General features: G+C 42.2%; 2 long non-coding RNA genes across 3 annotated transcripts; one reads left to right on the forward strand and one right to left on the reverse strand.

Annotated features, from left to right (window-relative positions):
* The first annotated feature begins 7,590 nt into the window (after positions 1–7,590).
* On the forward strand, positions 7,591–10,969 carry LOC121142654. The gene is made up of 3 exons (XR_005879689.1): positions 7,591–7,777; positions 9,337–9,424; positions 10,817–10,969. It is a non-coding gene; the product is annotated as an uncharacterized LOC121142654 (long non-coding RNA).
* Positions 10,970–13,875: 2,906 nt separating this feature from the next.
* LOC121142582 lies at positions 13,876–50,546 on the reverse strand. 2 transcript variants are annotated; one of them, XR_005879615.1, is made up of 4 exons: positions 50,336–50,546; positions 18,785–19,124; positions 16,387–16,673; positions 13,876–14,235 (listed from the first exon to the last, which is right to left on the reverse strand). It is a non-coding gene; the product is annotated as an uncharacterized LOC121142582 (long non-coding RNA). The 2 variants fall into 2 exon arrangements; XR_005879603.1 differs by having other exon boundaries at positions 16,387–19,124.
* Between the last annotated feature and the right edge of the window lie 21,543 nt (positions 50,547–72,089).

Genomic DNA, 72,089 nt, shown 5'->3' on the forward strand with positions numbered 1-72,089 from the left:
AGATTGGGTGGGGGACTGTGGGACCTGGTGGGGAGGGCGGGGGTAGAGGGGAGGGAGAGGGAGCTGGGATTGACATGTGAAGCAAGATTGTTTCTAACTAAATAAAAATAATCTAAATAAAAAATAGACTCAAAAAAAGAAACTCCAAAACAGGATAATATTCCCTACATATGACACTTATGAAAATTAAGTCACATCAGTTAAATAATTAAAATAGACTTATAAAACCTAGCAAAATAGTGGTCATTAAAACTATGTCAACCAAAAGAAGTCCAGGGTCAGATGGTTTTATCACAGATTTCTACAAGACTTTCAAAGATAAGTTAATGCCAATACTCATCAAATTATTCCACAAAATAGAAATGGAAGGAACATTGCCCAGTTCATTTAATGAGGCCTCAATTAAGGTGATATCCAAACCACACAAAGATTCAATAAAGAAAGATAATGCAAAAGTTTTGCAGGCAGATCTCTGTGAGTTCCAGGCCAGCCTGGCCTACAGAGCAAGTTCCAGGACAACCTCAAAAACAATATAGAGAAACCCTGTCTCAAAAAAAAAAAAAACCTGTAAATTGAATCCAAGAACGCATCAAAAAGATCATCTACCATGATCAAGTAGACTTCATCCTAGAGATGCAGGGATGGTTCAGCATGTGCCAATCAATAAATGTAAGACAAGAGCCACATGATTATCTCATTAGATACAGAAAATTCCTTTAACAAAATTCAATACCATTTCATGATAAAAGTCTTAGAGGTATAGGGACACAAGAGACAAAGCCTCAACACAATAGAGGCAGTAGGTAACAAGCTATTAGACAACATCAACTTAAATGGAAAGAAACTCAAAGCAATCCCACTAAAATAAGGAAAAACACATTTGTCCACTCTCTCCATATCAATTCAACATAATACTTGCAGTTTTAGTTAGCGCAATAAGGCAACTAAAGGAGATCAAGGGGATATAAATTGGAAGGGAAGAAATCTAAGTATCTTTGTTTGTAGATGATTTGACAGTATGCATAAGGGATCTTAAAAATTCCACCAGAGAACTCCTACAGCTGATAAACACTTTCAGTGGTAGATTAACACAAAATTAACTTAAAAAAATCAATAGTCCTCCTATATACAAACTACAGACTGAGAAAGAAACAGGGAAACATCTTTCACAATAGCTTCAAATAATATAAAATATCTTGAGGTAACTCTAACCAAGCAAGTGAAAGACTTCTGCAATAAAAATAATAAGACAAACTGAAGAAGATGCCATAATATGGAAAGGTCTCCCATGCTCATGGATTCATAGGATTGATATAATAAAAATGGTCATCCTACCAAAAAGCAAAAATTCTTCAGAAATCTTGAAAGAATAATTCTCAGCTTTATATGGGAACACAAAAAGTCCAGAATAGCCAAAATGATCCTGAATAATAAAAGTACTGCTGGAAGTATCACCATCCCCTATTTCTTTTTTTTTTCTTTAAATTTATTTATTTATTTAGTTTATTTAAATTAGAAACATGCATGCTTCAAATGTCAATCCCAGCTCCCCCCCTTCTCCCTCCCAACCCCACCCCTACCCCCCCACCCCCAGCCCAATCCCCACATCTTTCCCCAGGGAGGGTGAGGCCCTCCTTGGGGGGGATCTCCAGGGTCTGTCATTTCATTCAGGGCAGGACCTAGGCCCTTCCCCATGTGTCCAGGCTGAGAGAGCATCCTCCATGTGGAATGGGCTCCTAAAATTCATTTGTATGCCATGGTGAACACTAATCTACTACCCAAGGCCCCAGAGATTTCTTAGGCCTCCTCACTGACACTACATTCATGGAGTTTGGATCAGTCTCCTGTTGGCCTCTTAGCTATCAGTCTGGGGTTCAAGAGTACCCCCTTGTCCAATCATCTGTCTTTATGGGTTTCACCAGCACGGTCTTGACGCCTTTTTGCTCATCACTCCTCCATCTCTGTCACTGGGTTCCTGCGGGTCAGTTCAGTGTTTAGCTGTGAGTATCTGTTTCTGCTTCCATCAGTCACTGGATGAAGGTTCTAGGATAAGGAAGTCATCAGCCTTATCATTAGGTAGGGGCTATTAATGTAGTCTCTCTGCTATTACTTAGTTTTCCATTTGGTGTTATCCTTGTAGATCTCTGGAAATCTCACTGATGTCAGTTCTGTTCTCAAAGCTATAATGACTCCAACTATTATGACATCTGTCATCCTGGTCTCCTCTATTCTTACCCCGAGTCAACCTTCCTGCTCCCCCATGTCTTCTTCTCCCCTCCTCTTATCCCCCTCTCTTTTTCCTGGTTCCCTCTCCTCTCCCCACATGTTCTCAATCTGCACCATCCCCTATTTCAAATTCTATAACACAGCTATAGTAATAAAAACAGCATGGTATTAGCAACAATTCATTGCAATAGAATTGAAGACCCAGACATTAATCCACACACTTATGAACACCTAATTTTGATAAAGAAGACAAACACATACTTGATAAAATACAGCATCTTCAACAAATGGTGCTGGTCAAAACTGGATGTCTGCATGTATAAGACTCCAAATAGACCCATATCTACTACCCTGGACAAAACTCAACTCCAAATCATTTAAAGACCTCAACATAAAGGAGATACACTGAAAGAGAAGAAAAACTGGAGAATATCCTGAACTCCTTGACACAGGAAAAGACTTTCTGAACAAAACACTGTTAGCACAGGCACTAAAGATCAACAATTAATAAATGGGATCTCATGAAATCAAGAAGCTTCTGTATGGCCTTCAGAAAAGAAAAATATTTTTCCAACTCCAAATCCAGTAGATAGCTAATATCCAAAACTATATAAAGAATTAAAAAACTAGATATCAACAAAACAAATGGCCTAATTAAAAACTAGAATACAGATATAAACAGAGAATTGTCAAAAGAGAAAACTCAAATGGCTAAGAAACGCTTAAAGAAATATTCAACAACCTTAGCCATCAGGGAAATGTAAATAAAAACGACCTTAAGATTCCATCCTATACATGTCACAATGGCTAAGATCAATAAAGCAAGTGCCAGCTTATGCCAACAAGGACATGGAGTAAGAAGAACACTCCTCCACTGCTGGTGGAGTGCAAACTTACACACCCACTAGGGAAAACATTGTGGTGGTTCCTCAGGAATATGGAAATTATCTACCTTAAAATCCAGCTACAATACTCTCAGGCATATACCCAAAGGACTCTTCATTCTATCAAAAAGAAAATTTCTCAACCATGTCTATTGCTGCTCTACTCTAGAAACTGGAAACAACTTAGATGTCCCTCAGCAGATGAGTAAACAGAGGGAAATGTGGTACTTCAACACAATGGAATACTACTGTCATTGAAAGAAAACATGAAAAGCATAGGTAAATAGATGGAATGGGGAACACAGTGATGGGTGGGGGGGGAGTGGGAGCTGGGAAGAAGAGAGGGGGAGAAGAGGAAGAGAGAGTAGGTCATGGGAGAACAGGAAGTTGAGTGGGTAAAAAAAGAAAACAAATTCATTCTGAGTGGGGTAACCCAGACCCAGAAGGAAAAATATGGTATGTATCACCCATATGTAGATGTTAGCAGTTAAGACAGTGATAATCAAGTTACAATCCACAGAACTGAAGAGATTGGGTACAGAGTAAGGGACCATGAGGGTTAAAACTAGATCTCCCTAGGAAAAGGAAATAGAATAGATAGTTAATGGATGGATTAGAAGGGACTAGAATGGGAGGATCAAGTGGAAAGGAGGAGTGAAGAGGGAAGTAAACAAGAGATGCAGGAAGAAATAGATAAAATTAAGGGTCATTTGAGGGGTGGTATGGAAATGTAATACAGTAGAAGCTTCCTAAAATATATACATATGTGAAGGTAATTTAAACAAAATCACCAAATAATGGAGGAGACAGAGCCCCAACTGGACATCTCTTGCTACCAGTGAAGCTTCCAGTACCCAGAGTGGGTTACATTTAATTGAGTTGTTGACCAAAGGGGTCCCTTGGGAATCTCCAAACAACCTAGGCTGTTGTCAAGGCTATAGTGAGGCCCCATTGCTGAAGACAACTCATGAACATGAAGAAAATGAGCTGGTGCCTACATAAAGTCTTTACCCCTGTGTGCTAGTGTCTTTGGTACATGAAGGTACTCTACAGCTATCAAAGGAGACATGTAAACACCAAATGCAGCCATAAATCCTTTGGTCCACAATGGTACCCTGCCTGCAAGATATGCTCATGCAACAGTGGCACAAAGCTTGTAGGAGCAACCAACCAATATCTATTTGACTTAATGCCCACTCCATGAGATCTGTACTGCTTGGGTGAGGAAGTGCCTGAGACTAGATAGTCCAGGGATGTTGAGTAAAACCACATACTAATGTTTTTTGTATGTTTGTTTTGCTTTGCTTTTGTTTTCAAAAAGAAAGTCACCACCACCAACAACAACAACAAATTGTAGCAGTAAAAAGACTCCTAATGACATTCTGCTATACTTATAGATCAGTGCCTTGCTCAGATGTCAACAGTGGAGCTTCTTCCTGTACAGATGTGAACAGATACAGAGACCCACAGCCAGACATTATTCAGAGAGTGAGAGACTTTGGAACACCCATCCCTAAATGGAATGTCTCCATCAAATCCCTTCCACTTGGGGCTCAGAAAACCCTGCAGTAGAGGAGGCAGAAAGAGTATAAGAGCCAGAGGGGACGGAGGACACCAAGGAAACAAGGCCCTCTAAATACATCAGTGTCTATGCACACATGAACCTACAGAGACTGAGGCAACATGCACACTGCATGCTTAGGTCTGCACCTGATGGGGTCCTAGAGCTGCAAGAGGCCTGTAAGGGAAAGGGGAAAATGTATGTGTATGTATGTCTCTCTGTGTTTGTGTGTACGCATATGTATACACTTCTCTCTTTTTACCGTACAGGTAATAATTTTTGGCTTCCAGTTTAGTGTTTTTATGGTATCCCTGACTGTGTGAACAAGAGGTCTCTGTATCCATATCTGTTTCATGTGCCTTTTCTTGGGCTCTTTTTCTTCTATTTGTTTTGTCCTAGTCAGATGTATTAGTTTTTGTTTTACCACATTATATTATATATTTTATTATTATTATTATCCCTTGGAGGCCTACTTGTTTTCTAGTTGAGACAGAAAGGGAATGGATCTGGACGGGAGGAGACTTGAGGAAGGGAAGCTGTTATCAGGATACATTATGTCAGACAAAATCTATTTTCAATAAAAGAAAAAAATTAAGAAAAAAGACATTAGATGCTTCTTAGCAAGAAAATTGGATAATGTTATATGAAGGAAAGTTAGTGTTAATTTTTCATATTCCTTCTTTTAAAATCAATTGATAAATTACTTTTTCCTTACTAACAAACTGTTGTTATAATACTAATGTATAGTCTAGAGGATTTCCCTCCCTTTCCTTTATATTCTGTGTAAAATAGATTTTTCCCAATAGATTTTAAATGTGTTTGTTTAGCACCACAGTATCTCTAAAGACATTTGGTACCATTACTCATGTTTAGCAATCATGAAAGCCAAGAGACCTTCAGGAGGCTAAGTGATCTTTCTATAAGCTCAGGTATAGCACTGAGGATTTCACTGGGGTTGGGAATGGAAAGCGATCATTTTTCCACTGCCTGGAGGAGCTACAGTATAATTACTTTTAAGTTAATTTCAATTGAGATAACTTCTGGGATAAAGATGTTGCAGGTCCCAAGTTTAATAGATTGAATTTAATTCCACATTTAGTCTCTGAGAATATGAGAAAAGTGCAAGCTCCCAAGACCTGTCTCTTCCCTATAAGAATGACTGTCATATCATAGGAAATGACCAAATAAGGTAAGCAAATTTTACCAAATAAGGTAAGCACACTCTGGGGTGCAAAATTTTCCCTTGAAGATTTTATTTCTAGGTTGTGAGGCATATTCTTTAAAAAGAAAGATCGGCTCTTCAGACAACTTCCTACTTCAAAAGACTAGCTAGAGTCTTGTGACCCCTTAGACACATGTCTAATGTGATGTACTGTGTGAACTCAAAGAAATGGACTGAGACTTGACAGTCACTTTAATTCTATGAAATCCACAGTCTCCGGGGATGTGGGTCACTCCAAATAAGTTTTCACAGCCGACATACCTGCTTCCAACTGATTCTCATGTGTGGACTGGCTGAGAACTGCTGGCTTCATGTGCCTCAGGTTCTCCATTTCCAAACTAATACTGTCTCTTTGCTCACAAGCTGCCCTTAAGAGTTAACGGAGAGAATGTGTCAACTAAGTGCCTGGTACAGTTGAGAAATGTAGTAAGAACTCTATATGCTCTTCCTTTTAATTCCCTCCTTCCTACTAATGGATTGGACCCTGGAGCTCTTTTCCTACCAAATGTTATTTGTTCTATAGTTGTTTGTTTGTTTTTTATTTAGTGAAACTGACCAAGCATATTTGGCAATGATTCAACCTCAGTCCACACAAGGAATACCCTAGATTTTATACCTGTAACATCAAGTCTACAGTCTCTCTAACTAGTCCTGACTGTTAAAGGACTTTCTTCCTTTCCCACTAGCTACATAGTCCTGGGAGAACACCCAGAAAGATTTCTTTTCTCCCATGCAATTTGGAGTAATTTGTAATACATTACCCCTCCATCAGGGTCTGCTGGACACTGGTTCTAGCCTGAGGAAGAGCTGAGCACATAGAGAGTTCCAAAATGAGAGAGAGAGAGAGAGAGAGAGAGAGAGAGAGAGAGAGAGAGAGAGAGAGAAGGCACATATACCAAACATGGATTGTATTTGCACACACTGGTAGGGAAATGCAGAAGAGGCTACAGAGTGAATCTCTTTAAATGAAAACAAAAATAGGAAAGAAGGAAGAAAGCAGCAGAGGGGAAGAAGATGGAAGGGAGGGGGAGAAAGGGAAAAATCAGGGAGGGAGGGAAGGGAGGGAGGGAGGAAAGGAAGGGAGGGAGGGAGGGAGGGAGGGAAGGAAGGGAGAGAAGGGAGGGAGGGGATTGGTTTGGGGACCTACTTTCACTCTACTGAAACAGAAACTCCAGGTTTGAGAAGCTTGCAAACGTGTCTTGGGCTTTCAATTTCCAGGTGACCAGCACACATTAATATTAGCACACAGGAAAGAGCCAGTAGACAGACTCATCTGATTCCCGCCCTGTTAATGCCCCATCTACTACAATTTCCATGGAGACCAGAGAGTCAGCTAAAGCTACTGCTGGTGCCTCTTCTGGGGGAAGGTGACTGTACTGTTAGCAACTGCAGAGCTCCTGTTTCCAAATTAGTTTCTTGTCCTTGAAAGGGTTTCTGCTTTCATGATGTCTTGGAGCTAAACAGGTTGTGTCCAATCCAGTCTCTTCTTTTATAAGATAAGGCGCAACTTTCTCCAAATCTGTGGCCTGGTGACACCATAAGCATTGGGATAAATGCCTGCAAACTTCTCCTTTCAAAGATAAAGATTTTAGTCCTGCTGCCCCCACAAAGATGGTACTGAGACATCGTCCCCACATACTCCTGGAACAAAACATTTTCTTTCCTCTTCTCTAAAGGTTGAGACCATGTCCCTTGTCACAGAATAGGGTAACGGCACCTCATTGAGGACAGCTTCATATGGATGTGGACTTCAAATACATAACTAAAAAGGAAAAAAGAAAAACAAACAACCAAAGAAAAAAACAAAAAGAAGCATTTCTACACTGGATATCCCAGATTTGGAAATGATTTACTCCGAGATGCATGGGGCTATTAGGGGCAAAAGTGAGTAGCAGAAAGGTAAATGATTGCCAGAGCCATGGGCTGTTAAGTCACAATCTCATACAGGTGACCCCGAGCTAACTGACTCACAGATAGCCCAGGAAGTCTGCACAGTGCGTCATCACTGCTGAGCTAGAAAGAATCGAGAGTGCCAGGGTCACTAGAAAAGCAATCCCCTCTACAGTCATAGCTTTAGAATTTGTAAATGTATATCCACAGACACACAAAGCATTATGCTTGTTTACTTAGCTTGGCTTCCTACTATTATTGCTTTCATTTTTATTATGAAGTGTTTTTATGTTTCTGAAGCTTGATTCATTAAGTAATTGCCATCATCCTATTTGGGTCATTGGTCATATTTATTGCAAAAGAAAAACACAAGTCATTATTTCAAGAGGACATGCCACATAGTTTCCATGTCCTAAACTTTTCAACCTCTCTTATTTTGTTCAGAGCTGATTCCTCCCAAGAAACAGCACATTCCCCAGAGGTAATCAGACTGAAGAAGGAGGGAGACAGGGCTTGTCCTCGACAGATAAGCCTATGGTTTCTTGCTTTTTGCTTTTAGGTTTCTTGTATTTTTTTGTTTGTTTTTTGGTTTTGCTTTTGTTTTGGCCACTTGCTATCCTCAGTTTCCTCAATATCACTAAAGAGTTTTATAAATAAACCTATAGTTGAGAAGGATAGAAATCACCCTAAGTCTAAATCATGGGAGAACAAACAGACAAAAACATACTTTCCATTCCTATTCTGCACAAAAATAAGCATCCCATTATTCTTGACTATTCATTTCCCTTTAAAAGAAAACATAAATAAAACATGGCAGGGAGAATGACTCACATTGTTAACTTAAGTTGTTCCATCCTTAAGAAGAAATACAGTTTACAAAGCCAGGTGCCTACAGTGTGAGTATAGGAAGTGTCCCTGCTTATAAATAATACATACAGTATGATGTTCCTTGTCACTTCCTTTTTTTAATTTCCATCCTTTCCTACTACACTCATGGAAATGTCTAGTAATCCTTTTATGAATGTGTTTCCTGCATGGTTATTCTGAAAACTCATGCAATAAACAATCCAGCCTCTTAAAAGCCAAGGGTTACTTGATGTTACTACATGTATGGTAAGAGCAGAACTTTTCACCTCCAACCTTGACTTTTCTTAGAGTAGTGCACAGGCTCAATAAGAGAGGAAAGGAGGGAACCCCACATCTACCAAGGATTTAATGTCTTGCATAGGGTTAGAGGTTTTTGCCTGCAGTTACCATGTTTTGCTCATGACAACATGGAAGGCCAAAACTATTGTGCTTGCTTACCATATAAAGAACGAAGACTTAGAAAGGTGAAATGACTTACTGAGATTGTGGACAGTAAGTGCAGACAATAGGTTAAAATAGAGCTCAGCCTCCATAATTCAAAGGTAATGTGTTCTTTCCATACTGATAAAAGGAGAGCATGTTTTTCTTTGCAGAGGAATCATAGGTTGAGACCATCTGTCATCTGCGGGATTTTTTTTGCCTGTTGTCTGCTCTTGTGATAAATTATGTATCATTTGATTTTCCAGAAAGAGAATTAAAATCTTGGAATTGTGGTTTCCTGAAACCCAGGAAAGTCTCTTTTGAGACCTCCTAAACTTAAATGATAATGACCAGGTACGTATGGAGCCCAGTTATTCTCCTTAACAAGGCAAAAACAAGACAGCTCCACCTTAAACCATCCCTTAAAAACCTAATGAGAAACTCAGAAATACATTTGCAAAGAGAATATGGGTTGAGTTCATAGGAAAAGCACAGAATGGCAATAACCAGGGTTTGCTTGGTATCATGGTACCTTTCAGTCCTTGGGAGCCTAAGCACATGCAAACACACTTGGCTGTTCATTGGATATCTCCTGACCTGGGCTGCTGCTTAGAAAGCTGATGACACTAGACCTTAGGTATCTAGGTATCTCCCATCCTAATACACTAGAGCCTCACTAAGTGCTGGGCTAGGAGAGGACTTCTAATGGAGCCTCTAGGTAAATGCAAAGGAATGCTTACATGCAGGACCTGTTTGTGTTTTGCTTTTAAGAGATATCCTTTAACATCTTGGTAATTTCCCAGAATCCTGCAGGTGCCTAGTATAAATACCACAGGAACTATAAACTCTGAAATCCAAATGACCTAATTTTGCGTCCCCAATAAACAGCTCACTAATTAAATGAGCCTGAGTCTCTATGACCTCATTTGTAGACCAGGAATAATACAACTAACCTTACCACATTGTTTTGAGGATTAGAGATAATGGACATAAAATACCTGGAAGATACTTAGGCAAGAGCCTGCCATCCTTGGTTAGTTGTTTCAGCCTTAAATATCACTCAGACATAAAATCTTAAGCATTTAAAAGGATATTGGAGGCTCATTCCAGCAGTTTACCCAGTGTAGTAGTACATTCTCCAGCATTCTTGGTGGATACAGTTTGAATACTTTCTGCTTCGAAAGGCTTAGTCCACTAGAGGATCATAAAGCAAAAATAATGAATTTGTTTTCAGCTATGTGGAAATTTACAAAACAATCAAGGAAAACATTATTCAGAGGAACTCGGATGGAAAGAAGGAAAATCTGGATGAGTTTTGAGCAAGGGAGTCTTATTAAGTCAAGACAAGACCACCTAGGTCATGAAGTACACTGTCCTTTGGAAGAAAAATGAATTTACTGCCATGAAGTAGCAAATTAATAGCACAATTCAATCCGTGTGTGTTTAGCTGTCCTAGAAGTTGCACTAATCAGAGTTTGAAGTAATAACCTTGGAAATTTCCTTTTTATAGTTACTAAAGAAACAAGATTTCATCAAATAGTCAAAGATTGTCTTCATCACTGTGTGTGTGTGTGTGTGTGTGTGTGTGTGTGTGTGTGTGTGTGTGTGTGTGATAAAGAAGAGGTCATAAATTTGGGAGGGGACATGGGAGAGAGGCAGGAGTGATATAGATGCCATGTTCATGTATGAAGTTCTCAAAAAATTGGAGTCATTCATAAGTACACGGATCTGTTTCATTTTTGTCAGGAAATGGATTTCAACTAAGGAGTATCAACACTTGAAAGGAACTAAAGTAACCATCTGTGAAGAAAAATGAAGCTGGTCAAATCATGTAAAGAATCTGAATTTGAATCATTTAGAATTTGTTCACAACTATGACTCAATAGTTATAGATAGTGTTGAGGGAATTCAATGCATAGCTAAACAATTGTCAATGATATCAATGAAATAAGTTGCTTTCAGTATATAGTTAATTAATTGTTTCTTGTCACTTTTTTATGCATTTTTGTGTATGTGTGTATGTGCTGTGAGTGTACATTCCCATGGAGGCCAGAAGAGGGCATTAGACCTGGAATCACAGGCAGTTGTGAGCTGCCTGAAGTGAGTGGTGGGAACTGAGCGCAAGTGCGATTAACCATTGAGCCATCTCTTCAGCCACAGTCTCTTATGCATTGGAAAAGAAAGTTGAAAATGTGATCATTGCTTTGAATATATATTCTTTATTCTTACCTAAATAATAACGAAATGCCAACCTGGTGCTATAGAGTAATGGCAGTAGCGCACATGAGGCCTTGGCTTTTCAGCACCACAATAGAACCAGAACAAACAAGCAAATTCTACAAAGAAAAAAAAAGGAAGGAATGAAAACATACTATCAAATGTCAAATTGTTTTTAGTCTGAAAAGGCAGACCGGTAGAATGAATATGACCCACTTGTGGGGGCCATTGTGAAGAGCAAAGGAAATAATGAATGTAAATGGCTTTGAAGACTGAAGCAAAGTTATACACCGAGGAGTTCACAGGGGCCAAGAGACAATACAGACACATGAATTAGGCTCATCATTAACAATAGGACAGAGGAGTTTATAACTGACTTCATACTCAAGTGAAAAAAGATGAACCACATCTGCGACTGCGTAGGACCAACTCCCCAACTCACAGGATGCTGTCTCCTCGCTCTGTCTCCACATTTCAGAGAGGCAAGAAAGTGTGAGGTCTTCATAAGGACGAGAATACTTTCCTTTCTTTGGAGGCTCTGCCCTGCTCGCCTAGCTAGCTCCCAAAGGCTCCCTCTCCTCCCACCACTTCAGGGATTAAGTTTCAGCATGGGAACTTGGTTGGGAGACACAAACCTTTGAATTCTAGTGTCTATCTTCACCAAGACTGTTTCTTGTCTCACATACGAACTTTTTTCGCTCCAATTCACTGTTGTCCTGTCTACTTGCCATAATAACTTCTGTATAAGATTCGCTGTACTTGACTCAGTTATAAATGGAGAAAACAAAGTTGAGTTTAATGCAACTATCAGCTGCCCATCAAGCATGAGGGGAGCATGGCGGCATACACCTGCAGTTCCAGAGCTTAGGTGACAGAGTTAGCAACATTGTGAGTTCTCTACACAGCCAGCCTGGGCTGTGTAGATTGACTCTGCTCTTTAGAGGGTGCAGAGACAGACAGCACACGGCAAAACAGCCTGCAGATAGATGCTGACCAAACGTGTAGGACTTGTTGTCACAGTGAAAAGTACAGTGTGGACAAGAAGAGCCACAATTCCCATCCATTCCCTTCTGACCCATTCATGGCTCTTCTTGGGATCACAAAGTAAGAGTGTATTGGAGCAAAATAGAGGGCTTTCTGCCAACAGACGACGGGGACCATATTGGTATTGCAAACTGATAAGATGCTAGATAATATGTTTAATTAATTGGGAACTTTTCCCTAATATTAATCTGAATCCATTCTTCAGTCCTTATATTTCTGGATTTGGGCACACCATACATCCTATGAATACAGCCGAAGTGCTTGCCCTGCTTGACTGGATACTTTATAGAATAAATATGCACAGTGGATGGTTTAGTCAGGGTCCAGCTCCACCGCTGGGCTCCTCTGCTGTAATTGCTACTCTGACCCTGGTTCCCACTCTGGTGTCATCTCTTGGCTCCTGTGGACTTCTCAGTTGGCAAACTCAGCTTTAGAGTTTTCAAAGCCCTTTCACACAAGAGTAATATAAGCTATTATCACTCTCTCCTTTCAGGCCAGGAAGTGTGGGTTCAGAGGGGTTAAAGAGTGTTCTCTGGAAGTTACCACGGAATTAGTACATGGTGGATCCAGAATCAATTCTTTCAACCATAAGACATTGCCTTTCTTTTAAAAATGAAGAATAAATGTATCCCAAACACCCCTCTCTCCAGTGCTCTCAATCTTCATACTCTTTTCAAAATATTAAAAGGCATAATAAAGGATAGAGTAATCGTAAGAGAAAAAAACATTGTTATGATTGTTGGCCTAATGTCTTCAATGAAGCCAAATCACATACTGTGAATAATTTGTGGCAATGTCCTAGGCAAACACATTATGAGAACTATAAAAGTGATGTATTGATATCTTAATTACTCAGGCATGTGTTCTGGGTGGACAAAGTCCCAGTCCTAGCTGGCTACCTCCACTTATCTTTTATTGTCAAATGCAGTCGTCTTCATTTAGACAAAGGCAGAACAGAAGAAGAGATCAAGGCAGGGATCATGAAGATGGTGAAAAGCCCCTTGGAACAGTGATGCCTTGGTTAGTCACTGAAAGTCCACCCCTGAGCACCTCAGCTTCAGTTCCCAGGATCACACCAAATGGCTGTTATCATCACTCGTTGAAGACAAAACTGGTTCCTGTGTGGAGATGACTTAACTTTTTGAAGTCAAAGTACATTCAAGAGCCGTAAAAATTACTTTTGAATGAAATATGAGTGTTTTGAAAAAGAATGCTCCAAAGATCAGGTAAGGGGAACCCTTTGAAGATATGTACCCCCGGAAAAGTAAAGTCATTTGTCACCACCATTGCTTAGAAATGCTGGTCCCCATCCCTAACAAAAAGCTGACTAGCTTGGACTGAGCTTACATCTTTCCAGACATTGAAATCCCTGGTTACCTGCCTTGATGCTAGATTACTCCAGCCGCTTGGCCCTCCCATCCAGTTGCAAAAGATGGGCAATGTCCTTACTAAATCAATGCTATGTGCAACACCTCCTGTTCTCATTATCAGTGGATATTCAGACCTTGTGGAACATGAAAAAAGTAAATAAAATTCTTAAGATATGAAGATGCCTAAAAATTTTATTGGATTTTACAGAATCATAGGTTAGAAAACGATGGCCTTGAGGTGCCTTCACAATACCATTTAAAAACATTTTTGAGATTTTATTTTTATTTTATGTGTACTAGTATTTGCATGTTTGTCTGTGTACCACAAGTGTGCAATGCCCACAGAGGACAGAAGAGGGCATCAGATCCCCGAAGGCTGTAGTTAGTTGGTTACTAGCCGCCTATGGGAGCTGGGATTTGAATCTGGACCCACTGGAAGAGCAGGCAGTGCTATGAACCACTGAGTCATCTCTCAAGCCTCTACAATGTCATTTTGATGAAAAAGATGATGTGTCGTAAGTCATGCTGGGTACACTACAAACAGAAACAAAAAAAACTTATTTTTATTTAGAAAATCTGCAGGCTTCCTGAAAAGTCAACCATGTGACTGCCTCTTCTTAATGGCACATAATTCACTAATAAGTCACCGAGGTACAAAGCTTTTCCATTTCCAAGACTCATATTAGAAAGGAAAGAGGGAAGAGAGAGATACAGGCATCAGGCTACATCGACTTAGATTAGATGTAGAACCAGACAAAAGTGAAGCAGCCATGTTTGGAATCACCACTGTGAATAAGTAGCAATGGGTGCTTTGCACCGGGTCTAAATTTCTAACCATGAAACAACCCATTCAAACATGCCAGGCCTGCAAGATGGCTCACTAGATAAAGGTGACTATAGCTAAGGCCGACAGCTTGAGTTCAAGCCCTGAGTCTCACATGGCAGGAGAAAAGTGATTTCTGGAAGTTGTCACTGACTGTCTACATGCAAGTATGTCCCTAACACACACATGTACACAAAAAATGAATTAAAATGTATTAAAAATTAACATCCCTAGAATCCAAATCACACATAAAAAGGATGAACATTGGAATTTGATACTACTTGCTGTGTCATTCTTTTTTTTTCTTTTTTTATTTTGTGTGAGAGGTATGTTTGTGTGTGTGTGTGTGTGTGTGTGTGTGTGTGTGTGTGTGTGTGTGTGTGTGGTGTTATGTGCAGTTTTTGCATGTGGGGGTGTGATCTCCTGTTCTTGCACATACAAAAGCTAGAGGTCTCCTTCAATTCTTCTGTGCCTTATCTTTTGGGACAGGGTATCTCACTGAACCTGGCACTCATAGACTAGTCTGGCTAGCTGACCACTAGCTCCTGGGATCTATGCTCCAGCTGTAGGGTCACAGACATGTGACACTACATCAATCTTTTATATGGATGCTGGGGGTCCAAATTCAGGTTCCTGTGCTTGAGCAATAAGCAATTTACTCCCAGAGTTTCTCTCCAACCTCTGACTTACTCTTTGAAAAAGTGTTTATTACAAGGTGATTAATTAAATGACATGTAAAACAGACTAATATCTGAGAAGAGTTTTGACTCTCCTGACTAAAAATCCTTGTACTTAATGATGAGGAAAAAAATTGCCTCTGAAATCCCAAATCTGTGTTCCCCCAATGAATGATGCACATATTATCAGGCAAAATCAGAGGAGGTTCAACAGTCATGGACAAATGCACGCAAACCTCATCGTGGAATCTTCATTGGGATTTTGACTGGCCCCTGGAAATTTTATGGCCTGCCTTCGCATTGTTAATTTCAGGGTTTCTTTAGTGCGATGTGAGTGTTTTTTAGTTTTTTATGAGCCCAATAGTCTACTACTGCAATGAGCTTTGGGGTGTGGTGGACACCGAGATGTTTTATAGCAATAAAGGATTATCTTGTGGAAATCTGTTCCTTCCTTGCTTATTTTTTACTGTTCCCCAACACTGACTCAAATTTACAAGCACTCATTTAGGCCTCTCTTAAATCCGTTCTGGGAAAGATTAACTTCAAACTCAGACACTGTAAAGCATGTATAAAGCGCAGGTCTGTTGGCTGCCATTTTGGTGTCCTCTCAGAGTCAACCACGTCACACTCCTGCCATGGGAAGGGAGCACTTTGAATGTGATAAATCAGATTTCTCATGGCTTTGTAATAGGAACTATGATATTTGCTTCTGAATAGTAGCAGGATAGGTTAGAGTTGTGATTATATTTCTTAGTATTTTACCTCTTGAGGAGGAGGAGTATGTAGAGATAAAATGGGTGTTTTCTCATTTCAATAACTCATTCTCAACAATCATTGTAGACAAAGACAGGAAAGAAAACTATATTATGACAGTAATGGTACATGTTTGTAATTCCTGCACTTGGGGGGGGGGAGGCAAGACCGTCTGAGGTACAAGGGTTCAAGACTATGCAGGGCTCCACGGAATCCTATCTTAGGGGGAAGGAAGATGAAGTCTATCTTCCTAAATTCAGAAAAACCTCCATCTAATCCATTCAAGATGGAATTATTCTCTTGTAGAAATACTACCGAGCATCTAATATACACACACCAAAAGCTGTCTTTAAGCAACACTTCCCAAAGTTAGGTGAACTTCCAGCAGCAGAATAAAGAGAACTAACTCTTGAAACTGGAGGAGAAACTTACTTTCCTCAGGCATGTTGGGCAAGTGTATGCTGCGGCAGTAAACATGCCCAGTATTGGCTTAAATGCTTTTTGAATTTTCTGCTTCTCACTTTCTGTTTCTTGTCCATCATAAGTTGCCTGAAGAGTCTATTTAGAGTTCGCAGTGCTCCAAAATCCCATTGGTGAAGAAGTCAATGTCAGAAATATTGTAAATTCCTTCGGCAAAAGTCTGTACAATCTGGAAACCTTCACATCAGACATCATTAACTGCAGCCAAGCACCAATGTAAGGAAGAGAAGTCATCCCGCCTAGCAGAAGACAGCAAGCTGTCTGTGGGTGTCACTTACCACTCTCGTCACTCCATCTTAAAACCATTCAGATTGGTCCCTAAACCCACTGCTACAGATGTAACAGTCTAAAATACTGCCAAAGGAATTGACAGCCAAAACAAAACTTTATACTCTGGGAGCATACAATGTTCAAATCATGAGGGATCGTTTTAGATGTGTGGAGTTTTGTCCCTTATCTTAAAAGCAGGGGAATGGCCGCTGAGATTATTCAGACTAGCCTGCAAAACTCGCAGACTCTGGCTTTGAAAATATCATTTTGTTTGCTGGGAAGATGTGTGCAGATTTCTCAGTGCCCTTTAAACCAGGGGCTCAGTTAAAAGGCTGAGAAAATCCGGAGATGATGACAAAGTCCAATCTGGGAGAAGTAGGTGACTTTGAGAAAGATGAAAGTCAAAGTAAAAAGACTTCGTGAATAAATATGAAGGTTAGGAAGAAATCTAGGTTTCTTTGTTCTGGTTTGGCTAACATAGCATAAAGATGATAAACGTGTTGTTGATTAAAGCATGGACAGGGGCAGGGAGATGGCTCATTTTGTAATGGGCTTACCCCATGAGGATGATGACCTGAACTGGGCATCCAAAAATAAGATAGTGCTGGGGCACGCACCGGGGAGACAGAGGTAAGGGGATTCCAGAATCTTGTAGATCATCCAACCCAGTTAGAACAGTAGTATGACACTGAGTGAAAAACCTGTCTTAAAAGCCAAACATAAAAACCAAGGTGGATGCTCCTAAGGAAACACTGAGGTTATCCTCAGACCACCACATGCATGAACACACACATGTGTACACTCGCAAAACTGAAACATAAAAAGACAGAGGACTTGATTGTAGCCATGTTGAGTTAGACATGTGTGGTAAGCATGCTTATTTGGATACCAAACAGCCTTGGGAAACATTTGTGTCCCATTTTTAAGTCACCACGGCCCAAGTGAGACTTACCAGATCCTTCAGGGTGCTCATTGAGCTTCCTGATTTAGAAATGGACATGTCACCCAGGATGGTCCAATCTAAGCTTTCCCTGGGGTGTTCCCCCACCTCAACTTTGGAAGGAGACACTTGGGCTTTTGACTACGATCTCACCAAACAGGTTAGTTAAAAGCTGAATAATTACAGGGAGTTATCAATATCACAATGGAAGCCATCTTAAGATGAGCCCACATGAAGAAAAAGACAAGACAGCAAACAATAGTATGTGAAATGTCTCCCCACTTACAAAAAGCAAAAGATCTTAGTTCCATGTAAACTATGCTTAATCAGCCATCTGCTGCTTGCATTTAAGAAAATCCTGTCTCTAGTGAGTATAGGACCATGCCAAAAGAGGGGTCTAGAAGCTCAATGAAGTAACTGAAACTCTAGTGGCCATTTGAGCGACTGTCCAACATAGGAAGGAAACTTTCTGTTGGAGGAGTATTCATCTAGATCCCTAGGTTTCCTCCTGATCCTAGAATCCATAGAGATGCACTTAGCCTGCCTCAAGAAAGCATCTCTCTCTCTTCTGATGGTGAGACTGCTGTGGCATCTCTATTTCTTCCCCTGACTGATGCTTAGGAGCCACTTAGTATCTTTATTGGGAGGCATGAAGGAGCAGGAAAAAGGAAGCTATGTCTCACAACAGAATTCACACTGACACCAGTCCCAGAGCACAGAACAAGAAATTCCATGCTGTTTCTACTGGTTGCAGCTAACCTGACTGATGTGCAAAGTGCAATTTCTGAACGGATGCATCAAGTTAACAGATACGAAAGAACACTGTTAGTGAACACATGTGAGCTGTGGGTAAGGGAACTTGTCAGGAAGCCTTAGGACATGAGTTCGATCCTTAGGATCAACGAGGTAGATGAAAGCAGAGAAATGAGTCCTGTAAGATTTTCTCTGACCTTCAAAAACACACTTTGCCATGTGTTCCTACACACACACACACACACACACACACACACACACCATAATATAATATAATAGTTTCTAAGAAGACCAAATGTACCACCAGCCATCATTCAAACCTCAGCATGCCAGGTGGCAAAGTGAATAGACACTCTTATCAAATGTATCCCACGCTAGAGACTCTACCTCAGCCGTATGATACATGTGTGAGATGCCTCTGCCCACAGGTCAGACGCCCTTCCAAGGGTTGAACCTCTGCTTTAGTCATGTTGAGGTGTCACTTATTTCAATGCGACTTCTCCCCAGTGTCTAGTCCAGAACTCTCCATGAACACTAAATGATCATCTACCAGAAGCATGAATATGTAAAGCCCAGAGTCTTCTAGAATATTCAGAATCAGATGTGCTTATCAGAAGAAGAAATCGCACAGATGTTCTTGAAACAAGCAGAATCCAAATTAGTCATTCCTGGTTTCTGCTGATGGCATCGGAGTCGTGGTCTCTGGGTATCATCCGCATCACCTCTCCTGGCAGAAAAAAAAAAAGAGAGAGAGAGAGAATTGCCTTCAAAAGTACTGTCGCCTCCCCTACCCCCAAGCAGTATTTAAACATGAGACTGCTTGAGAGGGAATAGAGTCATTTCACTGCGGGTGATTCCCTATCTTGAACCCTTCCCAGGGTGAGTCCTCATGCTGGCATTTCCCTGGAACCAGCCCTTGCTGCTGCGGGGGCTGCGATGCGGAAGTAAAAAGTGTGCGTGACCAAGTTGCATGTGTTCACTCATCCAGGGAAACAAAAACGTGAGTGCCAAGCACCTCTGACTCAGCGCAGATGTGTGCTGGGTTACCCGCCTCCCACAGAGGACACTGGAGCTGATTCAGGAAGCTCACACTCATCCAGGGGAAGAGAACCAAGTCAGCAGCAAGCGGGCAAGATCATCCTCCCTTTAACAAATGTGTGTTTGAATCACAAACCTATGGCACTCTGATGAGACTGTTAGAAGAAAAGACATGCAAACTAGCCACGATTAGGGAACACTGGGACAATCGGGAGCATCTCCGATTTCACAAGTTAGACTTCCATAGGGTCAGGTCTGCCCACAAGCAGAGGCAGCATTGTCCTCACGTTGGGAAGTGGTTCAGGGTAGGAGAGGAGGGACGGGGAAGAGGGAGAGCTAAAGTGCCTAGGAGACTAAGGCAAAGGATGAGGGAGGGACTGCCAATAGGAGGAATGCTGGCATCCCCCTGGGTCTTCCCCAAAATGAAGGAGCTGCTGGGAGGCTTTTTGTATTGTTAACATGTTTGCATCTCACACACAGACATCCATTTATATCCGTTCTTAATATTTTTGCTTCATAAAATTTGATGCCAAGCTGAGGACAGAGTTCAAAACACTTACATGGGCCTATGTGAATGGGGCTATGATTCAGTCTCCAGGAGAACACACATAGCATAGCATAGCATAGCATAGCATAGCATAGCATAGCATAGCATAGCATAGCATAGCATAGCATAGCATAGCATAGCACAGGAGAATGATACAAAGCCTTATTTTCCTCAGGTGTGGTAAGGGCATGTCTGTAATTCCGGCACTTGGAAGGCAGAGGTAACAGGATCATCCTAAATCTAAAGCACCAGCCTGCCCTACAGAGGAAGTGTCAATTTAACCAGGGCTTCATAATAAGGCTCGGGTTCCCAATGAACAGAAAGAAAACAGAAGGCGAGAGGGGTAGGGGTGAAGATTCAGGGGAGGAAAGAATCGACCCAATGGTACTTTTCAAATGCTCTAGACAAGGACAATAAATGCTCAGAGCGTAGATGCTGCCTGGTATGGGCTCCGAAGCTGGGTTCTGGGACCGGACACTCCCTGTGTCTGCCATTCACTAGACCCAGGAATTCCGGCAAACCATGTAACCTGAAAATGTACGATTTCCTCATTAGTTCGTCGGAAGTAACAACACTACTCTTACTAGACTTCACTACAGGTCATATGAGATAATGTTTCTAAAAAGCTTAGCGGGGACTTGTGTTGGGTAACTGATCAATAAATGATAGCCAGGGTGACTGTGGAGACAGCGTTGTGTTGGCTGACTTAAGGCCAGCAAGGCCAGAGATCTTCTGTACTGTCTGCCTAGAAGCAGTGGACTGTGGGCCTCTTTCCTGCTGCCTTTCGAAATCTTCAAAGCCCTGTTCAGGGAACCCAAGTGGCCTGCAAGTGCCATTTAGCGGTTCTAATTGCTTACTTGATTATAATTGGTTACAGTACTGCTGGCTTTGCATTTGCATTGTTAATGGACCCTTCAAAGTGGACTGACATTTAGGCTGGTTTTGAAGACTCGGAAACCTTAGAGTTTCCACAGTGAGTCACAAATATTCAGAAACTGTAAAGTACTTGGAAAACACACACAGAGGGAAGCGCACATTGGTGTCTTTGTAAAGGGGCATGCTGGAAGCATGCGCTAGCATTCATCTGTGAATGCTCCCTTAGGCCAAGAAGCAACTTAATGCAGATAACTAGCATTCAGAAAGCGTCAGTGTGGGATGTGTACAAGCCCCTTCCTAATATCTGCAGAAACCCTGGAGCAACATGTCACTGAGCCTTTATTGTACTCCATTTGTAGTCAAGCTCTTTACATATGTAAATACTATTGACCATCACAACCACCCCATGAGATAAGAACCATATTTATGCCCATTTTGTGGATGAGAAAACTGAGACCCACGCTGAGAAAGAGACACTGATCTCCTTGGCTGAGGTTACACTGGCAGCAATGGATCTGTCAATATTCAAGCCAGGCGCATAACGTGGTCCCTGGGATGCGCTATCATCGGTGTGACCACTGGGAAAAGCTGTTCTACTTAATGGAATTCGGAGTCACTGAACTGCATTGTTAAAAACTGACAGCTACTGTGAATCATTAGGCCCCAAATGTGCTAAAAACATTCCCTCTGCCCACTTGGATCTAACGCTTGGGAGCCTGCAAATTACCTGAGAACAGACGGATGAAGGAGAAAGACAGGGCTTGTTCAAATGTGTGTGTGAGTCACCCAGCAATGAGTAACTCTCAGAACACCAAGGTTGGTTATAAGTCAGCATAAGAAAGGGTGGGTTTCTGGGGCTTCTGTGGAACCCAGAGTGGAAGGTTCATAATGCTCCAGGGGCAGTGGGCAGACTGTTTCCATGGCAGCCATATTTGAAGGAACCTTGGAGAAAGGCTAATGACTGTTGTATTTTCATGATGCTCCAATGAGTCAGAAAAGACTTACTTCCATATCCGTTCCAACATCCTCTATCACTTTAAGACAACCTTTGCCCCAGTCCTGGGGGGTGTGTCTAGGTCTCCACACCAATACAGTCACCTCTTAGGGGAAAAGTACAGACAGCTCATATTCTAAATCAATTTGGAGCTGATTGATTGCGAAGTGCGTGTCTATCGTCCCAGAACTCAGAATGCTAAGGCAGGAGGATGACAGGTCTGAGTTACAGTGGGTCACAAAGTCAGTTCTGGTCTCAAAAAGCTAAACCAATAGTACAGAATTCAGATTAGCTTTAAGCAATGTGCATTTTTAATGAGTTCCTAGTAACTGTGTTTGACAGTCATTCTCTGATCAAGTGTTGTGACTACAGCAATATCACGGTAATGCAATATTTATTATAGGTAGTTCTTGGCCCTTAAGCAGTATCAAATAAATATTTGGTTAATGAATAAGTGAGTCACTGTAAATATTAAGTTCTTTCATGTTGGTATAATAGAAAGGTAGGTTTCAACACATACATTGCTGTCACTTACCTGAATATTATTTTTTTAAGTTAATGAGTGAATATTTACGGTAGGAATTACACCAGAATTACTGGAAGTTTAAATACATATGGGGAAAACCCATTTTCTCTTACATGGTATAGATACTAATATTAGAAGTCATTCTCAAACTTCCTTGAACTAAATCTCACTGCTATGTTCATATGCCCCAGATACATTAATCTAGAGATTTACTCTAAGACTTGGCTCAAGCAGTCATGAAACTCCAAGGTCCATTTCGGCCTTAGGTAAGCTAGAAACAAAGGGTGTCACTTAAAGGTCTATGCACCAGAGGATTTAGTAGACTCAGTATGCGTGTGAACATCTGGTGACCAACAGCATCAAACAGGACAAGACCAATCGTCCCAGCTCCTGAAGTCAGGCTAGACTGAGAACATGCTCATTCCTGCTCTGCCTTCCTGTTCTGTTCTGTGCCCACCCACACGGGATCAACCTCCAGTTTCCTGAGAAATGCTTGAAACTTATATCAAAAGAAACACAGTATGCCCAGAACCCACTGAAGACTGAACCCACAGAGCACCTGTGGGGTGGTAGAAACCTGGGCACTTCTGGGTTCATTTCCTGTCCTACCCCAGCTGGCTTTGTGACTGTCTCTGGCAAACGGCAGCTTTTCTGGTAGCAATACTCCCTTAGGATGCAGTTCGAACCCATGCAGCTGACTGTGCTCTCCAGAATGTAAACAGCATGAGGACTCAGACTTCTCTTCACCCTCGTGCTGTGTAGTGTGTTCCCAGCATCTGTCCTGCTATTTGAGACATGGTGTGGGCTTGATGAATATTTCCTGACTTAGCAAAAGAATGAAACAAACTATTTCTCAAAGTGCCTCTTCTAACTGCACAGGTTTTGGGGGAGTCTGCTAAATACACGCTTCAGGTGTGCATGACAGTTTTTGCTCCTGCTCTACACTGAATAGATGAAGACGGTCATGGTAGGCAGAAAAAAACTTGACCAGAGACCTGAGTAAAACACAACTGTCATGTAGTGCTTTATCCTTTGAAACAGGGTTTCAAGGATCTCTAGGTGGGGTCTCACCATGACGTAGTGACTTTGTAGACAAGTGCTGAGATTACAGGCATGTAGCGCCACACCAAGTTTATGTTGGAAACTGAACCCAGGGCTTCACGTATGCTAAGCAAGCTCTCCGTGAACTGTGCTATGCCCCCAGTGTACCCTTTAAGTGAACAAATTTGTCAACTAGAACATTAATCTCTCAGGGCTGTATTGATTACCGTTAGCTCAGAGGTTTCCAAAGTGTAGTTCATGAAGTCTTAGCAGGCAGAGGCTGCTAAATATATACACTCCTGAGCTCCACTCACAGACACCCTGACTCGGTAGATCCACTTGGGACCCAGGAATCCACGTGGTTCATGCTAGATGGCAAGTGTTCTTTGGCAGATGGTCACTGCACCAGCTTTGATCAGAGTGCATCCAAAAGGAAAGGGAGAGACTGGAGGTGCCAAAGTCAATGCCGGCTGCTCTCGGGCTGTGCCAAGGACCAGCCCTCGTGGGGAGGCATGATGAGTGTGGGTAAAGTGATTTTATAACTTTGGGTGGAAAACCATCGGAGCATGCCAAAGATCAATATTGTGTTTCGTCTGAGATTCTCCTCTCCCTTTCTCCTGCCACACCCTTCAAGCTGTGATGACGGGAACAATACCAGGCCTGCACTGTTTGGTTTCATCAGAATTGGTTCTTATGTATCACCTTCAAATCGCGAGTGCATTGCTGCACAGAGCAGGGCTTCTGAGCGTGTGATGGAGAAAGCATAACACCGGATGTTCCTTCTTTGATCTTTTCCCGAAACTGTCCTTTCCTCCCTCTCTTTACCTTGAAACCAAGCGTTATGTGGGAAATTTCTACTAAATGGAACATGCTCCACATGGTTACCTACCTCTCAACAGTCAATCCCTTGAGTTGCAGGTAGGAATAGGGAAGCAAGCTCTGTCATTACCATTATGTCTTAGAAGGAAGCAGCATGGGTCACAATGCAAAAGGAAAAGCCAATCTCAGTAGGGAGGGAGGGAAAAGATGGCTCCTGAATCTTTTTATCAAAGATAAGGATGAGGGAGACTGACCAGAGAATGCTTTGAATCTGACCTGGTCCTGCTCCCTGCTGGCCGTTTGGCCTTTAAAAACCATGTGAGTTCTTTGAGTATCCTTCATTGTAAAATGGCAAGTTAACCTTGATAAGTATGTGTGATTAAGCCCTGCTTTCAAAGTGGAATCCAACCAGATACAACAGAAGAAAAGCACACAGGCAATTCTTATCTTCTACCAGGGGAAAGTATGGATGCAAAACAATGGAAAGCTATGTCTATCTGCTTTACAGGCTAATGAGGGTGTAATGAAGCTGTAATCGCAGCTCCAATTCAAGAACACCTGATCAAGCTCATCTCACTGAACATTCCTCTGCATTAAGCTCCACCATCTTGGCTTCCTTTGCAAATAGTTGAGTCCTAGACAGGATACGGAGCCAGGGGAGAGAAGCAAATGAATATTTCTTTTTACAAATTCTTCCTTGTAAGCTCAGCTGACTGGAAAGAAAGACCCTCAAACTCTTTTTTTCCCCTTTCTAATGCATTACAGATTAAACTAACAGATAACCAACCAATATATAGACAACTAATACTTATAGGGTCGCTACAGAGGGACCATAGGAAATTCCAAAGCGTAGTCTCCTGGCTCTTAGAATGTGTTATCTGCTTACTGAGGCAAAAACACTAACATACCTGAAACATACAGAGAAAAAAATGTTAACTGGTGTCATTTGCTACAAATATCCCTTGAGTGGAGAAAATGTTTTCGAAGAATCTAATCTTTCCTGTGGTGAACAGAAGGAACCCTGTGACTAAAACCCAAGTTTGGGGTGCCATCTGACTGTCTTCTCCCTCCTTGTGACACTGTCTGAAAGCTGGATCAAACCAGCCCTTGCCAGGAAGGTTCTCACATGCTATCCGAAATTAAAGTCTTCTAAAAATCTGATTTTAAACCTCCCAAAGGGAAGTCGGCTTCTTGAAAAGAGCCCTTTAATGTGTTTTTAAAAATGCTTTGTAATATCTCAAGAAATATTCTCCGGTTAGAAAGGATAGCCAGCAGAGATTGTTAATGGCAAGTTTGCATTGTGCTTGAAAATTAGCTAAGAAAAAAAGACAAATCCTATGGGTTTTGTCTTTCCAGAGATTCTTTTCTAATAAACAAAAGGCAAGGTCCTTATAATGGAAAACTTGTTCCAAGATATACAACTTAAGAGAAATATGGGAAAAGAATTATTTTTCTCCAAAATACTTTCCTTCCTTCTCCTCGTCTTAAACGGTTATTGCGGTAGGACTTTTTTTTCTCCTGATGGAACAATAGACTCTTATTTCCACAAAATAAACTATGCAAGCAATCAAAAAAAGACTTCTCTAATGGAAGACAGAGAGAGGGTGAGAGCAAGCAAGAGAGAGAGAGAGAGAGAGAGGGAGAGAGAGAGAGAACCTATTCTCTAAGAAAACAAACAAAATACGAAAAACATGGTTCTTACTCAAATGGAGAAAATCAGATGAGCTTTCAACATAATTTTACTGGTTTGCTGTTTTTTGTTTTTTGTTTTTTTTAATTTTGATTTTTCAAGACAGGGTTTCTCTGCCTAGCTTTGTAGACCAGGCTGGCCTTGAACTCACAGAGGTCCGCCTGCCTCCACCTCCCAAGTGCTGGACTAAAGACGTACATCACCACTGCCCGGCATAATTTTACTGTTTAAAAAGCACCTTTCCCACTTGCACATTTCAAAACATTACCAAACAACTACTAGGTAGAGGCATCAGAGGCAGCATGAAAGAGATAGAAAACAAACACTTCTTGGCACCCTGGCCTCAATGGGCCACAGGCACAGATGGCAATGATGAAACAACTCTTTCCTCAAGTGGGAAGGTGCTTGAGTTCCCAAGATGTGATGGGGACATTTGTTCACAAAATCTAGCTGTGGTTACAGTCATGACATAATAGGTAATGGTCTATTTAGTGAGTACCTACTATACAGTAGTTGACGACACAGTTTCAAATTCAGTCTTCACAACACCCTACAGAGGCAGACACTGAGACCAGACAGACAGAGAAACTGAGGACCAAGTGCTTAAAGATGACCCTGATCACATGTCCACAAGCAAATCCAACAGTGGAAACATTATTTCTAGCTTGGAAATAGCAGTTCTCCCCCCTCCCCCATCCTTCCAAGTCTGCTCATTCCCATCACCTCAGAGTGTTCACACTTCTCCAAGATCTTTCTACCATGGAGAAAACGAAAACAATCCGCATGACTTGTTAATGATTTAATGTGTTATCTGTCCGAGGACCACGCTGGAGAGAATAATATTTGAACTTGAGTCTCTTGTAGTAATACTTCAGAACATCTGGAATGGAATGATTTATTTTTCAAGGCTGAGATGAAGCAGCTTTGTCACACCTTCAAACTACCCCAGTAGGGCCACTGTATTGTACAACTTCAGGGTCAGATACATGGAACCCTAAGACAGTGGTTGCCAAGCACAGCACACTCCAGGCACAGGCATGTCCAAGGAACTGGTGACATTTGTCCACCATAGGACCATCACAAGCTAGGGTCTGCTTACTTTACAGATGAAAACGTGGAAAATCATCTAAGGGTTCACTGACTTCTCTATCAATGGCAGATGTGAGACAGAAGACAACTCGGGGAAGAACCAAGGTAGAAAAGAGGTATTTGTGAATTTGCAAGTTGCATCTAACAATTGATGCAACCAATCCTGCTCCAACTGTTTGGCAGCTCACGTAGCCGAGGATCAATCTGATGAATCAAATGAAGTTCACATCACAGACTTGGAGTAGATTTTCAATCTACTTACCAGCTACACTTCTCAGAATGATGGACTAGGTATTTCCAGCCTGTCATTGGCCTTCCCACGCTTCCTGGGCGCAACTCTTCCTCTACATTAGAAAGTAACTGTGACTTTCAGAAGGACAGCATGAAGTTTGGAACTTTCCCTCGCTGTCTCTTCATTGCATAGCTGTGGCACAGCCATCTTGAACTTTGCTGTGACGGCTTTCTAACTAAGGCACCCGGGTCTCTAGGGTAGAGCTTTGGGATGGACTGACTACCATATTCCCTACCTCAGGAGAGAGGCACTACCTCATCTGCGGGAGCTAATGAGAGTAGAGAGAAGCCAGGGATGACTATCCTGCCTGTGTATCAGTAACATTCTGGGCTTCTTCACCCAAACCGTATCCAGCTCTTAAGATGATCCTGGAAGACAGGGTTTTAATGCTTAGGAAAAAAAAAGTTCAATGTCTACCAAGTTCCACAAAGAGTTCTTCAGCTCCTGAAAATGCCTGAGAGAAGTTTCCACATTGGTAGAGTCATGCTTAATGGACCACTAAAGATAGTAGTCATAACGACAATGCCCAATCTAAAACTGCTGTGTAAAACTCGGGCAACCAAGGCACACATTTGCAGCAAAACAATGCCATTTTGTGAAAGAATGAGGCAGAGGCTGAGAGGGACATGGACACAAAGCTTAAGAAGCTAAGGAACCTACATTTACAAAGGATTTGGATTTTGTCTATAATGTGTTATTTCTCTGTAATGCCACTGGCTGATTCCCCCCTTCCCCCAGTGTGCAGAGTTAGACTAATCGGCCCTTAGAACGACTTTTAATTTGCTTTGCTATGCTTGCCCCTATAAAGGATGTCAGCACCAACTTCCTTATTAGAAGAGAAAAGACAGAGTGGACAAACGCTTTTAAAAATACAAAGGTACTTTCTCTCCCAATGGTAAACAGTGGCATATAAACTACCTGTGGGTCCTGCTTGAATGTTCTTGGTCTTTCCACACTGTGGGCACTTTCAGAAAGTGTGTGCTGGGCACACACTAAGAGGAACAAGAAGGAGAAGTACAGTTGAACACATGCGGGCTCCACTAGGAAGTGCAACCTAAGACAAGAGAAACCCCCACCCCTCCTTGCAACTGTCCATCACATCATGAGATGATTGTGATGAGAAGAGACGGGTGCAGATGACTCTCACACCCTCCTGTCCTTATGGGTGGACACGCAGTTGACAGTCACCTACAAAGTCAGGAGAGCTTGCTTGAACTAGAAAGGATGCTGAAGTAAATGTCAGGGAGACTTAACCCCAGCACACAGCTGAGCAACCAAGACATCAGTAGAGGCGCTTGGATGATCCCTCTATCCTAAGTACTCCCATAAAACTTGACCCCATCTTAAAGCACAGAGAGCATTACAATCATGTGACATTGCTCGTCTCTTAAGTGAAGAGTGTCATCCAAAGGACAAACAGTTTGTTGTGAGTCACTGGGCGATTTCAAAGTCCTCACAGAAAGCACTCTGAGGATATCTGACAGCCAACAATTCCTTCCTGTAATTTAGAAATTGAACCTATCCTCCTTTCAATTAAAAAAAGATTTCCTTTTACATTCAATTATGTGTAAGCATGTGGGTCTGAGTGGGGCTACATGCACATGAGAGCAGGTGCCTTTGAAGGCGAGAAAGGTCATTAGCTCCCTTGGAGCTGACACTATCGGGCAATTGTGAGTCAACCAAAATGAGTGCCAAAAAATAACTTGGGTCCTTTGCAAGAGCAGTACATGCTCTTAACCACTGAGCCATGGTCTCTCCAGCCTCCTCCTTTCAGTTTTTCATAAGAGAATCTTCTCTAGTTGGTGTTCTATTTAGCTGAGCTCTCTTACATGTCAAGTGTACAGACAGAGGTGTTTCTTACCACACCCTAAAGTAGTACACAAACACATTAGGGCGTGTGGTGAGCGCCATGGGGAAAGCAAATGGGGGATGCTGGTGACACAATGGGAACAGAAAAACTAGGCTCCATGGGTTCTATTCCCAGCACCTCAAACAAGGAAACAAGAAGATAACAGCCTGGCCCCTTACTGTAATGCCTTTCCTAAAAGAGTCTCCTGTAGCTATTTGATATGTTGTCAATGGTATTCTGGACCGTGATGTTTACTTCCTTGTCTATGCTCTTCCTTCAAATATCCAGATTATGAATTCATGCCTCATTTAGTCATGTGACCTTTACTTAGGCATCTACTGTGCTTAGGATAATTTGTTTCTTGATTTTCATATCATGAACCAATAGTTTAATGGACATCAGGCTATCCAAAAGGTTTCAATCCTTGGGCAGAAATAGCTGAGTTTTTTTTTTGCTTGTTATTCTATTCTCAGTTCTTCGGAAAGAATTCTACAAGAGTAGACATCTAAAATAAAAATAAAAACCACCTTAGTGGTCCAGGGAAATTTTACATCAGCATATCAAATTATATCCAAATAACCGGTATGAAAATTGCTACCCAGATTTCATAGCATAATCAAACAATAACAAGAAGGGGGAAAAAAAAGGTCCTTCGAAATATGACTGAGGTAAGATAACCAACAATGTTTATCTTCCCCTGAGCTATTGTGATGATTAATAAGATAATGTTCACAAAGACTTTGAAGGAGCGATGTAATGTTCTTTGAAGCACTATCATCTCTTTATTAATGAGTTTTGATTCTGACAGCTGCCAATTGCACTGCAGCCATGGTGTGCCTGCCGAGGCCCCTCTGAAGGAAGGGAAATAAGATACAGGACAGCAGATAACACTTGCTCTGGGGGAAAAGTCAGTTCCTGCCAGATGCAGAAGCCATTGGTAAATCACTCAGAAAACCATGGGCAGGCCCACATGCTGCTGTGATGGGAGAGAGGCTACCCTACAAAGACACACACCTCAGATCCACAAAGAAACAGCGCAAGCAGAGAGTCCAGGATTGCCTCCACCAAAGTTACTTGACTTGGACTGACTCATTCAATCCATGTGTACCAAATACCAAGCACCTCTATCTACCAAGCTGTTGTGGGACAATCTTTTTGTAAGCTGTGATGACGGATTTTTGCCAAGGTACCTCCTGACTGGTTTAATAAAGAGCTAAATGACCAATATCTAGGCAGAAGGTATAGGTGGGACTTCCAGACGTGAAGAGGACTGGGAAGAAGACATGCAGAGGGTTTGGCTCCTCAGGATGGGCCGGGGTAGGGAAAGGAAAAAGAGGAGAAGAAGCATGGAAACCAACACTTGATATTGGAGTGCTGTGTATGAAAGAAATAATGTGCAGCATAGAGGTTCAGCTCAAAGAAGAGCTCCATTCAAGAAAGTTTGCATCTTAAAGGATAGGGCAAGGAAAGGCATCTGAGGCAGAAAGAACTTCTACCAACCAGATACAGGTGTTCCCTACAGGTGGACCTGAGACCACATCACACACAGTGAGATGGGGGGGGGGGGAGGTAAGGCTGTGCGTTGGGACTTGAGGTTTATTCTAAGGGTCGTGAGAAACCTTTGAATCCAAGATGGATTTCTGCAGCATTGGCATGAAGTTCTGGCAGGAGTGAAGCCTAAACTACAAGGCCGTTTCAGAGACTATTGTAATCGTCCATGTGAAGGATTCCACAGGATTCAGCAGGGAGACAGTCACACATGCAAGGCAAGAAGCATCAAGCCCAGAAACTGAAGAGTGGACATGGGGGACAGGCAGAGGTAGCACCATGAAAGACTTTCCCAGGCTGTGGTGCAGGTCACAGGTCAGTGTAATCAGAGAGAAAGGAAGAGGCAGGAGGTCGGAAAATGCATGTCTTTCTTCTTGTGTGTCCCACAGCTTGTTGACAGAGCTCACCACTCACTCATTCTGTCCCCAGGGATCCCCTGTACCTCAAGCTGTGCTGTCTTGTGGAAAGGAAGAAATTCCAGGAGGAAGAGCTGCCCCAGAAGTCCATCTTTTGCCTCCCAAGAGCCAGCGCTCACTACCTCAGCCTTTCAGGGGGTTAAAGTAGCTCTAGAGACAAACTCAAACAGTGCTTCTGCCACTCCCCTTCCAAATTCCTTAATGGAACTTGAATGAAAATAAAGGTTCACACGAAGTTCAGAACACTTTAAAGCACTATTTAATGGTGGAAGCTCAGCAACAAGAATTTCTTTATTTCTTATTCCATTTCATGGGTTGAATGTTAACTTCAATTTTGTAAGAATCAGAAATTTAACAGGTAACATTTATTTATGTTTTACAATTAGAATGTGTCAATAGCAGCAAGTATCTCAAACATCTTCAAAATAACAAATATATTTCCTTGGCACAGACATTAAAACATGAATACCCCAGTAAAATTATAAGGCTATTTTAAACAAATAAAATATCCAATATTTTTAAATCTTGAAAACCAAAAATCTGGGACACCATAACTTAAGAATTCATCATATTTCCATAAAAAAAACATTTGTAGAGGAACTCAGATGCAATTTACTAAAATTTGATTTAGTATTCTCTAAAGTAAAAAGAGATGTGAGGAAACCATCAAAAGCACTTAAATCTGCCAAGTTCTGTTGTGTTAAAATATGATTTAAAACATTTAGGGGAAAAATTAAAGTTGTGTAAGCTGTGGGAGGCATGTTGCAAAATATGGGACAAGGTTAGCCAGAAAACTCCAAATAAAATAATACATACAGCAAAACTTGCTATTACGCCCTGCATCCCCCTATGTGGCCAGATATGTAAATTAATTTGCTAGTTGATTAAAGTAGGAGCAAGTCCAAGCTTTGTTGCCAAGGTAACCAAAAGGCTTAGAGGAAGACCACTATTGGTAATTCCAATGGTCCCAGTGACTCCTGAACTTTCCACAAGTACAGCTGTACATTCAGGGTGTCAAACTCGAGAGAATACAGCTTGCAAAGATAGAAAGAATAGTCAGAGTTAAAGATGTGCTCACTCAAGGAACATGGTCAGAAAACAAGAGTAGTCAGAGCTAAAGATACGCTCACTCAAGGAACATGGTCAGAAACAAAGAAGCACCAGATGAGGTCTCTGGAGTAAATTCTGTGTGCTTAATTAATCAACCAAAGCTGCTTAATATAGCAATAATCAAAGCAAACACAACACATTTTATGATCAAGAACAGACCACATAATCTTTGTCTTAGGGAAAATTCAACACATTTTGGGAATGTTGCCTATGTAACCCAGGTAAGAAAGAAGACCTTGTCACTGAAAATAGCATGGCAAAACTATTGACCCCCTCCCAAATGATGTCTTATTGGTCTAGTAAACAGTCTTACATCATTAAAAATCTATACATAAAGCAACTTTCTAGACTTCCTTTGTGCTGTATTAGTCTGCTACACCTGCTATAACAAAGTTAAGGGGAACTTAAAATGACGAACTTGTGTCTTAGGGTTCTGAAAATTCAAAGTTCTAGTATCTGCAAGGCTATGCTTCTGCTAAGGCCATAGATGCAAATCTTCCTACCACTTCTTAGTATATGGTAGGAGACCTTGAATCTTTGGCAAGAATTCCAGCTTCATACATCATGATTTCTGTATATTCCTTTTTTCCCTTAGTATGAACTTCAAGCATGTCAGACTAGTGTTTCCCTTAACTGTGATGGTTAATATTAATTATCAGCTTGACAGAATCTACACTCACTTAGGAGACTGACCTCTGAGCACAACTGTAAAGAAGGTTCTAGATTAAATTAATTGAAGTGGGAAGAACCCCCTTGAATGTGGGTGTGACTATCTCACGCCCTGAGGTCTTGAACTGAATAAATAATGAGAAATCAGACTAAGCATCAGTGTTCATCTCTCTCTGCTTCCTGACAGTGCGACTAGATGCCCCAAGTTATTGATGAAAGAAAAAAATGAGATGAGGATATGGCAATCCTAGGTATGGTGGAGGAGAATGTTTGTGTAGATATGAGGAAGAGCATAGCGAGAGGTGTCTAGAAAGGTCCAAAGTAAACATGGCCAGCAAAACAAACAAGGCTATGTGGGGAGGGGACCCAGAAGTCAAGAGTCCAGGAGAGTGGGAACCGAGAGGAACAGCCAAGAGAACAAGAGACCAAGGTATCCAAAATGGCTGAATTATATAGGAATCAGAGAAGCTGGGGGAAGGGAAGCTCAGATCATAGTTTAGGGTAGGGGACTGGATATGCAAGACAGGATGACTCTGTAATGGGTACTGAGTGATACTGGGAGAACCTGGAAGTCAGATCCTTATGATGTGTTAAATAGGCACCTCAGTTTTACACTTGTGTAGAGTTTTAGGCCTAACACTTGCCACCAGGACTTCCTTTCTATGATCAATTGTGATCCCTTCCTTCCTTAAATTCCTGTGTCAGGCATTCTGTTACAACAGTAAGAAACATAACTAACACATTGATTCACTGTGATTGCTGCAAGCTTGACTGTATTTGCTAAAATCTCCCTACCTAATATGGTCACATTCACAAGTATTAGGAAGTAGGGGTTTGCATTGCCAAGTTAACAGCATCCTTAATGACTCCAATCTGATTCCAAGGCTTGTCAGACTTTCATATGCACCCATGCAGTTTCATTTGGGGTGGTAAGATTTGGTCCCATTGATGTAATTATCTATAATCTCTAAGTCTATTCTGCAGCTTCCATGATCTGGGGATGTGGAGCACATTTGCTTTTTATCATAGCCTCTTCTTTTCTCCAGAACTTACTCCTCCAATGCTGGGCTATGAGGAAAGAGAGGAGAAGGAACACGGCTTCCTTCTGTGGCTACACATGATGACAGTGGTGGTCTCCAGAATGCTCAACACCATGCATGGGATCTTTTCACAGGAGTACCATGAACTCAATGTGGCCACTCCCCCAAGCAATGATGTCTTTTTTGAGAGTCAGTAACACCTGGGTGACTGTAGGCCAACAAGAATGTCTATTCTTCTTCAATGGCCGTTCTTGAGCTCAGTGTTATCTAGGTTCCCAGTGAAGCTGACAGTTATTCTCAGTCAACAGCACCCAGTCATAAGGCAACAGACTATACCCATCTGAAGCACACCTTAAAAAACAGGGGGGGAAAAGGCACAGGAAGTGGATAAACCTTATCCTGTGGGAAGAAAACGTGAGTTATCTACGTGGCATATAACCCTCTCTTCTCCCTCCAGGACAGAACCCTATAACAACCCAGTCAGTCAAAGATTTTCCTCCTGATTTTTCCTACAACACAGGTCAGTAAAAAATATGCAGGTGTTGGGGAAGGGATTTTGCGAGAGCTTTAGATTTCCTAAAGAAGAATAATACTTTCACATTATCCTAACTCAGAAATAGCTCTGATGTCAGAAGTGAAGTACAGTGGCCATCTTGGACCACACAGTACTCGCTGAAAGGCAGGACCAGAAGGGCCATCACTACCACCATCCACAATTGAAGCAAAGCCAGAAGCTCACCTCCAAAGGCTTATCTATCATCTGAGAAAGCGGCATTTCTATTTAATCCACTACCAGCTGAGTTCTCTGCCACGTAGAATCAAAACATTCCTGACTTGATTGTACCACACCAAGTGGTGGACACTCTTTCTCCATGGGGTAGCTCTGCCAGGTCAGTAAGAGTGACAGCTGAGAACATGCACATTAAGGAAATGACTACTAGTCTCCCTTCTCCCGAGTTGAGACAGTATCAAGTACAGGAAACTAAACACTCCACGGGCCCTGTATTTAACTTTTATAACCATAGACCAAATAAGACTCTCAGAGCAGACCTTTGGTGATCTGTTGTCACCCTTCCAGAGGACTTGTATGACTATTTTGGCTGTTTGTAGCTCTTAAAGATGATAACGCTTCGGGTCCCCTGGCATCTTGATTATAGTACAGGACTCCGATGAGTGAGTGTACCATTGGCCTGTCTGAACAGGAAATAAAATTATATAGACAGCATGATCTTATGCATATAAAAGCCAAAAATAAACAAGTAAATAAACACTTGGAAGCCTATGGGGAGTTCTCTACCACAACATTAAGGGTATTTATCTTTGGGAAATTGAGATTTTTTTCTGTTTAACTTATCTACAAAGTTCATGCTCCTAAATAATGAATTTAAAAAGTCAAAATAGAATTATACTCTACTTTAAAAAATTATATAACTAAGGCCTTATGGCATGTCCTCCCATCTTAACTCTAAAATAAAGCTCAATTTGGACATCGGTGCTAGAGGTCTAGGAGGGACTAACATACCACATATTGAAGTTGCTGCTTCAACAGACAGGGTCCCAGTGCTGTGGAGGGAGACACAGACTCCTACAAAATTCCTTCTTCTGTCCAACATCTGTGGCCAGTGCCCATGCAAGGTGTCACCCAAGGTTTATTTTATTGTATGTGTATATGTGTGCCTGAATGTGTGTTTGTGCACCATGTTCATGGAGAAGCCCATGGAGGTTAGAGCTGTCAGGTCCCCTGGAACTGGAGTTACAGGCATCATGTAAGTGCTGGGAGCTGAACCCAGACTCTCTGCAAGACTGCCAGGCACTCTTAACTACTGAGCCATTTCTCCAGCCTCCATTCTAAGTACTTTAAAGCACAAGAAAACTCAGTCCATGGGGGGATACCTACTGCCAAATATTAGCAAATTATTTATTTCAAGCCAATTTGCTTCCCCTATACAAGCCTACAAATAAAGTTTTTGCTAATATTTTTGTATATACTTGAATGTATACATTTATCACTAACTTATTGGTGCCCCCCATTTGTTTAACCAATTCAGGTGTCCATACTTTGTTCTTGGATCAATTATTTTGGACAGATGCCACAGCTATACCCCTCCCAGCTCATCTGTGTCATGAATATACAAACTCCCAATATGGAAAGGCTAGTTCCTACAGCTTCAGTAGTGGCTTCTAACGCTAGTTCTTAAGAGACTGAGGTAAGATTGAAAGCTAAAAGTCACCTTGGGTGAGTTTGAGAGCATCCTGAGTCATCTAGAGAGCCTGTTAAGAGGGAAAATGAGGATGAGGAAGGAAAAAGAGAAGGAAGAATATCTATATTTGAATGGCTTCAATATCTGACTTGCATTTTTATGGTAAATTTACATATTATTTCCACAATCTGCTTTACGTGTTTGAGTTATATGTGAAATTTCCTTTTTAAAATTACATTCTGAATGTCCATGATGATAAGTTAATTTTGGATTCCCGGTATTGGGTTTCTCCACCAACGCAATAAACCAGAATAAGTTGAATCAAAAAGCCCAGGTTTAATGAGCCAAGCACTCTCTGGTGACTCTTTTTTTTTATTTTTCAGTTTAATTTTAGATAAGAAACAAGGTTGCTTCACAAGTCAGTTCCAGGTCCCTCTCTGTTTCCCTCCCCTCTTCCCGTGCCCTCCCCCAACCCCCCTGATATCCCCTCATTTCCCCAGGGAGGGTGAGGCCCTCCTTGGAGGTGTCCATAGTCTGTCATTTCATCCAGGGCAGGGCCTAGACCCTCCCCCAAGAGTTCAGGGTGAGAGTGCACCTCACATTGTTGGATGGGACTCTGTCTCATTGAGTTAGATGAAAGGTTGCAGTGTCTGAGTAGTGACAAGACTTTGAATTGGAGCTGTTGTATTTGTTAGGCCAAATATGAAGACTGTCTTGTCAAAAAAGTAGCTGTGAATTGCTCTGGCCTGAGGCAATAGCCAGTCCTTCACTGTCTGGTTAATTAGCTATTCCCACTCTCTGGGAAAATTGAAGAAGGCTCATTAATATCTAAGGTAGAATGCCAAGGCCAAGCATTTGACGATACCAACCCTCGGAAGCATGTTTATAACACTGAGTAGGGAAGAGGACCACTGACAGGCAATCAGCTGTCCACAACGCTCATTAATGTGTAAGTGCTATGGGTCACTTAGTCAAACATTGTTTTCTAACTAGGACAGAGGATTAGAAACCAGATATCATCAAAAGTAAAACACATGAACAGAGCACCAAGAATAACTTGTACTGAAAGGTACTGGGAAAAAAATATGGCAGTGTTTTTTTTTTCATTATGGTCCAAAATATATGTTTTCAATTTGATCTCATAAAAACATTTAAGTTCACAATAAGCTATTGTTGATTCATGCACCTTTATGTCACCAGAACTCTAGAATTTTTTCAAATAGCATCATGGAAACTCTAGACCCACTGAGAAGCTCATTCCCCCTTTCCCAAGAATCACCTGTTGACTTCCAGTATTTGTTTCTGAATTGGGTTCCTTCAGACTTCAAATGTGAATGAAATTACTTACCTATCTGTAATGAGCTTATTTCACTCAGCACAATGTCTTAAAGCTTCCCACATATTATAGCCTATACCAGGTTTTCATTTTTGAGACTAAATAGTATTTTTTTATACAGGCCTTCACATTTCATCTATGCATGGATCTCTTAGATGAGCTTATTGCTTCTGCATCCTAACTATTGTGACTAACACTTTAGTGAACATAGGTGGGAAAATACCTTTTCCACATCTGGTTTTCAGTCCTTTTGGTGTATACCTGACACATTGCTATATTATGTGGAAACTCAATTTTTTATTTTTTGAGGCACCTCCATATTGTTTCCTGTAGTTGTTGCACCATTTTATAATCCCTCCAACAACACAGAAAGGTTCCTACTTCCCTGTTTCCACCAACATTTAGTATTTTAAGTCTCTGATAGTGGCTAATCTAAGATATGAGCTGATAAATTGTTACGGTTTAGATTTATATTTCCTAGATTTACATTTACTTTTTATCTTTTTCAGAGTCCTTTTGTGTACATGGTATGTATTCACCTATAAGTGAATATTAGCCATAAAGTAAAGGATAACCATGCTACAACCCACAGAGAAGCTAAGTAACAAGGAGGGCTCATGGTGGGGATGCATGAAGCTCTCTGTGAAGGGAAAAGATAATGGGCATTGCCAGTGGAAGGGGAAAGGGGCCTGGAAGGGGGATAGAGATGGGAACAGGAGGGATCAGGTAGGGAGAGGATGCAGGGAGAGGGTACTGGGGAAGACAACTGGAATTGGTCCTCTCTGGATGAGCAAGTGAAGTGGAAACTCCCAGAAATCTATGAGGGTGACCCTAGCTAAGATTCCTAGCAACAGGAGAGTATGGAGTCCGAACCAGCAAGATTTCCAGTGAAGGGACAGGAACACCATCCCAGGCGCATAACCTTTGGCCTACAGTTTGTCCAACCAACAAGATGTGCTCGGGTAAAGAGGGCACAGGAATTGTGGGGATGACCAACTAGTGACTGGCACAGCTGGAAACCCATACCCTGAGAGGGAGCTCAGCCCTGAGCACCAGGACGCAGAGATGGGATACCTCAGAGGCCTAGGATAGAACCAAACATGACTGACAAAAAAAGTCAATGAAATGATTCCTAATGATACTGTGCTCTACTCATAGACTGACACCTAACCCAACAGTCATCAGAGAGACTTCACCTAGCAACTGATGGAAATAAAAGGAGAGACCCCCAGCCAAATATTAGGCAAAGCTCAGGGAGTCCTGCAGAAGAGGAGAGGAAGGATAATGGAAGCCAGAGGAGCCAAGAACACCACAAGAAAACCTACAGAACCAACCAACCCTGGCTCATAGGAGCTCACAGGTACTGAACCAACAACTAAGGAGCCTGCATGGGACAGACCTAGGCTCTCTGCATATATGTGATAGTTGTGTAGCTTTGTCTTCCTGGGAGACTCACAGCAGTGAAAACAGGGGCTCTCTCTGACTCTATTGCCTGACTTCGGAATACTTTCCTATGGATTGCCTCATCCAACCTTAATCAAAGAAGAGGTCCCTTGTCTTACTGCAACTGGATATTCTGTGACTGACTGATACACATGGGAATAGAGATTGGGGAGGATCTGAGAAGGGGGGAGAGAGGCAAAAATTTAATTGGGATGTGAAAAATTTTTAAAAATAAACAAAAATGTAACTTTTACTAATTCTTTGAGGATTCTGTATGTGCATACAATATATTTCTGATATATCCACTCCCAGCTCCACTATCAACTCTTCCCGGGTCTACTTCTCACTCACTCCCAACTTTGAGTCCTCTTCTGTTCTCTTTTTTGAATAACCCACCAGGTTGAATTTGTGCTATTCATATTTTTACTGGTATGAGGCCATCTACTGAAGCCTGGTGAAGCTACCAGGGGCCACATCATTAAAGAAAACTAACCACTACCACCCTTCAACTGTCAATAGCTCCTCAACTAGACGGGAAGTTTTGTAAGCCCCTCTTCAGTCCATGCTAGAGTGCTGAGTGGCTGGATCTTGTGCAGGTCTTGTGCAGGCAACCACGGCTGCTGTGAGTTCATGAGTGTAGTGATCCTATCATTGTCCAGAAAATGAATTTCCCTTTCCATTAGTTAACTGAGCATCTTTTCATGTTTTCAGTCTTCATCTGTGTGGCTTCCTAGAAGAAATGGCTATAACAGTCATTTACCAGCTTTTTATGGGGCTACTTGTTTATTTGCTGCTCTTGTTAAATTATGCCAGCCCATCACATATGGCAGACAACAAGATCTTGTTCAATACGTGGTTGCAAATATTTTCTCATATTCCATAGTTTGCCTTCCTCTGTATTGTTTCCTTTGCTGCACAGAGGTTCAGATTTTATAGAATCCCATTTGTCTATTTTTGTTGTTATTGTCTGTGTTCCTCCCCAAATATTATAATGTTATGAATCTTTTCTCCCATTTATTCTTTGGAACTCTGTAATTTCAAGCTTTGTGTTTAGTCCTTTAATATATTTTGAGATACTTTTCCTGTGGTATGCACAAATAGCATTCTTTTGACTTCGTATTTCTAATTTTTCCAGAGCCAGCTGTAAAGGAGTCTGTTCTCTCTACCTAGTGTAGACTGAATATCTTTGTTGAAAGTCATTTGACTTGATATATAAGGGTTCATTTCTGGGCTTGTTCTGCTACTGGCTTATGTGTCTGTGTTTTTGACAGGATAACATTGTTTTGATTATAGTCTCTTTGTAAGTTTTGAAATCAGGGTGCATTCAGGTCTCAGTTTTTTTTCTTACTCAGGATTGTTTTGGCCACTTAATAAGATTCCTGATTCCATATGAACTTGAGGACTGTACTCTATTTCTTCAAGCATGCTATTAGACGTTGCCAGGGACTCCTTTAAATCTAGGCATTAACTTGGGCTGCGTGGATGCTTTGACAATGCTAGCTATTTCAGTCTGAGGACTTGGGGTATCTTCATCTGTTACTTTTTTTATTTCTTTCAGCAGTGTTTTATAGACTGATTTTGTCTTCTGAGTTAAGTTTATTTCTAAGTATTATATCCTTTCTCATGCTGTCTTTAATGGGATTGTGTTCTTGGTTTCTCTTTTAAATTATTCATTGTTAGTGCATAGAAACACAACTGATTTTGAGTACATGTTTGTATGTGGCAACTTTGCTACTTCTGATAGTTAATTGTTACATTTCAGGAATGCCTTTTATTTCTTCTTCTTACCTAATTGCTCTGGCTAAGACTTCCAACAGCAACAGGATAGACATGTTGAAAGTGGGTATCTTTGTCTTGATCTGAACTTAGAGGAAACACTTCATTTTTCACCGCCACTAAGTATCACGTTAGCTATGGAACTTATAAACAAGGAATTTGCAGAGGTTAAACCATGATCATCTTACTCTATGATGCCAAGAAAGTACATCCTTCATTCTACCCATAATGGCTTAAAAACTCTTAGTTAATGTACAAAATATAGGTTTACGATGACATTTTCATGTATGTGTACCATGCCTTCCTAATCTTTACCCCCTTGCCTGACCTTGTCTCTCCCCCCCCATTGGTTTACTTTCTCCCCTCAAACAGTTGTCATCCTGCTTCCTTGCTGTGTGTGTGTGTGTGTGTGTGTGGTGTGTATAAAATATAAGATAGAACATGCAATATTTGCCTTAGTTTTTACCCCCTCACATCCTCTTCTGTCTCCCTCTCTGCTTCTTTAGATGCCTCCCTGCATAGTCCCTTCTTCCTTCATATCTTACATACACACACATTTTCAGTCTAGGTACTGCCTATGACAGAAAGCATACTTGTGTTCCTGAATCAGGCTTATTTCACTTAACATGATGATCTCTGGTTTCATCCCCTTTTCTTGCAAATGACATAATTAAAAGGAGTATCATTCACTGCCTGAAAATGTCCTCTTAATACTAGATTAATAAGTATATCCACCTGGGCTTCTTACCATTATAGTGGTTTACCCTGCAGCAGAGCCACTAGGAACTAGAGAATGCCACAAAAGCCAGACTCATGGTGTGTGGTTTTAAACCGGATTCATGGGAGATTAAGACAGATGCAGACCGGGGCGCATCCCCATTCCTCACAGAAGCACTCACAGCCCCAGCCCCTGACACGGTGCAGAGCACTGGTGAAACTGTCTGAAGAATCTACCTGCTTTGATCTCTGCCCTTTGCATCCCAGAGTGGTTTGTGAACTTGTTTTAAAGAACTGAATAGAAATTACCCATTAGTACTTCCATCTACAAAACAATCGATTTCAGAATACAGAGAAAAGGAAGTCTTTTTGGCTGCTGAAATGAATTCTTTTTCCTGCTCTTCGAGATTTAACATTTGTTCTGTTAATTTCCCTGAGTCTCTGTTGATGGTATTTGCTGTTTAGTTGCTAATGTAGTTTTTGGTCTTCAAGGCTTTTAACCTTTCATCTCCAGTAATTCAAATGGCTTTAAGATCTCTTTCCCACTTTTCCCATGTCCAAAAATTGATCTTCATCAAATTTTCTTTCAGAGGGCCTGAGCTTTTTACCTGTGGTGTACTCAGAATCAGGAAGCTCCTCTCTCTCTTTTTTAAATTGTGTGTTAATTGTAGAAAATAGTGTACAAAATAGACATTTTCATACATGCATTTAACCTATTTAGATGATAATTCTCTTCCAATTTCCCTCACTTTCCCCTTTCCCCTTCCACTGGTCCCCTTCTCCTTCCCAAACAACACCATAAAAGCCTTTGAGAACTTGAAACTCTTAGAAGTGTATATTTTTTTCCTTTTTTTTCTAAAATATTTGGTGTTTTTCTTCCCTTTGTCTTTTTTTCTTTCTTTCCTTCTCTTTTGTTTTCATTCTGTCACTCCCTCCCTTTTCTCTCTCTCCCCTCCTTCCCCCTCCCTCCTTCTCTCTCTCTCTCTCTCACTTTCTCTCTCTCTATCACCCTCTTCCATCTCCCCATTTCTTTCACTCTTCCCCATTTTCCTTCTTTGGTTCTTATTAGACTGTTACAGGGAAAATGACCATTGGATTTGGACTGCACATATTACAGACATAGGAAAGGGGGCAGATCACGAGAAGCTACAGCCTTCAGGATTTCCTCTTTCTCCCTTTGTGCTGAGTTTTTGCTTTTTCACAAGTTTCATTGTTGACATGGACTTTTGGAATCATGAGATGCATGATACTTTCACAAGTTCTGAATCACCATGCTAATCTTTGCCACAAGCTGTGATTCAAATTTTAGATGTGAATTTATTTCTCTCCATGGCAAACAGCTTAACCAAGAGGCTTGTCTACCCTCTCAGCCTTCAAACACCTCCCAGACTACCAACCCTGAGTCCAATGTAGGATGCATTCCTCGGTGACTTAATAATGCCACCCTATTTCCAATGATATAGAAGTCATGGAAGTTCTTTCTTGCTCTGTCTATCCTTTAAAAAAATAACAAAATTCTCTTCTCAAAAATTTCAGCACATTTACTCTAACACAACATCCTCAGGTATTTCTTTGGGGTTTTAATTATAACAGTCTTTTTATAAAGGGATTTTTGAGGCAGAGCCTGGCACATTCCATTCACGCATTGTAGTGATTAATTCTTAGTGCTGTTCGGTCACTTGTTACTTTATTTTTAGGGGTAAATTTATAGCGAGTCCTGGATCACATGTCCAGTGGTATTTGAAGCATCTACAGCTGCTTACATAGCAGAAGTTCCGGGCTGCATTCCTATTGTGAATCACAGATTTGTGAGGTCGGTACCACAAGTAGCAAGAAAAAGAATTAATCTCGTGGAAGTGCGCAGGCATGCACGCGCGCACACACATACACAGCTACAAATTCCCAGAGAACTTGCAGCATGCAATGAGAATCATCCTGTCTTATCAGTAAGTTCCCCTCTTCAAAGACAGCATTTGCATCTGGTCACACATATCCTTGAGTGAAAGCTAATCAATTTTCTTCATATGTATATACATGTACACAAATATGCACATCTGAATATTACATAGACGTGAATGGATGCACGTAGGTAAACATGTCATAGAGGTGATCTAATAGATTTAAAATTCTATGACACATTACATTCTATCATATTCCCTCATGGAAGTGCCATTGTGTAATTGTTGCTGAACACAACACAGCATGGCGTGCACCTCACAGCTGCTGAGAAGATGCCAGTGGAGGATTGATAAAGGCCTTGGGTCACTGTGAAGACCTAATTTCATCTGTATGTACCCAACTCATTCAAACCACATAAGTAACAGTCGCCATGTTTAAACGGGAACTCAGATCCTTAGACGGCTAGGCTTCAGTCTTGCTCTGCTTCCTAACAGAGTGATGTTGAGCAAGTGGCTTTGTCTCTCTCAGCCTCGATTTTCTCTTCTGGCTATTTTGTTGTGTGGATGAAATGAGATAATGCACACAGAACTGCCCGGGACACTTTGGGGCTCTTGAGAAGCTGTTAGTACACACAGGCTATTTTTGCTCTTTTGTAGGAGGAGGAGAGGGACGGTGCTTAGGTAGTGCTTGAGTGGAGAGGTCCACCACCATAGGAACAGGTGCACTGTGGAAAACATGTGTCTGCACAAGCAGTGTCCAGCACAACACTTAAAATTCCTCCATGATGGGGTAGTCCTCTTGAGCAAAGACGGGCTCCATCTCAAGACATAAAAGATAATTGTCTCAGATGGATACTGGCTAAAATAGAGAAGAAAAATATCCTGCAGCATTCTGAGGACTTATTCCCCAGATCTCCTATTCAAAAATTGGGTAGGGCAAAGTGTATGCATCCAAACAAAAAAATTGGGTGGCTCCAAATTAAAAAATGTCTTAATCTACTTTTTAAAATGCTTATAAGTTCATCTTAATAACTATAGCATCAATCAACTATATTGTAAAGGCCATGAGACTCCGGAAATCCAATTGTTTGTTCAGGTTACTTTGTAATATATAACTGAATGATCATTATGTATGAGCTCAAGAAAACAGTGAGGGCTTGGTCCTTTTCATCATGAGATGCTTCTGGACACCTGACTCTTGAAACTTCTTTGTGAGGATTAGAACAGTGGAGATGGAGATGGTGAGAGTCTTTTTTTGGAATAAAAATAGCCTAAAATGAAAATGTGTGGCATTCAGTTCATAAGAAGGAATTTTCAGTCAGTGAGCATTAACTGTTCCACCATAGGGTAGGAATAGGCACCATAGATAAGTGTTCCTTCTCATACTAAGTCATTGGGAAAGGCCATGCCCAAACACCAATTTTATTTTTCTGATTATTTTCAGAATTCAGTTAAGTTTGGCCCTTGTTAATGCAAACAGAATAAGCTTTGGGGATGAGGGGGAAACCTGGCCAAGGCAGGGAGGGAAGTTCTGCCATGAAGAGGCAAGGCAAGGCTGGACACGGCTTTGCTTCCCAGAAGTGAGACAGTCTTGAGAGGCTCTGAGCATATGGAGGATGGGGAATAAGCAGGAATTTGAAGAAAGCTAAACTAAGCTTGTCTGTGGGATTTTTCTAGCTATAAGACATGTAAAGTTGTAAAATCACCACATGGTTTATTCTGATTGGCACCACGACAAGCCATTTGTCAGGAATACACTCAGTGAGGATGGCAGCTATACCTCAGCATACATTGTGGTGGGATAAAAGACTCCATTGGAATTCCTATACTTCAGACTCTTTTAGATAACTTGGCTCACTATAAGATAATAGACTAGGGGGCTTAAAGAGCAGAAATGAATTTCTCATAGCGCTTAGGACTGAGAAATCAAAATCAAGATGCCAAAAGAGGAACTAAGGAAAGAGCTTACCATGCAAGTATAAAGACCTGAGTGTAGTCTCCAGGAGGCACATAACAGGCCATGTGTGGTAGTCACTTCTTCCAGTCCCAGTGCTGGGAAAACAGAAACAACCAGAACCCTGGAGCTCATGGACCACAGTAAGATGCAAGCCAATGAGAGACTCTGTCTCTAAAGACAAGGTGGGTAATATGCCTGAGGAGAAATACTGCCCAGTTATCCTCTGGTGTTTACATGCATGTACATACCTGTGTGGTCAAACACACATGTGTACACGTGCAGGTGCACGCGCGCGCGCACACACACACACACACACATACACACACACACACACAATGGGTAAAGGTTTAGTGTCTTGTGAGGCCTTCTCTTGGCACATATATGGCTAATTTCTCCATGAGCTTTCTGGGACCTAAAATACAAGGCCACAAATTTCACTTATAAAGGCCTCGTCTTCATGACCCAATCACCATCCCAAAGCTCCCCTTCCCAAGTCTCCCATCAATCACCAGGTTTTAGAATCTGGATGTTGTGTGGACATACGCATTCAGTCAAATACAACACTCTAGCAGTAACATTATGAGGTTTACACAGCCCGACAGCATCAGCACAAGAAAGTCACAATTTGATCAACCATGTTATCAGGAAGGCTGGATTATCTTCCTATAAATAATAATAATAATAAATATACACTATGGTAAGAGATGAATAAAAATGTTAAATAAAAACATAGAAAAAAGAGTTATGGTATTAGACAATTAGTAGAAAGGTTGTATATTTATATTCTTGGTGATATGGAGATTAAAAAAATTTGTCTTTGCCAATTTGCTCATTGCTCCTCTCTCTCTGTTACTGGGTTCCTTGGGTTCAGTTCAGTGTTTAACTGTGGGTGTTTGCCTCTGCTTCCATCGGTCACTGGATGAAGGCTCCAGGATGGTTATAGACATCAAGTTCACTATCAGGAATGGGCATTCCAGGTGATCTCTCCACTATTGCTTAGCTTGCCAGTTGGTGTCATCCCTTTAGATCACTAGAGGTCACACTGGTGCCTGATCTGTCTTCTAACCTATGATTCCCTCTTCCCCCTATTCTACCCTCCACTCAACCTTCCTGTTCCCCCATGACCTACTCTCTCTTCCTCTTCCCCCCATTCTATTTCCCAGCTCCCCCTCCCCCTCCCCTCGCCGTGTTCCCCATCTGTTCAGAGGATCTTGCCTCATTTCTCTTCTCTTGGGTACCATGCATATCTTTTATGTTCTTTCCTGTTTCTCAGACTCTCTGTCATTGGAAGTGCAGACTGGCACTCTCCTGATCCATGTCTAAAATCCATATATGAGTGAGTACATACCATGTTTGTCTTTTTGTGACTGGGTTACCTCACTCAGGATGGTTTCTTCCAGTGCTATCCATTTACCTGCGAATTTCAAGATTCCATTGTTTTTTTTCTGCTGAGTAATACTCCATTGTGTAAATGTACCACATTTTCTCTATCTACTGTTCAGTTGAGGGGCATCTAGGTTACTTCCAGGTTCTGGCTATTACAAATAATGCTGCTATGAACATAGTGGAGCAGATGCTCTTGTTGTATGAATTTGCCTCTTTTGGATATATGCCTAAGAGTGGAATTGCTGGGTCTTGTGGTAGATTGATTCCTATTTTCCTGAGAATGGGCTGGCAAAACCAGCAGAGACAGCTGATCCGAACAGGAGAGAGTTTTTGGACCCCAGACCGACAGCTGGGAGGCCAGCATGGGACTTATCCAGACCCTCTGAATGTGAGTCTCAGTGAGGAGGCCTGGGCAACCAATGGGGTCCTGAGCAGTGAATCAGTGTTTATCCCTCGAATACCAACAGACATCGTGTGTCCATAATACAAAGAGGGATGCTCTCTCAGCCTGGACTCTTAGGGGAGTGCCTGGACCCTACTTTGAGTGAAATGACAGACTCTAGATATCCCCTATGTGGAAGTAATTGGCAATAGGGTGGGGGGATGCGGGAGGAGGGGAGGGAGAGGGAACTGGGATTTACATGTAAAACAAGAGAAAAATAATTTTTTAAAAGAAAAAAATTGTCTTATTCACAAAACAAATGATTGCTTTTATAGCTAATTTTATATGTTCAATTGGTTTCTCTCAAAGAGTGATTCAAACTGTATGAGTTTTAGACCCCATAAAATCACTCTGGGCTATAGTTTGTGCCTCAACAAAATTCGTAAGAAAATAATGGAAGTGTGCATAAAATAGGTGAATAGTTATCTCTCAGTGTCCATGGGGAACTAGTGCCGGCCTCCATATATCAAAGCCTACAGATGCTCAGACCCATCATGGGTAGGCCAAGTGCGTGTTTGCATGTAACCTGTACACATCCTCCTGCACTTACTACAGATATTGGGTCTGGGAACATGGAAATACCCCTGGATGCAGAGAGACAGTTTCATCTAAACTCTGCAATTCTTTCATAGAAAGCTTCCCCAGTCCTAGTCCCAGTCCTCATCAATCCTCAGACTCTTTCTTCTTTTTCATTCCAGTTTTGCTGTTGTTGATTTATTGGTCTTGTAATGAGATCTCACCCTGTAGCCTGTCATGGTTTTGAGTTCTTAATCCACTCATGTCAGCCACCCCCGCCCCAAGTGCTAGGATTATAGTCATGTACCTCAATACGCAGTAAACCCTTAGCCTCTTCCAGTAGCCCCCAGACTGGCCTTCAGGATGCCGTACCATGCTCCCTCAGGTCTAGCCCACTTCTCCCTGCTCTGATGCCTGGCTACTGACTTTCAGTAGGTTGCTTCTATGCATATGCCACACATCCATGAACTGCAAGAAAGAACTGGAATAAATGAGAAGGTTCCCTTGGCTGCCTGCACACTTCAAAATCCTGAACTTAACAACGGAAACTTCTGGCGGCCACCCCTTCTATCAGAATCCTGGAACAAGGTTGAATTGACGCTGCTCTTCAGCCCCTGAAAGGTGTCCATCCCTAAGTGCTGTCAACTCTTGGGATGTAGTATCTGCTTCAAGCATGGGTGTGAAAATAAACCACACTCATACCTAGATCAGCCGACTCTTGCTGCGGGTGTCGTCCAACCTCAGATGCCATTGAGGGCACTGCTGTATTTTGCAATACAGCCGTTCCAGACACAGCTAGCTCCCCACTCGCATATGGTCAAACAGAAAAGAAACACAGAGCCTCCTGCTGGCTGTCCGTCTGGGGCAATTTTTCCTTGGTTATTTATTGATGGGACATCTCTAAGGTGGTTCTGTTCCCTCTGCTAGTACAGATGTCACAAACTAGCATCTGGCAACAGCTGTCACCTAGCCTTTGTTCACCTTGGGAACCAGCTCCTGTGTGCTTATATGGGCAAAGCAAGAATTGCCTGGGCATTTAGGAGAATATTGGGGGGAAGGGAGGAAGAACTAAACATAATATGGCAAGAAGCTCTTCAAACAAGGATCTTCAAGAATTGCTGTTTATGCGTGTACCCTTAGTGAGAGAAAAACAGTCAACACAACACTTTTCCAGAGTAACTCAAAAGCTGCTTCACATAGAGCAATATCTGTACGTGTACATAGTGTACACATTCATACAGTCACTGTCCACACACACACATACACAAACACACAATCACACACAATCTCTCTCTCTCTCTCTCACACACACACACACACACACACACACACCATACTTTTTCACTACTGTGGATCCACGTTTGAACTAACAACTGCCCCTCCAAAGGGCAATAGCACATCCATGCTCTCTTATATTTACACTTTGGCTCTGAAAGCTGTTTCCTTCTTTTGCTAAAAGATTCAGGCCTCCACTACAGATTATTGATGGGCTTTCACAAGACATCCAGATTTTCCAAGTATGTTTGAATTTCACAAGGCCTGAGTGTGACGAAATTCAAGGCAGCCAACACTCTCCAACTCTAATACATCTGATAAAGGCCTGAGGCTTCTGTTAAATTAACTAGCAACAGTTAGCAATTATAATTCCAGGGCAAGTGAGAAGTGAGTTCATTAACTAGTTAATTGTGCCATTCAACACAGACATCAGCCTTTCAGATGTATTTCTAAGCAGGTGTGGTTTTGTTGTTGTTGCAAAGTTTAAAAATCTTCAAACAAGGTTCTGTGTGGATACTAGAAATGTAAGCTGGGCTATTTTCATTCAGAAAGAATCAATTCTTGAAATACCAGTGGAGATAATACCTGAGTCTCTTTGAATTCTATTATTGCTTTGCTTGACCATTCCAGTTTGATATTTTAATGATTTGAAAAAATATAGATTATGTAGGATTAGCTGAAATATCAAATGTTTTCTTATCTAATGCCCTGTGAATTCAGCCATTTAACTTTAATGTACAAAATATTGATAAAGTATGTGGGATTATACCTCAAAGGGATAGGTGTTGGGTACGTGGGTTGCAAATGATTGTGAAACAGCAAATCTGAACTTCCAATGTGAAGAAATATTAAATTATCGTCTTTTGGGGGGATAATTTTTATGTACCTTTTTATTCTTACTAAGGAATGAAACTAAGACTCCTCCCCAATCCCTTTTGTATCTTTATTTTAAGAGAGTACCTGTGAGAGATACTTAGTGAGACAATATAGCCTAGGTTGGTCTTGAACTCACTCTTACCCTTCCATTTTCCTTCCTCAGTCTCCGCAGTCGTTGGGATCACAGGCCTGTGACCCCACACCCAGCTCAAGCTTTGTCTTTGGGAAATTATGCCAGGTACTTCTGCCTGGCACACATTTCAAGCGTTAAGTTGGAGGCATTGAATCAACACACATCAAAGGAGGATAGAATTTTAATTCTAGAAAACCAAATTATTCCAGTGATTTGGCCAAAGGTTACCAGGTAGATACCGTGAATCCTTATGTTAAATATTATTCATCTCATGACAAGAAACAACTTTAATCTCAGTTTATTATGCATGGAATATTGCAGCCAAAGACCAAAGGTATAAAAATCCCAAGGCCATAAGAACTCGCACTGAACAGTATGGTAAGCTATTTCTTTAATAGACTTGGCAGGCAAATACAATAAAGCTCAAAATCCACTTACCTTCAGTTACCTTCACAGAGTGTTCAAGACCAGCACTGCTATCCAATGACTTCGGTTTCTGAAACCCTCAACACAAAATGTACACCAAACAGTGCTATAGATGTAACTCAGTTGGTAGAATGCTTGCTAGCAAGCCGGAAGCCCTAAGTCTCCAGCTTTAAAACTACTAAGAAGTCTAACGGTGGGTCTAACAGTCACGGGAGGTAATGTTAACCTACAGACTCTCCAGTTTATCTTCCTTGTGCTACAAGGTCTGATAAAGTCTTGAACTTGTTAAGCTACTTTATTCCTTTAATTTTCCCACAATTAAGTTGTAAAATAATTGGGGTCATGATTAAGCATTCATATAATGCTTTATACATTCAGAGTGTTTTGCAATCTCCTATTTTACAAAGTACATTGTTCTGCATATCAGGTTTTATCATGTCTTGTTTTGGCTTAAGAACCAAGTTCTACATGATCAGATTAAGAAGCAATATATCAATTTTAGGAGCAAAGGTGACTCTTGGTACAATGTGAATACCTATTATTTGTTTGCACACTTTCAACCTTTGGACAGTCAATACGAGCTCCTGAGTTTATTAGGAGCCAAAGGATTCTGATGCAAAGCATGATGGTGTCTTTTCAAGGTGCCTCCAGAGGGCCATGCAAGCAGGAACTGAGCTGTGCCCCTGTTCAAGGAACTCATGGTCAAGAGGAGGGACCCTAATTTCTCTCTACTAGAATCTTGCCTGTTATCAAAGCAGGAATGGGCCGCAACTGTGCAAAGCAAGTACAGGGGAACCATTCTGACACTTCCAAGGGAACTGTATTATATACAGTCATGTGCTACATAACAACAAGGTCAATGATTGACTGCATAGGCAATGGTGTCTGGGAAGCTATCACTTAATGATGAGATAGCCATCCTCCTGGGGACGCAACATATGAAAAGTGCTTAACAATAAGGTCACTTAACAATGCATGAATTGTATGTGGAAATGACACAGCCTGTCCCATATTTATCCAAAGGTATAGTTCACTAATTCTTTCAGTAGAAAAGAGAGCCAGAGCAATGGATTTGTTTGTACTTTCATTCCCATTCTTGGTCATTGCTGCCACATGAGATCCTTTTCTGCTCAAGGTTGACATCAGTGCTCTGTTGGCTCCCCTAAGAAGATAAAGGTAGACGTGGCCTTCCTTTTTCCAGAACTTTATGAATCCAATGGTAACATATAGCTACTGCAGGGTCAGCTCTACTGTGAAGTCACAGTATTTAACGGACAAGGAACCACAACAAGATTACAGCAGAATGTCACTCTTCCTTGTACCTCAACAGGAAGCTCTGTTAGGTTTAGGTTTGGGCAACTATTCCATCCCCTGAAAATGTCCTTTTTCTCCTGAACAGTCTTGTTCTAGACGTCTCCACAGGAGTCTTAACCTGCACCGTGTGCCCCATTCAAGGGTTGTGTGATGGGTCAGTTGACAAAGTGCTTCCCTGGAATCACGATAATCTGAGTTGTACTCCTAGGACCTACACAACCAGCCACGGTAATGTGCAATTATAATCTCAATACTGGGAAGGTGGAAAAGATAAATCCCTGAGGCTTGCTGGCAAGGCAGCCCAGTTCACTTGGTGAACCCCTGGCCAGTAAAAGAAGCAGTCTCAAAAAAAGCAATGTCAGATGGTTCAGTGGTTAAGAGCACTGGCTGCTCTTCCAAAGGACCAAGCATCAGTTCCCAATACCCTCATGGCAGCTCACAATCATCTGCAACTCCAGTCCTAGGAAATCCAACACCCTCTTCTGGCATCCACAGGCATTAGGCATGCCCGTGACATACAACATGCATACACACAGACAAAATGTCCACACACAAAATAACAAATAAGCTAATTACAAACAATGTGCAGTGCTAGAAAGATGGTGCCATCAGCAAAGTTCTTGTCTTTCAAGCCCAAGTTTCATCCCCACTATCTACATTCCCTTTTTAAAAAGCAAGAAGCACACACGTGTGCCTAGAATGCTGCTCTGGGGCGGTAGAGGCAAGAACATCCTCAGGCTTGCCTAATCCTCAATTCCAGTTTATTGAACAACCGTATTTCAAAAACTAAGATGGAGATCAAGTGAAGAAGACATCCAGCCATCCTCCACACACACACACACACACACACACACACACACACACACACGCACGCACACACACACGCACATGCACATGCACACCCACTCATGTATACATACATGCACACACAAAGCCAAAGTGGGTGGTTCCTGAACAATAGCAGTTATGGTTGCCTTCTGATCTATACACAAGCACACATATTTTGTTGGATACAGTAGCATATACAGACATGTGCATATGCATACATACACACACACAAGCGCGCACACACACAGGGTGGGAGGGGAATAGTTCAGGAGGCTCTGTTTCTAACTTTGACAGCTCAAAGTTTAATGTCGTGCAAGTCTCCATGTTACAAGGTGAGAAGATGGAGTATCACCCCATCCCCCAAACAACAGTGAGTATGGAGACTGAAAGCATTACCTGATTTCCTTCCTAAAAATCTCAACTAAGGAAAGGGAAGTGCTGCCTCACCAAGAGGATCCATGGTGTTTTTCATGGGGAAAAAACAACTCAGTCTAATGTCAACGAGCTAAAGCTGTGTATCCTGTTGCCTGGCTCAGTGCCTGTGCATTAAAGGGAGGTTTAGGCACTCTCCCATTCTCTTCATCTCTCCAGTAATTTATTATGCCGGACACATACATAAGTTGGTATATAGTAGGTGAGGGTAGACAGGCACTTTTGTTTTTCTTTTCTGCTTCTCTCTCTATGCAGACCCGTCTTTCCCTCTCACAATCTGTGTTTTGTGCTGGGTGGATTAACCAGTCAGATTCATCCTTGAGCACCCTGATTGGTCCAGTGGGACCCATTCTTCTTTCCCTCCCTTCCCTCCCCTTCAATATTTCTGGCACATGGGCCATGTAACCATGAGGGTCCGTATTTCCAGATGAGCAGAAAGCCAGGCTGGGACTGAAGCTGCAAAGCCAGGCTGAGCGAAGCAGGGGGGAAGGACAGAGAGGTCAGAGCAGACAGGGAGATGGGAACCATTTGACTTTCTGGATACAGCCACAGAGACGCTGAAAATACCCTTTTCTGTGTCTAATCTGGGTTTCGGTTCTCACTCTGGACAAACTTTGTTCTGGAAACGATTATATCCAAATGTTAGCAGTGTCAACTATGACGTTGGCATTTTCTGCTTTATCAGTATTTCCTTTTTTAAAATAATAACTGCATTCTACTTATGTGATAAGAAACCTACTTATATATAAAAGTGATTGGGTAGTGATGGAGAGACTGTAGACCTGAGGGACTCAATGGAAGGCCTCTTCTTCCATGTCCCACTGCCCGTGCTGAGAACTCCAGGGACCATGCTTGGTGGACCACAGCGCTTGTACCAACTGAACACTTCCCTGTCTTATCTCCAGACAAAGGTTCCCAGGGCAATGGCCAGGATTTACTATTTGAAAATCCTCAACCCAGCATTGTGCCTAACTCAACGGTTATCACTTATTATAGGTTGTTGACTCTCTGGTTTAGGGACTCTGATACTTATAATCTCATTAGAAAAACAAAAAGCACAAGGCGAAGGCATGTCCACCTCCCAGAGTGACTGAGTAACACTGCCAGACTGACATTTCTAGTGCTTACAGGAAACAGAGAAGAAGAGAAAGATCCAATGAGAATCACCCTGTTTCTTCTCAATCTCTGTCTAGACCAGCACCATGCCATACATGCATACATACAGATATATACGAGTATAATATATATGTACATACATGTAACTCTTACAGATGTGAAGTTCAGCATAAGTAATCACTTGAACTAAAACCAACTCTGCACGTGGACTCATTAAAAAGTAAAGTGAAGGCAATTAGGAGTGGTGGCATATGTCTGTCACCTAGCCCTTGGGATTGTGACACAGGAAGATCACCAGTGTGATATCAGCCCAGGCTTAACAGAAAGTCCCAGTCAAGACTGGACAACATAGGAAGACCCAGCCTCAAATGGAAAACAAAACTGAGAAGAAATTAAATGAAAGAGGTAGAAAGGGGAAGAAGGAGAAAGACAGACAGAGTCAGAAAGAAGAGAGAAAACACATGAAATATTTAGTAGCATATGACATTTCACTGGATATATCCAAGATACTATTGTTCCATGTGCACTTGGTTTAAAAAAATTACCAGGCTATTTTCTCTGTTTACACCCTAAGTTTTGGAGACTGGTCTGTTTATTTTTACATTTGAAGCACATCTCAGTTCCAACACGCACTTCATGTGCTCCATAGCTGTATGTGACTAAGAGTGCCACAGCAGAGAACACAGTTCTGTACACCTAACACTCCCAGAAAACAGCCGGTCCTGCGGTGGCCCTGAGGGACAGCTTCCAAGTTCCTTCCTGACATTCTGTGGCACACCTCTAGCATCTGGTGGAGACGTGAAGTTAAAAGAAAATTGGAACGATGCAGGTGAGCGTACTGGCTCCATGTTCCAAGGAACAGTCCAGGGCAAGGGCTCAGACATTGTAGTTCAACATCAAACCGCTGTGTCCTGCTTTCCCTAAAGAGCTTGATTTTGACACGGTACCTCAGGGATCCATTCTTTACCATCATGGTTTTCTGTTTCTTTTGTAAGGAAATTCGAAGAAATATAAACACAGTAGAAATCTTTGGAGGCTGAACAGAATGAGAAATTAAGAACAAAAATGTCCTTTCCAACGTGTCTGAAAATTAGACTTCGGTGGCCTAACTTGTCCTAAGAAAGTCCCTACAACAGAAACATGGTTTCCCTACCAAATGGAGGTATGTTGTTGCTCCTCCATGAAAAATTTCTCGTCACTCATTCACTGGGTACCCCACATTCTCAGGCAGATGTGGGGAGAGCAATACTCCCTGGGCTTTGCACATGGTTGCGGACGTGAGGGATGACGTCTAGGGCCAATTGGAGAAATCTTGGATATTTTTAAGAAAATCTTGATGCTAGAGTTAGGGTGCCTACTTAGAAAGTTTTCAGAGTTGAGGGGAGACCACATATCCAAAAAATATTCACACTAAGAATGGCCCCCATTTTTGCCAGAGCAGATTCAGTAGTGCAGGCCACCATCTGATTCTTCTTAAATGTTCTATCTATCATATTTGTCCCAGAAATAGTGACCACCTTGGCCCCATAGGAGGCCTGGGCCTGGTTTCAGCCAACAATCATCAGCCGAGAGGCACGATTGCCAACAGAGATGTGTCTTTGGGCCAACAGGTAGCTTTCAGGCAGGGGTAAGATGCAGAAGTCCTAACACATGCTCACAGCTCCCATGCAGCTTCAAACCCTCCCCTGAGAGGCAGGAAAAAGAGACTAGAGGAAAGTGACAGTAATGTTTCTCATCACAGAATCAGAGCTCTGAGTTCCGGACGGAGTCCAGGGATTTGACAGCTCATTTTCTATGGCCACACAACAAGACCATGTTTAAATCATTTCAAATTGATGAGAGCATGTTTTTCTTTAGAAAACAAAAGACTTTTAAAAAAGCAAAGAAAGAATGGGGGTGGGGGAGGACTAGAGAGGAGATAACCTTCCCTTGGCAAATTATTCACTGACTGAACAGCCTTGAGAAAACAGTCCTTGGCTCTGTGACTGAGACCCCTGCTATGGCCACTGTCAGCCCCTCTGTGCCTTCATGGCAAGGCCACTGAGCTCCTGCTAAGTGCCACATCCTATCCTGAGGGGCTCCAAAGACTGAAAGGGGTCCAGCATGTGGCTCAGTAGAGAGCATGAGCCTCCTACACAAATAGCCACAGTCCAAAGCATTAAGTGCTGACTGGAAGAAGAAGAAACCGTACTGGGACTGTTCCCAGAAGGGAACTATTTGTCCTCAGGGGAAAAAAATGGAGAGCAGCTGGCCTCCATCCACTTGTTTGTCCTGGGCAATCTTGTTCTTCCTCGCCTCCTGTTTACTCTTCGCATTATTTCTCCAGGCTGTCAATATTTTGAAACATATGGAAGACACTGGATGAGGTAAGGACACATCTATCTGATGGCTGAATATTCGTAGGTTCCGTGACTAGACGTCCCATACCCGGGGGCTAGAGAGCACCTGCCAGCTGCCTCGCGTGCCCCAGGACATTACTTTCTATCTCCTAACCTTGTATCCCACCGCTGAAGGAAAACTCAGAGCCAAGACCAAAGACAAATACTTGACAGTGCATTTTTCTCCTCGCTTGATGTTCGTTAGGAGCTCTGCTCTGCCACTGTTTCACGTCATTCTCTAGCCTCACAGGAGTGGTCACTTGTCACACTGGACACTGATCTTCTTGCTTGATGTTGTCTTGCCTGTCTAGTCCGTAATAATTATTTCTTGCCCTTTTCTGTATTCTTACATATTCTTAGTGAAAATGCATCCTTCACAAGAAAATCGGAAATGAGACTTGGAGACATTAAAGGGGACCTATCCTATCGAGTTTCACGTGGCCACCAGTGATGGAGTGGCAACCTGACTTTTCTGTATGGACAGAGCTGCTGGAGTTCTCTGGAAGGTGGTTGGCAAGCCAACACTTGACATCGCATGCTCTGTTTGGGAGACGACCTAATTGGGTAACATTACTTGGATTTGATGGGTTAAAAATAAAAAAGAACAGAAAATTTGGTAGATGTGGGTTAATCTTGGAGGAGTTGGAAGGTAAGTATCATCAAAATACATATCCCCTCCTTCATTCTGTTCCAGAAACGTCCACTGGATACTCATCAGATCTCACAAGCTGTACCTTGAGTTCTTACCTGCTCTGATATAGGTTCCTAGAGAGCCATGTTCATATATGTTTACTTATATGTCATGTCCTGTGTCTTTGATTAAAAGAACAACAGCATATGTGTATGTGTTTTAACCCACTGAGAACAAATCAACACATGTGAAAACGAAGTGAAGGAAAACATTAAAACATGAATGTAAGAGCTGAAGCAATGTACATCCTAAAACTAACAGCCGTCTTAGGTGTGTGAAATAAAGCAACAACAAACGAGAATGTCATAGTTCCAGCAAGGAAAAGTACAGGAGGCTGTGCATGCTTCTAATTCCAGTGCTGAGAAGGTGGAACCAGGAGGATCTAGTTTGAGGCTAGCCTGAACTACGCGCTGACACCCTGTCTCACAAACAAATAAAAAGAACAGCTCATGTGATGCCAAGTGTTGGCTCACCAACCACCCTGCAGAGAACCCCAGAGAGAAGCCTTTTTCTTGTCTGCCGCTTTGATTTTTCTCTGCCAGTCACCTGGGCTCTGCCGCGTTGTATTCCCCAGATAACACACAAGACGTTGTATTAATTATGAAGCTGTTGGCCTTGCTTGTTTCTTACTGGCTAGCTCTGACTTAAGTATTTATCCCATAATTGTTAATCTAAGTATTTCTCTTACCGGAGAAAAGTTCCAGACATCTTATTTCCCTGGCCGGCTACATAGTGACTCCCTGTGTTTCTCCTACCCAGAGTCCTCCTCGACTTCTAGTCCCACCTATCCTGCTTCCCTGTTGACCAACAGTGCTTTATTGACATATACACAGGACTTCCCCAACATCTGCCTTCCATAAATCAGGACCAAGACTTGAGATGAGAACTGTAGGTGAGGACGGGCCACAGAATGAGACCTGGTTAAGCTTCAGATCCAGTGTCAGAGTGCACAATGAGGAAGATTTCCCATTACTTGTGACTTGTGGTTTCTGCATGCAGAAGGCAGAGCTGGCCAAGGCCAGGGGAACTGGCTGACCTGGTGTGCTTTAGGTGCTCAAGGCAGACATAAAACAGTAGGTGTTAAAATAAAGAATGCAAGAAAGGCAAAGAAATCCCATAAATGGAGAGTTCTGATTGATGGAGATGCTAAGTCCTACAGTTAACTTCAAACACAGCCTTTAATAAAAGCATAAAACTTGACGCACTAGCTGGAAAAGATGAGAAGTCTTTGAAATTATATTATAAAACATGAATCTGGAACTAAAACCTCAGATTAATAATATATTGGAATTGAAGCAGCACCCATTAATTCTTAATGTTAGTAGGGAAGTGTGAATGGCCCTAACCAAAAAAAAATAGAAGTGTAGTGTGTAATTATGAATCACTAGAGGGAGAAAAAGAAAACCAAGTTTGAAGGTAAAATTTGTTTTTCAACAATATTTTATTAATACTTTGAGATTCTCACACGATATATGTTTTGATGATAATTGCCCTCCAGCTCTGCCCAGATCTACCCACACCACCATACTCACTCAACTTCCTGCTTCTTTTTTTTCACCCATCAAATCCAATTAGTGCTGCACAACCAGGGTTGGGAGCAAGGCCTGCTCGAGAGTGTGGTCTACCTACCATGGGTCACGTCCTTAAATAAAAATGATTCTCCCCCTCTTGACAGTTATCAGTTACTGATAGCTCCTCAGCTAGTGGTGGGATAACATGCTCATGTCCACCCTCCATGCTGGGATTTTGTCTGTCTTAAGTTTGAACAGGTCTTATGCGTGGTGTCAAAATTACTCTAAGTTCATACATGCAGCTGCTCTACTGTGCCCAGAAGATACTGCTTTACGATAGTTATAACCATATCTGACTCTTAAATTCTTTCTACCCCTCTTCCATGAAGATCCCAGAACTCTGTTGGAAGGGGTATGATTTAGATGTCCCCTTTAAGGCTGAGAACTCCAAAGTCTCATATTGTCTGCATGCTGATTAGTCGTAGGTCTCTGTTCATGGGAACCTACTCCACGAAGAAACTTCTTGTTGATGGTTGGAGAGATACATTAATCTATGGGTATAATAATAAGTCATTGGGTATTGGTTTAATACTATGTTCATTTAGCAGAGTAATTGTGGTAAGGCTTTTCTCTAGGGTCTTTGGGTTATTTAACTATAGATTCTTGATTTCATTACTGTGCCTGGTATTGATTCCATCTCATGAAGTAGGCCTTATAGCCAATCAGAAAGTGGTTGGTTACTTTCCTAACCGTCATGCCACAGTATCAGCTTGATTTCTTCATGTTCTATGACTCCAGTATGTAATATCTTGAGCAATATCGTCTTATTGTCACTAAGATCCATGACAATAGCTTCTAATATTTAAGAGTCTCACTGGCCAGCAACTCAGAAAAGAAGCACCCTATTCCCACTGCTGGGATTTTTATTTGCTAGCATGTGGTGTCTGGTAAGCATGTTTCTCCCCAACATACAGTAACTCCATTTAAACTGCCTTTAGATATGTTAGTGTATATATTTTAGGGATCTCCTCTGGCAGTAAGGTTTTGTTATGCATTTATCTAAATAATTCTAGTTTTAGTGATTCTTCTCCATATTCCCTCCCTGATGCTACATCCCATCTCTCATCCCATTTAATCTTTTGGGTTCTATTATTCCCCTTTCCTACTTTATGCCACCATATTCTATCTCCTTTCTCTTAAAGAAACTTCCCCTCCCCACGGATCCTTATTCGTTCCCTCCTTCTATGGGTATTCCCAATGAAACCAAGACATCTAAAGATTAAAAGGGTAACATTGACATATGGGAGAAAATATACAAAGTTTATATTTCTGGGTCTGGGATACTTCACTCAAGATGACTGTTTCCAGTTCTGATGGAAATTTCTTTTTAAGTAATGCAAGGCAAACAACTTTGACATATTTCCATTTTATATTCAATTTAAAAACATACATGACTTCCATGATTACTTCAGGGAATTTCTTTATGTAAAGGAAGTATAATTTAAAAATATTTCCCTCAAATAAAATGAGACAAGACATTTAAAACACTAAAACTGAACCAAAGTAGCCAGGTATGGTGGCACACACCTTTAATCCCAGCAGAGGCAGGAAAATCTCTGAGTTCTAGACCAGCCTGGTCTACAGAACGAATACCAGGACAGATGGGGCTACACAGAGAAGCCCTGTCTCAAAAAACAAAACAAAACAAAGAGAAACAAACAATGCACCAAAGTGTATTCCAAAAGGGGGATAGCTTTCTGTGATTCAGATTCACATTATTTGGAAGATGTTGGCACAGATGACAGAGTACTTCTGAGTGGGAAGGGAGCTGTGTGTTCATTGGGAATATGTGTAGGGAAAACAGTAGGTGTGAGCTAAGATTCCAAAAAGACATTCTGGAAAAAGTCAGGACTTACACGGATAAATAAGAGATACCAAGACATGAGGGGATGGACCTGAAACCAGAGAGAAATGTGGCAGGTGTTATACAAAGAGGAGCACAGATAGTGGGTGATTTATGATGGCTCAACTTTATTTGTGGTGAGAGGGAGACTCATCAGCCAGTCAGGCATACAATCCCAAAGGGCAACAGAGGATGCTATGAAGGTTACCACCGCTAAGCTATGAAACTGGATAGGCTACTGTCTTATTTAGGGTTTCTATTGTTGCTGTGATGAAACACCATGATCCAAAAGCAAGTTGGGGAGGAAGGGTTTTACCTGGCTTACACTTCCATACTGCATTTCATTATAAAAGGAAGTTAGGACAGGGACTCAAACATCACAGGAACCTGGAGACAGGAGCCGAAGTCATGGAGGGATGCTGCTTATTGTCTTACGTCCCATGGCTTGCTCAGCCTGCTTTCTTACAGAACCCAGGACAACCAGGCCAGGGACGGTACCACCCACAATGGGCTTGGCCCTCACTCATCAATTATTAACTAAGAAAGCGCCTTATAGCTGGATCTCATCAAGGCATTTCCTCAACTGAGGCTCCTTCCTCTCTAATGACTCTAGCTTGCATCAAGTTAAAACAAAATCAGTTAGTACATCTACATACAGTGATTGCATTCCAATGTAATAATATTTCAATTTACAACTTATTGACATGTAAACCCTTTGTAAATTGAGAAGTAATTTCAACTTAGGGGACAGGGTCTCACTAAGTTGCCCAGGCTCACCTTGAATTTGCTATGTAGCCCAAGCTGGCCTCAAACTCTGAGCAATGCTCCCGCCTCAACATTTTGGATGCTGAGATTTCAGGCACAGACCAACACTCAGCTAATACATATTTAATTTTAACAACCCTAACTTTAAACTTCTTCTAACTAAACAATCCCCTTGCTCTGAGACCTCAGTGAGCATCTCCTATGCATAGTCTTAGAATGTGGAGAAGGACTAGGGCCATGGCCATTGTGGAGGGCATGATATATAAAGAGGACAGCACAGACTGTGCATATACCATGAATGGAGCTGGTTGGGAGAAGCAGAACCCATGGCTTCTGCTTGCAGGTGGGATCTAGGAGCACCAACAGTGTCCTGTTTCCTCGGCTTCCTAAGACATTTGGGGAGACAGAGTCTCTCCCTGCACAGAGGACAAAGAAACTGAGGCAAACCTCAGTGGACAGGTTGGTCCCTCCCAGTGCCTTTTGGATATATATATATATCCTCTCATCAGAAATAACTAGAGATCAAGCTTAGAAATGTGAAGCTCATGTTTCAAGTTTGCTGTACAACAACACTAACATTGGCAGGAAAGTGCAATGTTTTACACATCGAAGGGGGAATGTTCATGATGTGTGCAACACACAAATTAATTTATAAAGAAAAGTTTTACTAAACATCAATCTCTAAAATAACAATGAAGCATAGAGCTCTCAACCTAAAAAAGCAACAGGGAAGATGAATTAATAAAGGTTACATGAAAAGGAAAAAAACTCTAAGGATTATATACTTAATAAAATAGTGACCCTTTTATGTTATTTCTAGAGAAAGGAAATCAATGAGTCAAAATACTAGGAATTTCTGGTAACTGAGATGAAAGATGAGTGTGATTCAACCAGTCAGTGAAAACATGAAGAAAGCTCATGAACAAAAGATTTTGAAATCAGAATAGGACTTCTAGAAAGCCTCGAGCCACTGCGGTATCAAGAGAAAACAGAAAAAGGAAGAAGGAAATAATATCACTAATAAGAGTTCTTCCTGAAGATTAGCAACCACCTCAAGACCTACCCTGTGTTGACAGAGGCCTTCTGGAGTCACCACATGGAGAAAATTCTTCCAGCTCCACAAACCAAGACACCCAGAGGATGGTCTTTTATCTGGATTGCGATGGACGGACTTCCTGTGTAAAGGCTTGGCGTGATTCCCATGTGAACTCCATGCAGCGTGTTAGTTAACCCAGAAGACTGTAGAGGGAAACTCCTTTGGCTTCTTGAACAACAAACGATCACTTTCACAGTGTGAACATCTGTGTCCAGCCTGACTTTTACCACTGCTGAGCACATGGTTTGGAGGCGTCAAAGTGTCTTCTGAACAAACGTGGTCATCCCTTCACCACAGCATCTAGATCAGCATGGGGCAGACTGTGCAGAGCCAGTAAAGACTGACAGAGAGCTTATTAAATCATCAGGATGTTTGACGTAATTATGTCCTTCTACTTAAGATCAGAACCAAGCACTCACTTGTTGACTTGGGTTATGCTTAGAGAGTTCTCTATTCTGGGCCTTGACTCCTAATCTAGTCATAAGGCAGTAGAAGCCAGTGGAATGCAGATGGCAGCGTGGAGGAGCACTCACATGCAGGCCTCCAAGTCTCCGTTCTAGTCCTAGATCCCACAAGGTGGCAGGAGGGTTGTCCTTGACCCCCACATACATGTGCTGTGGCACATATGCCACCCCATTCAACCCCCCACCCCATATCACACACACACATACACACACACACACGTTACTATCGCAAACACCAAATGCAAAATATAAGAGGATCTAAGCTCTTGTGCTCTTGGGTCGTGTTGTATTGAGGACCCAATGGCATCTGTGTGCCCCAAGACATTCTCCTTCAGCTCCCTGTTTACAGTCAGAAGCTAGAAGCTGGAAGGGAGGCCTTCAGGAAAAGCCTTGAAGAAAACAGACTGAGCCAAGTTCTGCACCTCAGCTTCCTGTTTCTTCCCTCCTGCCTTGTTCTTCTCTCTGAACTGGCTTTTGACACAGCCCATCTCCTCTGGGCCCTGACTATGTCCATGACACCATTGCCTGCTCTGTAAGAGACCTGAAAGAGGATAGCAAGAGGTCATTGGAGACGCACATCCCTCAGATAAATCTGAAGGAGTGCTTGTTTGGAGCATCCTGGCCATGTAAGGCAGCTTTCTTGGAAAAGTGCTTCTGCTTCCCCCAAATACCCTTCCATGGTTTAGGACACAGTTCTACCATTGTGGAGCTTTTCGTGTCTCTGAGCATTTTCGGAAATCAGACATTAAGGATGTGGGATTGCGCAATTGTGCCTCATCACCCCCATTGGCCTATATCATTGTTGCCTAGGAACTACCTGTGAATTCATGTCTGGCTGGAAGAAAGGCCATGCCTTCCTCAGATATAATGCTGTCCTATCTGTGGAATGTAGATGTTCCTGACTCTCTCCCACTGTCAAAGCATCCATTAAAGGACTATTGGTCCTTGATCAAAAGCTGGATGCTATAGTTCAACTACGACTTTCCAGGTCAGCTTTGTGACTCACACATTCATAGTCCCAAAGCTTGAAAATGACAGGACTACAGGTGACATTAGAAGTGATATTTTTTTTAAGTATCCGGGTCAATACTGTATAATACTATGATGACACTCTATTTAGTTGCAATAAAACTATTCCCAATGGCCATTAATTGATCCCAATGGATGCCTAATAGCCTCTTAAAATAGAAGCGTGAGCTGAAACACTCCGGAACATTGCTAATTACATAACTCTTCTGTGCAATGTGGGATCTTCAAATTTGGGCCTCCTCATTCTCATTCCGTCTCTGCCTTCTCCACTAAAACTTTGGAAGTAAGGCTCCACTGCCCATTGTAAAGTGAGTTAGGATGATCCACCGTGCTCCTATTGCTCCTACTGTATGTCTATCTCAGGCACTGATATGCATCGGGTGTGTCTGCTTTGTGTCCAAGGCAGATACAACAAAACAATGAAGACAAGAATGTCAGCCACATTGGTAGGTTTGTGTCTAAGATAGATCAGCTGTTCTCTAAATGTGATCAGTTCCCTTTCAAAGCTGAGCAGCCTGATTGTCATCAAGGAATACTAAAGACAGATATCTTTCTTATTTTTTCATACATCAGTTCGAAGTGCAACATCACCCAGTCTAGCGAAACTCCACCAACAGCAGGAGAAGAGTTTGAAGTTTGCTGTGACAGGAGAAGACAGTTCAAGAAAGAAAACCCTGCCCTAAGATCTCCAAAGAGACTCCTTCCCCAACCTAATCAAGCCACATTCTGCACTTAATCATTCCTATTGTACCTTTGGACTAAGCAACCACAGGAGGGATTTGTTTTAGTTTTGCCAATTTACATTATGATTTTGATGCAGATCATCTGTTGCTTTTAATAAAAATCAAGCTACTCACTTGGGAAATATGTCCCATAAAATAAGTGTTTTTGTTTTCTAAAAACTCTTAAAGGTCTTCTCCAGAGTCCCCCATGGTTCATTCCCTTGGAATAAATTACTGCAATCAGACCACATGGGGAGAAAAGTTAGCCTCTGATTACAAAAGGAATCAGTCCAAGAGGTAAACTATTAATCACAGCTCCTTTCTGAACCATCCCGGTTAGAAGGCGCATTCCCATCACATCCCACTAGAGTCACATTTTCACTCATCATGCACCCCTTTGGTATTTGGTTTCTCCTGAAATCTAGGGCGACCTCAGTCAGTCATAGTGACTAACCTTACACTCATCTCCAATGTCCCCCTGATAGCTTGATCTGACTATGATAATTTGTCACTGCCAAGACATTTAGGCTTTTAGCTTTGGTCTTCTTTTTTCCTGCAGGTGTCAAAAATGCAAAAGCACAATTTATAAAACTAGAGATGACAGCACCCCATTTGCAGCAGTCATGGAGTACCAGGAGGTACCTTTCTTTAAGAGACCTCAGCTTTCTCTCTCTCTCCAGACGAACTGCTGAAGTTCCAGGGTGGTCTGCAGGGCTGACTCAAAAACATAAATGCCACTGCAGCAACATACAGTTCCTAAGGCCAGACATCCAGATGTGTCAATAATGTGTGAATTAGAAACAGATGTCAGCCCTTGTTGGAAAACAAATATCATAGAATTATTTCCTCTCTTTTGCTTCCTTACATGTTCACACACTTCAGCGTAGCTCTTCCTTATTTTGTTTTGGTTTTCTCTTTGAAAAAACAAGAGTGATTTCTATTTTTCAGGCAGGCATGTGGCCATGGATGGCGTGTCCCCAGAAAGGGAAAGGACAGTCACTTCTGCGCCTTCTTTCATACACAGTGGGACTAACTAAAGCACAGTGACTGTCGGCGGTCAACCTGGGGAGCTGCACTTCAACAGGATCTTCTGGGGTGTGTTCTAGACCCCAGAGACCTCTTAGAAAACTGCCACTGCAGAGCCCATCTCTCTCTTTCCGGAAGTTACTCAGGAAAACGGAAAGTGGCTATGGTGCCCACTACTGATAGTGCCTCCCAACGGTCCTGTAGTGCAACTACAGCGTGGCTTGAAGTCAACACATTTGGGGGTTTTGAATATCTATTCACACACACAGACACACACACACACACACACACACACATGTACGTACGTACGTACATATGTATATGTATCAACTTTCTCTTTTAAAACAAACTCATTCTATTTCACATGTATGTGTGTTGTGCCATGTGCATGTCCAATGCCTTCAGAGGCCAGGAGAGTGTCAGATCCCTGGAACTGGAGTTATAGGCAGTTGTGAGCCACCATGTGGGAGCTGGAAACTGAACTCAAGTCTTCCGGAAGAGCAACCAGAGCTTTTAACTGCTGAGCCATCACTCTGGCCCCAAGAATGGACATTCATAAAGTCTTTAGGTGTGTGTGTGTATGTATGTATGTATGTGTGTGTGTGTGTGTGTATGTTAATTAGGGGCAGGAAGCACATGTATATTATTTTATGCGTGGGAAGAAAAATGATGGCTGGTAGACATAGGCTGCAAAACAAGTCATGGGAATCTGCATTTCCTGTGCTGAGAAAATAGCTCAGTCAGCAAGGCAAGCACAAGGGCCTGGCTACAAATCTTACTAATGTTAGAAAGCCAGGAACCAGGGAAGGGCAGACCTGATGGTTGATGCTAGCCAGAGCTACATAGTGAAGCGTTGTCTTAAAAAAAAGGAGAAGAAAGAAGAGAGGGAGGAGGAGGAGTCAGCAATGGCAGCATGGAGATGTGCCCATGTAATCCCTGGAGATTAAGACAAAGCAGATGATTCCGGGAGTCCACTGGCTGGCCAGCCTGGCCTAGTGTGCAAGTGCCAGGCCAGTGAGAGATCCTGTCTCACAAAGCAAGGCAGACGATGCTGAGTAACCACACTGAAGATTTCTTCTGACAGTCTATTAACTCAGACAGCTACACACACGCACACGCACAAGAACACACATGCACACAAACACACACACACAGGAGCACACGTGCACACACACATATACAGGAGCATGCATGCACACATAAACACACACACACACATACACGCATGTGCATATGCATGCTGGAAGTGTATATTTCCCTACAGCACAAACGCCACCACCAGCTATGCAAAGTTTAAGGCACAGTCGGCATCCATTAGAAAAGCTGCAGTGACTTCAGGGTTTTAGTATACTGGAAGCCCTAAGGTCATTGTCTCAGCAAAAATCAAAGGGCCGCTCTGGTTGGGCTGTGGGTCTCCGGTTACTGCAGGGTTATCCTCTGCGCTTGGGTTAGTTTCACTGAGCATGGAACTAGCCTCATAATGGGATGCAGGAAGGCAGAGTCAGCTACTGGAGTGAGTGCTCTCTGAAAAGCAGCTGTGACGTCATGGAGCCCGCTCTGCATTCTGCTCCTTGCTCTCCGACCCCATCCAAAGCACAGATGGCGGTGACCTTCATGCCAAGACAGACCAACAAGATGGTAAGATCAGCCAGTTGCAATTCTGTAATTGTTGGCCGTGTCTAGACACAGTACGAAATTATATTGCGAATCACTTAGGTGTACAGTTACCCAATCTTAACAAAGAAAGCAACATTCCCATTTTGATGTCTGAACATCTGACCCTCACTGGAATGGAAAAACCTACAAGTTTTGCCTTCTTTCAGTGCTGGTAATCCCCCTGCTGTCTACTTCATCCATATGATAAAGTCTACTAGATCTTACTGAATAATTATTCTCCCTACTTTCCTATTAGCCTAACTATGAAGGATGAAGCAAGTACACAATTCAGAAAATTGCCTCTCTTAGCCCTCTGTATGTCTATGTTGTATGCATGTCTTAGGCTTTTATTGCTGTGCAGAGCCACCATGACCACGGCAACTCTTATAAAGGAAAACATTTCATTGGGGCTAGCCTACAGGTTCGAATGTTTAGTCAAGAATATGATTGCTGGCATACCAGCAACTTTTTTCCGTCCCTGGCAATGAAAGCAAAGTTTAATAGCTGGTGACAACTAGGAAGACACGATATAGCTGCCCAGTTTGCCTATCTCTGAACTGAATGAGACGAACCTGAACTTTCCTCTTAGGGGTAAAACGGTTTCCCGGTTCCTGTCTGCAACTATAGACTACAATTTCTTTCTCACTCGGAGCTTCCACTGCCACAGACTCTGCCTGGGCCTCACTCAGCCAGGTATTTACTCCACCATCTATCACTTTTGGGAAACCACTGTTTTCCCTGTGTCTTGGGCTTCACATCACCACCAAGGTCTTCTCTAGCTCTATCTGATACATATGATATAGATATATATATATGTATGTATATATATATATATATATGCAACTTCCTGTTCACCTCACATAGCCGAGAAGGAATTAGAGAGCTACCTCCTTGCTGTGAGTCTCAGCTTTCCTCCTGGTCTGACTCAGCTTACACCAAGAAGAGCACTGGGCCCCAGATTTTCCTTGCCCATTTCCCCAGCATAGGTGTGAACTGGGTTTCTGTCTGTAACCCTCTATGCAGTCCCTTTCTATCCCTCCTCCCCTCCCATTAGGAACTGATCCTCCTGGGAGGAGGGAGGACAAGGGGGGGGAAAGGGGGGGAGGGATTGTGACAGAAAAACAATCGAGTTGCTCTTGAGTCACAAGGACTGCATCCAGAAGCAGTGAGTCACCTGCTGAGGGACATTGTCTTGCTGAGTATGTAAAGGCAAGATACACACCTGGCCACAGGTAAGGAATTCATTCACTTCTTCCTGGGAATGCAGACTGCTGAATTTAACACACAAGCCCACACCTTTGCTTCTGCACATCCCCAAGGCCATGTTCCCTACACTGACCTCAGCTCAACCTCTCACTTGTCAACTCACAATATATACAAGGAAGGGCACCTGTGCAGGGACAGCAGAAGAGGGAGACCCAGAAAGATCACTTGAGCCACAGACGCCTCTCCGAAAACTCCAAGGCTTCCTCTTGGCAACACTAATCTGCACTGTGGTTGCCATTGTATCTTTAGTGTCTACTTTAGAAAAGTTGCCCTAAACAAGTATATTCGGGTGTTGTAAGTCATTTTAATGTACCGAAAGAGCTATTTGGCTACTAACTACCATTGTTTTCTTAGTTTTCTCTTAAACGACCTTATACATTCACTAACTGTACATCACATAGTCGTTCTCACCTCTGCCAGTTCCTGGAGAACTTGCTCGTGAACCTTAGCTCCTTTTCTATTGCTCTCACCAAATATCTATTCTGAGACAACTTCAGAGAAAAAGACCTACAGTTTGAGGGCACAGTCCATCATGGAGTGGGCATGGCTTGGCAGCCGGAGTATGCATCAGGGCCTCTCACCCCCTAACCTATTGTTGGAACAGAGATGATGACCATAAAACCTTGAGTCTCTCTCACAGCTACTACGTCCTCCATCTCCTAGAGTTTCCACAGCCTCCCCAGGGTATCACCATGAGGTGAAGAAGAAGAGTCCATGTGAGCACAACACTGCCATTGAGTTTGCGCTCTCGTTTTATTTCAGACAGGATCTTGCAACTCACAATGTAGGTCAAGCAGGCCTCAAATATGGCAGGATCCTCCTGCCTCAGTGTTCCAAATGCTGGGATTACAGGGACAAGCAATCGTGTCCAGCTTCACAGAGAACTGTTTTTCTGTTTACGTCTCTTAGATCTCTTGCCCGATCCCTGGTCACTCTTTTCAAGTCCTAGCTATTAAGAAGTAACACAGGACAGCTAGGGAAGGAACACTTTATCAGAGCAGCCTGTTAAGAGTCAAATCCCACATCTCCCGTCATCTTACTTTGCATCTTGGGATAAATCATGTAATATCTGTTCTTCAGTTTCCCCACTGGCCAAATGGAAAAGTACTGCCTTGTATTCATGTTAAAGCTAGTCATGGTGGTGCACGCCTCTAATCCAAGTACTTCGGAGGCTGAGGCAAGAGGTTTGCCATGGACTGGAAGCCCACCTCAGCCATATAACACATTCAAGACCAGACTGGAACACACATAACAAACTTAAGCAACCAAGACATTGCACATTTTGACATCAGGCTGTGTCTTTATTTTGGCACTACTCTACATTTGGTGAAAGAAACTAAACCCGCTTTTCTGGATACAAAGAATAAAAGGGTTAATATGCACTTGTTTTTCTATAGCCTTTCTTATTTAAAACCAGTTGTGCAAGTCAGACACGTGGGATTTCTGACTGATTTCTCTCTTCTCTTTGACCACTGACATCCAAGTGTTTAACAAGTTCCCTTGGGACTGATCCAGACCCCCTGAATGTGGGTGACAGTGAGGAGACCTAGGCAATCTATGGGGCCATGGGTAGTAGATCAGTATTTATCCCTGGCACACAAATGGACTTTGGGTGCCCATCCCACAATGAGGGATGCTCTCTCAATCTGGACACTTGGAGGAGGAACTGGGCTCTCCCTGGAACAAATGACAGATGCCAGAGATCCCTCATGGAGGGCCTTACCCTCCCTGAGGAATGTAGTGGGGATTGGGTGGGGGGCTAGGGGAGGCTTGTGGGGGGAGCAGGGTTGGAGGGGAGGGAGAGGGAGCTGGGACTGACATGGGAAGCAGGCTTGTTTCTAATTTAAATATATAATCAAAAAGTGTTTCCAAAAAAATAAATAAACAAGTTCCCTTGGTTTTGTAGTCTAAATATCTTTCATCTTCCTTATCGCGCCATGCCTACTGCTGCTTTGACCATCTACCAACATAACAGCCTCCACTTAAAGTCCTCTTCTGCCTCCAGATCCATCTTCTTGCCATGAGAGCTAAATTCCTCACATCTCTATCGCAAATTCTTCATGGATTCTACCACCTCCAAGATTCCGTTCCAAGCCCCAGGCTGCTTGGTTCCAAGCCCCGGGCTGCTTGCTAGGGCACGAGTCCTGTTCTCAGGTTTGCTTCCCCATCGTGATCACAGTTCTCACCTTGGGCCACAGTCTCTCCTCAGCTGATCACTTGCATGTGTCCCTTGTCACACCCAGAAGTCTGAGGACTGAGGTTTCTGAACTCTTCCCCCTGCCTGAAGCCAGCCTTCCCCTTTCATCTACTTCACCCTCTCCTTCAACACTAAGACCTCGGGTAATTCTCCTCCCAGCTCCCTGTCTGTCTACGTGCGTACAGAGGCCTTCGAGAGGTCCCACCTCACCATATTTACATTTCCAGCCTATGGTTAACGCTTCACCTATGGGCTTTTCCTAATTACAGCAAGCTCTCTTGATACTTGTATATTTAACCTTTTCCTATCCCACAGCTGACAGTCAACCTGTGCTTGCTGAGTGACGAAAGGAAGTCAACAGTGTGTGCCGTACTGGATGACAGTGTGTTGAGAAAAACACAGACTGAGGAACGAAGTTGAAAGAGCCACAAAAGCAATTCAATTGCCCCCTCTCCTCTGGCTGGAGTCATCAGTTTGTTCTGCCTGGAATGCACCTTTCCTTTGTTTCCCCGTCCTAGAAAGTGCCACTACCCTAGTGAACTGTCTGTGCCACAGTGCCCTCAGGCCAGGACACTGATGCTCCTTCTTCCAGTATTGACACCAGCACTCTGTCTGGGCACCTTCTAAATGGACATTGTCCTTACTCCCATTACAAGAAAGCACTGCCCTGATTCTAGGGAAAAGGCAGAACATTATCAAAATGCTGTTAGGGATCAAGATTGCTTACGTGGTAATAAGGAAACAATGGAAAGTGTGGACAACTACCAAACCTCAAGTACTTTCTCAGATTTAGATTGCTTCTTAAATGCCTGCTACTTAGTGTGGAAGGCGATTGTGTGAGTACGCTCACAGATTTTCAACACAGTGCCAACCCAACCCAAAACCCAGACTCTCTCAGGAGTTAGATCAGAGTTAATAGCAGAAAAATGGTCTACCAGGAGATAACGTGTGGAGATCCATTTGTGATATAGGAGCCACACAAAGAGTAGCATTTACCATGATGCATTTTAGTGACAAGGGTGTACCCAAGGGTAAACTAAAGTCCCAAGGGACCAAAGTCTACTCATCAAAAGCTGGCCTTAGCTTTTTGCTGCCATGAAGGCAAAGCTTTTGATGACATGGAAGAGAGTGCGAAGAGACAAGATGCAATAGTAGTAAACCATGACAAGAGATGGCATCCAGTCTTCGAGAAGCAACAAGGACATGCTAGACCATGGCTACTTTAGAGGGGAACAATGTAAATACAGAATTTTCACTCCTTGCCAACTAGCTCTTATCAGTCCTCCAACTGTGTTTATATTCTTTCAAGTATTTGCAAGACAATGACCTATAAGGAGTAGAAATGGTTGCCAGCAATTATTAGAAAAAGCAG

Source organism: Mesocricetus auratus, unplaced genomic scaffold (assembly GCF_017639785.1).
Source record: "Mesocricetus auratus isolate SY011 unplaced genomic scaffold, BCM_Maur_2.0 Super-Scaffold_2245, whole genome shotgun sequence".
In the NCBI taxonomy this organism is placed as follows: domain Eukaryota; kingdom Metazoa; phylum Chordata; class Mammalia; order Rodentia; family Cricetidae; genus Mesocricetus; species Mesocricetus auratus.